At 47.5% G+C, this 51,839-nt stretch overlaps 2 protein-coding genes across 2 annotated transcripts; both read right to left on the reverse strand.

Annotated features, from left to right (window-relative positions):
• Positions 1-7,801: 7,801 nt before the first annotated feature.
• LOC130490883 (lysozyme C-like) lies at positions 7,802-15,581 on the reverse strand. The gene is made up of 4 exons (XM_056864690.1): positions 15,434-15,581; positions 14,416-14,574; positions 11,484-11,562; positions 7,802-7,862 (listed from the first exon to the last, which is right to left on the reverse strand). Exons 1-4 carry the CDS (start codon positions 15,579-15,581, stop codon positions 7,802-7,804), a joined length of 447 nt encoding a protein of 148 aa, XP_056720668.1.
• A 7,695-nt stretch (positions 15,582-23,276) lies between these two features.
• Positions 23,277-27,326, reverse strand: ABT1 (activator of basal transcription 1). The gene is made up of 3 exons (XM_056864479.1): positions 27,107-27,326; positions 24,621-24,796; positions 23,277-23,618 (listed from the first exon to the last, which is right to left on the reverse strand). Exons 1-3 carry the CDS (start codon positions 27,324-27,326, stop codon positions 23,280-23,282), a joined length of 735 nt encoding a protein of 244 aa, XP_056720457.1. The 3' UTR covers positions 23,277-23,279.
• Positions 27,327-51,839: the final 24,513 nt, after the last annotated feature.

Here is a 51,839-nt window from a genome sequence, read left to right on the forward strand (position 1 = left end):
CCTTCAGGTACTTCCTGGCTTTTGTGTATGTTTGGTCATTCCCAAGGTGGCCTTTCTGGGCAGGAGGTCCAGTTCAATTAAAGCGGGGGTTCGATGTGGCCTTGGGGGAGCGCTCATTTAGCAGCAGCACCTCTGCCCGTGCCACAGAAGAAAGCTAGCCCTTTCTGGGTAAGATCGCATTGGGTTTGGTCTTCAGCGTACGTAGGTATCGGTTTTAAAATTACACCATTAAGCTGGGGTGAAAGCGTGCACACCTGTATGCTAACCATGCCACTGGATGACCCCTGACACCAGGGGTCCCCAACTTTTTTGAGCCTGTGGGCACCTTTGGAATTCTGGCCCAGCGTGGTGGCTGCCGCAAGTAGCAGAGCCAGCCATAAAGTGGCTGCCACCGCTTACCTTCAGTCACACAGTGAAGATCCTTGTGTTGTGGGGCAAAGCAGCATTTTTAAACATCAGCACAGCCAATCAGAAACCTTCCTGGGGAAAAACCCCACCTGCCCCCCCCTTGCTAAAAACCCTGGGCAGGAAAGTTGTGGGTGGGGGCCATGGTGCCCACGGGCACTGTGTTGGGAACCCCTGGAGCCACCTGCTGGCAGTTGATAGTATTGCCCTTACCTAGCCCACCTTCCAGCAATAATTGCCCAGGAAATGCTTTGCCCCCGCCCAGAATCTCACGGGAAAGCCCCTTCAGCCATTGCTCCAGTTTCCACAAAATATCAGCCTGACTTGATGCTGGAGAAACGAGTTATTACTTTTTCACTTTGATAAACACCAGCCGGTGTGGCGTGTTGGGCTAGGATTTGGGAGACCCGAGTTCCGATTTCCCCCCCCCTCTGCTGTGAGAGCTTGGGACGGTCATGTAGTTTCAGCCTAGCCTACCTCATAGGGTGATTGTGAGGATAAAACAAAAGAGGTGAGAACAATGTAAGCTGCTTTGGATCGTCTTTGGGGGGAATGATGGTATAAATTAAGTAAGTAAAGCCAGGGATTTGGTTGCCAGTGGGCAAAAAAAATACGGAGGGAGGGGTTAAGAGAATTCACTGTGCTGCAACCAAAGTGAAGTTCTGCAGCTTCCCCCGGAATAGTTTTAGTGGCTCCTTTCCTAGTGTCCGCCCTCAAACCTCCCTTTTATTTATTTAGAGAATTTATATGCCACCTCTCCAGAAACCTGCTCAGTGTCAACGGCAAAATAAAAAAAAACAAAGTCTATAAACTGACAACATAATTTAACCAGGATCACAAAATAACGTTTAGCAACCTGAAGCGGTCCTTCAGGTACCCTGGTCCCAGGCTGTTTAGGGCCTTAAAGGTAAAAACTAGCACTTTAAATGATCCCTGGAAGCAGACAGGTCGCCAGTGCCGATCTCGCAACGTGCGTAATGCAGTTCCTGTATCCTGTGCTCAACAATAGTCTGCCTACTGCATTTTGGAACTGCTGAAGGTTCCAGTTTTCAAAGGCGGCTCCAGGTAGAGCGCATGATGGTGATCCAGCATGGATAGGATCAAGCATGGATTGCCGTGGCCGGACACTTTTTGAGGAACAGCCATAGCTGGCGTATTAGCCGAAGCTGACAAAAGGCATTGCGTACCATGTCCGAGACTTGCTCCCTCCCCCTGTAGTAAGAAAGAAAGAAACTACAAAGTTAAGACCTCTACAAAATGTAAACAAAATAACCACACATAAGTATAATGTGTACGTGGTAAAAGGTAAAGGTCCTCTGTGCAAACACCGGGTCATTACCGACTCATGGGGCAACATCACATCACAACATTTCTTAGGCAGACTGTATTTACGGGGTGGTTTGCCAGTGCCTTCCCCAGTCATCTTCCCTTTACCCCCAGCAAGCTGGGTACTCATTTTACTGACCTTGGAAGGATGGAAGGCTGAGTCGACCTTGAGCTACCTCAAACCGATTGCCGTCAGGATCGAACTCAGGTCTTGAGCAGAGCTTGGACTGCAGTACTGCAGCTTACCCCTCTGCGCCATGGGGCTCCATTGTGTGACGAACACAAAAATCCACAAGCGTGTATCAACCCGCCCTGAGACCAGCCTTGGTTGGGGATTGAGGGTAGAATAGAAATCAAAAAATAAATAACGTAAATAAAAATATAACATAAGCCCCGTCGGCATTTCAAAAATGTAAAATCAATGGCTAAATAACAACCCTGCCGTATGTAGTATGTGACAGTATAAAAAATACCACTTGAATACACGTTTTATGGTTACATAAATCTGAAGGTTACATAAGTTGCATAAGAGTTTCGTGCAATTTTTTGTCTCTAGTTGCAAGGTTTAAAACCAACTGAAGAAGACCACTTTTCGAGAGAGTAGTACCCGGTAGCTCGTCTTATGCAACCTATGTAACCTTAAGAGCCAGCGTGGAGTAGTGGTTAAGAGCAGCCTGCTCCTCCACACGAGCGGCGGACTCTAATCTGGAGAACCGGGTTCGATTCCCCACTCCTCCACATGAAGCCTTCTGGGTGACCTTGGGCCAGTCACAGTCCTCTCCAAACTCTCTCAGCCCCAACTACCTCACGAGGTGTCTATTGTGGGGCAGGGAAGGTGATTGTACGCCGGTTTGAGACTCCTTACGGTAGAGAAAAGCAGGGTATAAAAACCAACTCTTCATCTTAAAAGATGTGTTCAAGTGGTATTTTTGATACTGTCACATACTACATATGGCATGTTTATTATTTGATTTTTGTGTTTGCCACGTGAATACACGTACATATTATATTTATGGGTGGTTATTTTGTTTACATTTTATGAAGGTGTTAACTCTGTAGTTTCTTTCTTCCCTCCAACCGCCAAGAGGTCTTAACTCTGTAGTTTCTTTCTTTCTTCCCTCCAACCCAAGGCCAGGATGCAGTAGCACCCCCAAGCTACGAACCTGCTCCTTCCAGGGGGAGTGCAAACCCCCCTCCAGGACAGGCTGACTCTTCAGTCCTTCAGCAGCATCTCTGTCTTGTGTGGACTGAGCAATAAACAAAAAAAGTGGGGGAGGGAAGACCCAACCGGAAAAACCAAAAGCTGGGTACCCAGAGGTTGGGTGGAGAAAGGTAAAATAATGTTACGTATAAATATATTAAATTATAAGGGGCTTATATCAGGTTGATACTTGCATGCACACTCTGCATGGGAGACTAATATGAGCCCTGTGGCGCAGAGGGGTAAGCTGCAGTTCAAGCTCTGTTCATGACCTGAGTTTGATCCCGACAGAAGTTGGTTTCAGGTAGCCGGCTCAAGGTCGACTCAGCCTTCCATCCTTCCGAGGTCGGTAAAATGAGTACCCAGCTTGCTGGGGGTAAAGGGATGATGACTGGGGAAGGCACTGGCAAACCATCCCGTAAAACAAAGTCTGCCTAGTAAACGTCGGGATGTGACGTCACCCCATGGGTCAGGAATGACCCAATGCTTGCACAGGGGATCTTTACTTTTTTTGTATCAGGTTGATACTTGCATGCACACTCTGTATGGGAGAAAATATAGCCCAGAGTAGAACAACTTGCAGGTATTCCACCTTAGTGGGCTTTCAGATTTGAGAATTGATATACACCCCTACACATATACCTGGGCTTTTCCAGGCATTATCTCGCCTGAAAATGTTAGATATAGAGCAGCTTCGGCAGCCTATTTACATTTTCTGGAATCTAATAAGGGCAGAAGGGTGTTTACGTTAGCGAGAAGTAACACCTTACCCTCTGCAGTATTGGAGGGAAAATACAAGAAAATACCCTACAAACAGATTATGGGCATGGCCACTTAAAGAGACAATTGATTGAGCACGTGTGTGTTTTTTAATTGTACTCTATATAATAACATCCGTAGCAAAACTATTGGGCCGTTGCTGGCAAGGTTCCCTGGGAGATCTAATAAAATTAAGCCTGAATATTTTCTCTCAGACAAGAATCATCAGGCTGGTTGCTCGATTTTGTACCCAAGTTTGTAATTTTAGAAGAAGTAAAAAGGGCCTTTTGACATAAAGAGTGATCAAGTTTTAAAGTTTCTGGGTAGGATTTAAATTTTTAGTATTTGTCCAAAAGAATTTCAAATGGTACATTTGTTTATAGGTGATGTTTATCCTGCAGTTTGTGTTTGGTATATACGATGTTTGTGGGCAGTTTATTTTATTTATTTTATTTGTTCAATTTATAACCCGCCCTCCCCGGCCAAGACCAGGCTCACGACGGGGAACATCATCAAACATAAAATATTAACAATAAAAGTAAATATTCTAAAATTAAACAATGAAACCCAATTTAAAAGCTTTAAAAAACTCCAGGTGGCTACATGAGTTTGGTTGTATACTGATCTTATTCCTTTTGTTTATTCCCTGAACCTGTTTTTGTGCTGGCCGTGGACCATAATAAAGTTTTAATGTAATGCCTGAGCTTTTATAATTCTGTTTATATATTGTGATGCATTTGTATCTTGTTTGTGTGTGCGTTATATGGGATTTTATCTGACCACTGACGAAGGCCAGTAGGCCGGAATGCATATGGTGTGTGGCTTAAGTTTATCAACCTTATTAGCTGCCATAGTGCTGTATCGTTTTTCATGTTTTTAAGCACCTTATAATAAATATATTTCTACATAACATTATTTTACCTTTCTCCACCCAATCTTCGGGGGCCCAGCTTGTGTGGACGGAGCTTCAGTTCATTGGCCCTCATCCATCCCATTACCTTTTTCCAGGCACCTGTCCAGGACTTCCCCACCCAGCTCATCTGTGAAGGAGAAGTGGAGTTGGGTGCCTTCTTCACATTGGCAGCAAGTCACTTCAGATCCTCTGGGGCAGTAGCAGCATCCCTCTTCGTCGAACAATGGCTCTCAGGAATCTGCACTGGCTGTTACCCCTGAAGGGGGTATTAATGCAACCTTTGAACTTGGATGGGTCTCCAAGCTTATGGCACACAGGCTGGGTCAGACCTAAGATACAAGGACAGTCCTAAGCAGTGAAGTCAATAGGCTTGGAAAGGTGTGGCTTTTTAGGACTGCACTGTGAATGAGGTCCCGAGAATGGATGTCCTGTATATGTATTGCAGGCTTCCTAGCCACAAATCCTCATGGCAATTTAGCAAGAGCCAGCATGGGGAAGTGGTTAAGAGCGGTGGACTCTAATCTGGAGAACCGGGTTTGATTCCCCACTCCTCCACATGAGCGTCGGGCTCTAATCTGGTGAACCGACTTGGTCTCTCCACTCCTACACCTGAAGCCAGCTGGGAGACCTTGGGCTAGTCACAGTTCTCTTCGAGCTCTCTCGGCCTCACCTACCTCACAAGGTGTCTGTTGTGGGGAAGAGAAAGGGAAGGCGATTGTAAGCCGCTTTGATTTTCCTTTAAAAGGTAGAGAAAGTCTGCATGTAAAAACCAAATCTTCTTCTTCAAGCAGAGTTTGTGCACTTCATGGGACGGGAAATGCCTCTGATTCTTTTGTAGAGGCGAGCGTCCTTTGACGGGGGAGCAACCCCCCCCCCTTGGCCTCTGCATGGAGCCTCACAATCCCATTCCATCAATAAACTTGTGGCAGAACCTCTTCTTAAATAAACTTTTCAGAAAACATTTAAGCATTTGTTTTTCTTAACAACATCAAACTACGAGAGCACTAACGGTACACCGCACAATCCCAGCAAAGAGATCGCTGGAAAAGAAGGCTATATGTGGTTTTTACTTGCCTGAAGGCAGTGACCCGGATGGCCAAGGCTTGCCTGATCTTGAAAGCAAAGCAGGGTTGGCCCTGGTCACTATTTGGACCGAAGGCCGGTGAAGAAGTGCAGGGTTGCTACGCAGAGGCAGGCAACGACAAAGCATCTCTTGCCTGGAAAACCAACATGAGGGGTCGCCGTAAGTCGGCTGCAACCTGATGGCACTTTCTGCCGCCATGGGGCAATTCCTGCAAAAGGAACGGGACAATTGCGGTCAGGAACGGCAGGTCATTTTCCTCTGCAGTGTTCTGTGGGCTGCTTTTGAGAGCCTCGTGGTTTTTGGTACACACACCCCCACCCAGGGAGTAAGGGAGAGGGCCTCAGCACCAAGCGAAGACATGGGAGGGATGTAGGATTTCCCATCCCCCTGGGAATGCCCAAAGGAGTGAGCCTTCACACCTTCCAAGCAGATATTGGAGACTTGGAGGTTTTTAAATGCTAGCTAGCGTGGTGTAGTGGTTAAGAGCGGTGGACTCTGATCTGGAGAACTGGGTTTGATTCCCCACATGATCGATGGATGCTAATCTGGTGAACTGGGTTTGTTTCCCCACTCCTACACATGAAGCCAGCTGAGAGACCTTGGGCAAGTTACAGTTCTATTAAGAGCTCTCTCAGCCCGACCTACCTCCCAGGGTGTCTGTTGTGGGGAGGGGAAGGGAAGGAGATTGTAAGCCTGTTCGAGTCTCCCTTATGTGGTAGAGAAAGTCGGCATATAAAAACCAACTCTTCTTCTAGAAGGGGCTCCAGGAAAAACTTTGACCCGGGTTGACCTGGTCAGTGGGTGGAGAAAGGGAAGGTTTAAAAGCAGAGCCGAAGAGAGGGCTCCTTTTGGCTAGGCCACTCAGGGAAGACAGAGCTCATCTGAGGCCTGGAGGAGGCAGCCATTTTGACCATTTGGCCCCAGGTGCTGAAGACTTCCAGGTAATGGAAACTAGGTAGAGGCTTACAATACCCTAAGCTTAAGAGCCTGTCCTATATTCCAACACCTGATAGGGCATGTCTAGAGAAAGGGGCAGAGGAATTGCATTTCCGTTCTTTCGAATCCCTTGCTTAATCTGTTGCTGTGCTAAAAGTATGTTTGGAAACTTTTTACTTTTAATAAAAACTCTTAACTTTGAAAAATAAAATAAAAGATTTATACATTTAAAAGAAGACATTAGGCTATGTCGGGTGAACCACCGGACTCAAAGGGATGGCTGAATGTGATTTCCAGTACTTCAGAGGGGTCTTCAATGCCCTTCGTTGTTCCTTCCTGTTATTAGCAGAACCAGAATGAGCAAGTAAAAGCAGAAGTCGTCATGCAAAATAAGAGGAGGGAAAGCAGCTGCTTAAATTGCCTTTGCCCAAGTTGTGAAATCCAGTACAGAATTTTGTTTCTGATACACAGCCTTCTTCCTGTCACAGCCTTTAAGGTAAAGGTCCCCTGTGCAAGCACCAGGTCATTCCTGACCCATGGGGTGACATCACATCCCAACGTTTTCTAGGCAGACTTTGTTTATGGGGTGGTTTGCCAGTGCCTTCCCCAGTCATCTTCCCTTTACCCCCCCCCCAAAACTGCCAGTTCCGGTAATGGATTGGTTACAATTCTTTTGCATTGATCTGCACCCTGCAACCTTTCCTCGGGTTGCCAACCTGCAGGTAGTGGCTGGAGATCTCCCACTATTACAACGCATCTCCAGCCGATAGAGATCAGTTCCCCTGGAGAAAATGGCCGCTTTGGCCATTGGACTCTATGGCATTGAAGTCCCTCCCCGCCCGCCTCGGGCTCCGCCCCCAAAATCTCCAGGTAATTCCCAGCCTGGGGCTGGCAACCCTAACCTTTCAGAAATCAACCACGAAATCGATAATCCCCACACACACACACAAAGAACAGCTTTGTTTCTTCACATTTGCTTTATTAATCCCAAATAACCCACTACAAAATCATTTGGGGAGATTTTCTTCAACCACACTAACTCTGCTGCTTGGGCACAGGCATTATCAGTAGGTTCCCACTGGAGACGCAGGACGAATTGAATCCCTAATCTATCACCAACGCAATCATCCTCTGGCGCCGTTTCCCCCACTGTTGGTCTTCAGCCTCAGACACCTCTCTACCAGCAGCCCCTCACGTAGGGGTCGACATCTCCCTGGCAAAACCTGTTCCAGGCCACCCTGCCAATGAAAGAAGAAGAAAAAGTGCAGGTTAAACTTTTCACAGAGTTTACATGAAGTGTCGTTCGCTGTAGACCGGCGGTTGCCAATTCATGGGTTGTGAACCTCGGGGTGCGACCAGCCTTGCAGACAGATGTACATTGGGGAAACTCACCTTGAGAACATAAGTAAGGCCCTGCTGGATCAGACCCAGGCCCATAAAGTCCAGCAGTCTGTTCACATAGTGCCCAACAAGGTGCCTCTAGGAAGCCCACAAACAAGACAACTGCAGCAGCACCATCCTGCCTATGTCCCACAGCACCTAACTGAATAGGTATGCTCCTCTAATACTGGAGAGAACAGGTATGCATCATGGCTAGTATTTGGACTAGTAGCCACGGATAGCCCCATCCTCCATAAGGAAAGCCCTGCTGGATCAGACCCAGGCCCCTCAAGTCCAGCAGTCTGTCCACACAGGGGCCAACCAGGGGCATCCAGGAAGCCCACAAGCAAGATGACTGCAGCAGCATTATCCTGCCTGCACCTAATTCAATAGGCATGCTCCTCTGATACTGGAGAGAATAGGTGTGCATCATGGCTAGTATCCATTTTGGCTAGTAGCCATGGATAGCCCTATCCTCCATAAGAATATAAGCAAAGCCTTGCTGGATCAGGCCAAGGCCCATCACGACCAGCAGTCTGTTCACACAGTGGCCAACCAGGTGCCTCCAGGAAGCCCACAAGCAAGACGACTGCAGCAGCGTTATCCTGCCTGCGTTCCACAGCACCTAATACAACGGGAATGCTAATCTGATACTGGAGAGAATAGGTAAGCATCATGACTAGGGTTGCCAACCTCCAGGTACTAGTTGGAGATCTGCTATTACAATTGATCTGCAGCCGATAGAGATCAGATCACCTGGAGAAAACGGTCGCTTTGGCAATCGGACTCTATGGCATTGAAGTCTCTCCCCGCCCCAACCCCTGCCCTCCTCAGGCTCCACCCCAAAAATCTCCAAGTATTTCCCACACCACCCCAGCCGATCCTCCCATGCTCCATGCACAATTGGAGCCATCCCCCACTGGTTCTTCCCCCAAGGGTGTTCCTTTTCCTGACATGTGGCTGTGATGTCATATGACTGCCTGTCACATGACATCTTTGCCCCTAAGTGGGTCCCACACTGCTGCCGGAGGGATTTATTAATTAATTAAAGCTGGGTGCCGGCTCAGGAAAGGTTGAAGGCCACAGCTGTCTCCTCTCCGGATAGGGTTGCCAACCTCCAAGTAATAGATTAAACAAATAAGAGCATCACTATGCCTGAACCTAATAGGTTTGGAAATCAGCACAGTCAAAGTACAAAATTACAAAATTATTATTAGTGATTAGGACAAATTACAACAAGTGTTATACAACAACAAATGCTATCCTACTATGATACATATATACAAAATTCAATGTCAACCACACAGGTGTACACATATTCTCAATGCTATAGATGCAAATTAGTCTTCAATTTGACTTGAAGTACTATTGGATTGAAGACTAATGACAAATTACCAGACCTTGGACTTTGCAATGGTATTTAATTGAACATGGGGCTGAAGAAAGCATCCTGAAACGGCCGTCCCCCAGCTCATTCTTTTTTGGATTATACCATTCATTGGATATCCTACTTGAACTGGACTTTTCAACCTCACCATTAAGAAAAATTGCATATTTGAGAGAGAGAGAGAGAGAGAGAGAGAGAGAGAGAGAGAGAGAGAGAGAGAGAGAGAGAGAGAGAGAGAGAGAGAGAGAGAGAAAGAAAGAAAGAAAGAAAGAGAGAGAGAGAGAGAGAGAGAGAGAGAGAGAGAGAGAGAGAGAAAGAAAGAAAGAAAGAAAGAAAGAAAGAAAGAAAGAAAGAAAGAAAAAGAAAGAGAAAGAAAGAAAGAAAGAAAGAAAGAAAGAAAGAAAGAAAGAAAGAAAGAAAGAAAGAAAGAAAGAAAGAAAGAAAAAGAAAGAAGACTCTGCTATAGGGAATGAAAGACATCACATCTGCATTTGTTACCGCCTTAAGGTGGCAGTAAAGAAAACAATCTTTTCGTGGACAAATGAGCATTTGGACATTAAAAAAGGTAAAGGTCCCCTGTGTAAGCACCGGGTAATTCCTGACCCTTGGGGTGACGTCACATCCTGAAGTTGACTAGGCAGACTTTGTTTACGGGGTGGTTTGCCAGTGCCTTCCCCAGTCATCTTCCCTTTACCCCCAGCAAGCTGGGTACTCACTTTACCGACCTCGGAAGGATGGAAGGCTGAGTCAACCTTGAGCCGGCTACCTGAAACCAACTTCCGTCCGGATCGAACTCAGGTCGTGAGCAGAGCTTGAACTGCAGTACTGAAGCTCATCACTCTGAGCCACGTGGCTCCTAATTTGGACATTAACTCTTCAAAGAAAAAACAAACCCCAAAGAAGACACACACCTGTTTGCTTAATTCTTACACCTATTTATTATACCTAATGTGAATTTTAAAAAACAACAATAGCGATTTGTTAATATTCAGAAAACCTCATTGCTCTTCTGTAATGCCCAGCACTTCACCCTCTGGTTATTTCATGAGGGCAGTGGGACAAGGAGAGAGTAAAGCAGCCGATACTGCAAGTGACAGGGATGTGTTCCAACCAACAGAGTAACAGAATTTGCCACCGAGACATTTGTGTAGCTAGGTTTCTGTGCACACCATTAAAGCCAGTCATCACAGTGGGTGGGGAAGGGCTTTCTAACCCTATGCTAGGGGGAAGCATTTTTCACTGGGAAATGGCAGAATGGATGGGATCCCACCCCCCACTCCCCCACCCCGCCCCATTCTTAGTAACAAAACATCATTGCGAAATTCTCTGCAAGACTCCTGCCACGTCCTTTTTGGGAATTACGTTTAACTTTCCTGCACACACCCCATTACCTTCCCATAGCAACATAAGGACATAAGAAAAGCCCTGCTGGATCAGACCAAGGTCTATCAAGTCCAGCAGTCTGTTCACACGGTGGCCAACCAGGTGCCTTTAGGAAGCCCACCAGCAAGATGACTGCAGCAGCATTACCCTACCTGTGTTCCTTGGCACCTAATAGAATAGGCACGCTCCTCTGATCCTGGAGAGAAGAGGTATGCATCATGGCTAGTATTCATTTTGACTAGTAGGCATGGATAGCCCTCTCCTCCATAACAACATAAGGAAAGCCCTGCTGGATCAGACCCAGGCCCATCAAGTCCAGCTGTCTGTTCACACAGTGGCCAACCAGGTGCCTCCAGGAAGCCCACAAGTAAGACGACTGCAGCAACATTATCCTGCCTGTGTTCCACAGAACCTAATATGATAGGCATACTCCCCTGAGACTGGAGATTATAGGCATGCATCATGAGTAGTATCCGTTTTGACTAGTAGCCATGGATAGCCCCATCCTCCATAAGAACATAGGGAAAGCCCCGCTGGATCAGACCAAGGTCCATCAAGTCCAGCAGTCTGTTCCCACAGTGGTCAACCAGGTGCCTCCAGGAAGCCCACAAGCAAGACGACTGCAGCAGCATTGTCCTGCCTGTGCTACATCACCCAATATATTCGGCATGCTCCTGGCTTTCCCCAGAGTGTTAGGTTATCCTCTTACCAGGGAGTCAGGCCTCGGGCCTCCTGGGCTATCATCTTGGCACAGCGGATGTCATCTGCGATGTTGTCATCCAGAAGTCCTGGAGGGTGAAGGAAAGGAGGTGAGGAAGAAATGCAGTGACTGCTTGGCTATTCCACCCATCTAGTTCTCCAGGCGCGTGATTCCCTAATCCCTACTTCTTCCTCACGACAACCCTGTACAGTAGGTTGGGCTGAGAAATAGTGAACAACCGCAGGTCACCCCAGTACAGGTTTGAAGCTGAGCAAACACACGTTTCTCGGGTAGGGCTGCCAACCTCTAGGCTAGGCCTGGAGTTCCCCTGGAATTACAACTGATCTCCAGATGACAGAGATCTGTCCCCCAAGAGACAATGGCTGCTTGGAAGGGTAGATTCTATGGCATTATGCCCCCTTCCCAAACCCTGCCCTCCCCAGGCTCAACCCCCCCAAATCTCCAGGAATTTCCCAACACAGGGAACCTCCAGGTACTACCTGGAGATCTCCTGCTATTACAACTGATCTCCAGCCAATAGAGATCAGTTCGCCTGGAGAAAATGGCCGCTTTGACCATCGGACTCTATGGCATTGAAGTTCCCACCCTCCCCAAACCCCGCCCTCCTCAGGGTCCATCCCAAAAATCTCCAGGTATTTCCCAACCTGGAGCTGGAAACCCTAAACCTTATGGGTCTCATTTTCCTATGGTACCTTGGCTTGCAAAACATACAGAAACTAGGTGGATGGATGGGTGCCTATTAAAATGAAGAGGGTGGAACAAAAGGATAGAAGAAGAAGAAGAAGAAGAAGAAGAAGAAGAAGAAGAAGAAGAAGAAGAAGAAGAAGAAGAAGAAGAAGAAGAAGAAGAAGAGGAGTTGTTGTTGGTTTTTATATGCCGGCTTTCTCTTTTTTGTTTTTAGTATAAAATTTTATTATTTTCTAGTTACATCATTTTCATTTCAATCATTCAAATATCATAGATTTATAACATGAACTTTATCTTTTCAATCAAAGTAAATAATTCTAACTATATAAACTTCTCCTCTCCGCTCCTCTATCTGTTTATTATATCTATTCTCCCCTTTGTATTTAATTTCGAATTCATTATAATACTTTAATTGTAAATTTAAATAATCATTCAGCTATCTTAAAACATAAATTTTACTGTTACTACTTTAAACAACTGAATTTAAGCAATGCATATCCTTTGATGTCTCCCATGTTTAATTCATTTACACAGTATGTCGTCCATGCCTCCCATTCTCCCACAAATTCCGTATTCTCCTTTTGATTTACTAATGCAGTAAGTTTAGCCATTTCTGCCCGTTCCAACATTTTATGTATCTAATCAGTCTTATCAGGTATCTCAAACATTTTCCATTTTGCTGCATAAACCAATCTTGCAGCTGTAGTGGCATATATCAAAAAAGATCTCTGAGTCAATATAGATTCCGGTATAATACTTAACAACATCATTCCCGGTGTTTTGGGGATATTTTGTTGTAATATCAGTCTTAGTTCATTATAAATCATATCCCAAAAGTTCTTTGCTTTTTCACATAGCCACCAAACATGGTGAAAGGTGCCAATCTCATCTTTACATTTCCAACAGTTTGGTGACATTGTTTTATACATTGTAGCTTGCTTTTTTGGTGCCAGATACCATCTATAGATCATCTTATATATGTTCTCTCTTAACGATTGAGAAAGTATATATTTCATGTCTCTTGACCAGAGTCTTTCCCATCTGTTCAAAGGAAAATAGTGACCCAATGTCTGTGCCCAGGTAATCATCGTAGATTTAATTTGATCTTGTTCTGTATATATTGTTAACATCTTTGAAATTAAATGATCATTATTATCCAATAACGTCTGTTGTAAAATTGATTTGTCTTTGATAAAACCTATCTTCATATCCTGTATATATACAGATTTTATTTGATAATATTGAAACCAAGTCAGATATTCTTTTAAGTCTTCATGGTTATCATTTGTTATCATCCCATATTAAAAGGTCCTGGTAAGTTACAAATTGGGATGGTCTCAGTAGTCGTAATGTTAACATTTCTTGTGGGGAGATCCATAAAGGCGTTCTGGTTTCTAAAAGATGTTTATATCTTTGCCAAATTTTTATTAAAGAAGATTTAACAATATGATGTTGAAATGTTGTATGGTTTTTACGTTTGTCATACCACATGTAACTATGCCACCCAAATCTGTGGCCAAAACCTTCTAAATCCAGTAAACTTCAGTTGAATCCAGTCTTTTAGCCATACAAAAGCCGATGCTTCCGCATATAATTTAAAATTTGGAAGAGCAAACCCTCCTCTTTCTTTAGAGTCAACCAAGTATTTATAGGCAATTCTAGGTTTTTTCCTTTGCCAAACAAAATTCAACAAATCCTTCACATATCAAAATATTTTGTTTGTGTAATTATTGGTAGATTCTGAAACAAAAACAACAGTCTTGGTAAAATGTTCATTTGAATTACTGAAATACGGCCTAAAAAGGAAATATTTTTATTGGACCGTGATATCATTTTTTTTTTTTTACTGCTTCCCACAATTTAACATAGCTGTTAGCTATTAAGTCTTTACTTTTGTTTGTAAATATGCCGGCTTTCTCTACCACTTAAGGGAGACTAAAACTGGCTTACAATCACCTTCCCTTCCTCTCCCCACAAGACACCCTGTGAGGTAGAGGGGCTGAGAGAGCTGTGACTTGCCCAAGGTCACCCAGCTGGCTTCGTGTGTAGGAGTGGGGGACACAAATCCAGTTCACCAGATTAGCCTCCGCCGCTCATGTGGAGGGGAATCGAACCCGGTTCTCCAGATCAGACTCCACCGCTCCAAACCACCGCTCTTACCCACTATACCACACTAGCTCTAGTTGTGGTTGGTTTGTGGTTCCTGCTCACACACACATACACACACACTTACTGCTACAGGAAATTCGGCAGGCGTTCTTGGAACCGGGAGTCCTGCCGTCGTCGCACCAGTACAAGCTGTTGATCTGGAAGATCCCGTAGTCACGGCTGCTGCCGTTGTCATGCACGGCGTCCGTTCGGTAGCCGCTCTCGTGTTGCACCAGGCAGACCCCTGCCGAAAGAGATCGTGGGCAGGTTATCTGGGACAACGGGAGGAAACCCCCCAAGCCCGCAGTGGCAAGAAAGCCCCAGGGGCATAATCAGGCGAAGGAGATTGAGTTGATCTTGCAGTGGGCAAAGGGATGAGGGGTCTCATAGAACATAGAGTTGGAAGGAGCCATAGAGGCCATCTGGTCCAACCCCCTGCTCAATGCAGGATCAGCCTACCCTAGAGCATCCCTGACAAGTGCTTGTCCAGACGCTGCTTAAAGACTGCCAGTGAGGGGGGCTCACCACCTCCCTAGGTAGCCTATTCCACTGTCGAACAGCTCTTACTGTAAAAAACTTTTCCCCAAATATCCAGCCGGTACCTTTCCACCCGCAATTTAAACCCATTATTGGGAGTCCTGTCCTCTGCTGCCAACAGGAACAGCTCCCTGCCCTCCTCTAAGCAACAGCCCTTCAAATACTTCAAGAGAGCAATCCTGTCCCCTCTCAACCTCCTCTTCTCCAGAGTGAACATTCCCAACTCCCTCAGCCTTTCCTTGTAGTAGGGCTTGGTCTCCAGGCCCCCGATCATCCTCGTCGCTCTCCTCTGCACCTGCTCGATCCTGTCCACACCCGGTTTGAAATGAAGCCTCCAGAACTGCACACAATACTCCAAGTGCGGCCGGACCAATGCTGTATACAGCGGGACTACGACATCTTGCGATTGGGATGTTATGCCTCTGTTGATGCACCCCCGAGATCGCATTAGCTTTTTTTGCCGCTGTATCACACTGGGTGCTCATATTCGACTTACGGCCCACCTATACCCCGAAATCTTGTTCGCACACACTGCTGCCCAGAAGTGTATCCCCACATCTACTCACAGTCAGCCACTTTGCGTCCTACAAAGCCGCTGAAGCCCTGCCGCTTTAGGAGCCTCGCCAGCTCGCATCTCTCAAACACTTTGCCCTCGGCCCCGGGAAGGGCTAGAGCCGTGAGGAGGATGAGCGCCAGGAAAAAAAGGGTCTTCATCTTGGCAGAGCTGAGCAGATGAGCACAGCTCTTGCCCACTTTCGGCTTTTATGTGAGATCCTCAGGAGTTGACTCATGAGGACAGCAGGCGCTCAAGACACCCCATGTCTTGCACAATTCTTGCACAATCCTCTCACTTCTGCCTGCCGTTTTTCACTTTCAAAATAAAGAAGAACAGCTGACCACATAAGTTTGTAAAAAATAACAGCAATTCAGGCTATTACCTAACAAGGCCAAGAAATATATTCACATCAATCCATCAGGTTTTATTTCAATACAATATCAGCTCTGAATAAAAATCAAAGCTTGGTTTAAAATGATAAAAATTAAAACAATAAAAGTTGATGATTCCGGGAAGGATGATTTGAAGAGGAGGAGGAAAGATCTGCTATGGGGAATGGTTTTTCAATTAGCCATTTACGAATCCCACTAGACCAGAGGCAGAATTGGGCTACATGAGTGGTTATCTCCCGAGAGGAGTCTGCTAAGAGAAGGGAAACTTTAGCTTCTTCCAATCTCCCAGGAAAGGATGACAATACGGGGAGAATGTACTGTGATCTTATGTCTTTGTAGAAGGGATACTGCAGCAGAACATGTTCTATTATTTCCACTTTCTCTGTTTTGCATGGGCATAGTCGTTGATGAAAGGGAGTACGGAGATACCTGCCTTCCCGGAGAGCTGAAGGTAAGGCGTTGAAACCCGCAAGAGTAAAGGCCCTTCAATATTTGGATACTTCCAGGCATCCGAGGTAGTCTGCAGGGTGGAAAGGTTTGATGTATTGCAAGATGGTTGAATATTTATGAATCTGAGCGCTACCTGATTGAAGGGCATGGTCCAAGAGTCTCTGTAATATTCACATGAAAGAATCCCATAACGATATGTAAAATAATGCAAAAAATTACATTCGCAGACAATGTGATGAACAAGCTGAAAACAATTCCGGAAAGCCAAGTCCTTGAAATTGGCTGAGTCCTTATCCGACTCCGATTGTCGGTTGACAGCTTGTATCAAATCTGTAGCTAATATTTCAATTTAGTATAAATTGCCAAGTTCATCTTATCTCTCTCTCTTTTTTTTTACAGGGCTCCGGTATCCGCCTGTTTCGACAAAACGTCTTCCTCAGAAATCGTTGGTGGACTGTATATAACTATTGTGCACAAATACAACATCCGTAGCTTCTACCAATATCAAAAATAAATAAATACATACATATTATGAATTGTATAAGTTGAAGATATTTATGTAGTTTTTAACTTGGCAGTCCTCATGAAAAAAAACACCAGGGCCTTTCCAAACACAGCGCATGAGACAAGGATTTCCCAAAATTGCACCACACTGTGAGGGACTCTTTTCTTGTGCAAGTGAAGCAATGGGCCACACTTTCCCAGTGGTATGCTTACTCACCTCCAGGTGGGGCCTGGCAATCTCCCAGAATAACAACTGATCTCAAGAGAACAGAGATCAGTCCCCCTGGAATTCGGGGAATTTAAATCAGGGGAACTGATCTCTGTTCTCTTGAGATCGGTTGTTATTCTGGGAGATCGCCAGGCCCCACCTGATTTAAATATTTGGCTTGATAAGGTGAAAGAAACCTATGCTTTAATTAAGTTGGCATATTATAATAAAGACAAAAATACAGAACTGGACGCTAGCTGGAATGTAACAAGGTTGGAAAAAACACTCCAATGTGTAAATCGCAGAGGGAGTGATGCAATAATCATCGGATTTTAGATAAAAAAGAGTATTGTTTGGTTCACTGGTATGGATATTTTAGTTATATTAGCAGCACGGTTTTAGTTTATTTTCAAGAATTTGTAGCGTGTGTATTTTAGTAAGGTTATATTTCCATTTTCTTTTATTGTTATATTCTCATTTTCTCTTAATAATTTTTTTTTAAAAAAGAGATTAGTTCCCCTGGGGGGAAAATACTTCTTTGGAGGGTGGACTCTATGGCATTGTACTCTGCTAAGTCCCACCCTTCCCCAAACCCCACCCCCCAGGTTCCACCCCAAAACTCCAGGCATTTCCCAACCTGAAGTTGGCAACCCTACCCAGTAGCCCTTCCATAGCAGTTTACATCTTTGTCTGCCAGAACTGGGTTCCAGCTACTCAGAAAGTAGGGTTGCCAGGCCCCTCTTCACCACCGGCGGGAGATTTTTGGGACGGAGCCTAAGGAGGGCAGGGTTTGGGGAGAGGAGGGACTTCAATGCCATAGAGTCCAATTGCCAAAGCGGCCATTTTCTCCAGGGGAACTGATCTCTATCGGCTGGAGATTAGTTGTAACAGCAGGAGACCTCCAGCTAGTACCTGGAGGATCGCAACCCTGTGCTGAACCAACATGATCCTACCTTGCCTGGGAAGAAAGGTTCATGCAAATCTGCAGCTAAAAACTCACTGTGAATGGAAAGGGGACTTGTGCTTTTGTTATAATATGGTATGATCACTGAACAGTACCCACAAGGAAATTTTTTTTAATGTTGGTAATGGTGTTGGCTCATTAGATTATTAATCAGATTTATACAGAGGGAGACCGACAGAGACTGGGAAGTCTTGTGTCTTCTGAGAAAAAACAGAGACTGGGAAGTCTTGTGTCTTCTGAGAAAAGCAGAACAGTGGGTTGGATAAAGCAGCAGTTCTTACTTCCCCCCCAAAAAAAATTCCAGGCAGAAATGTGACCCCCAAGAGACAGCCACAATAAATCATGAATCATCGGTTACTTAACACTTTGTGTTCTTCCCGCCCTGTAACCAGCCTGATTTAGGATCTCCATCTTGAAGACAATGATTAGCGGTGAATGGGTTTTTCCTCCTGAGTTTCTTGAACTGGTGTTTTGAAGATGGGCTGTTTAAGTCTGTGGTCCGGAACACAGGAGCATGCTTGCATTTCCAGATGCACATGAACACAAGAAGCTGCCTTATACTGAATCAGACTCTTGGAGCATCAACATCAGTATTGTCTTCTCAGTCTGGCAGCAGCTCTACAGTCCCAGGCAGAGGTCTTTCACATCTCTCACTGCCTGGACCTTTTAACTGGAGATGCCGGGGCTTGAACTGGGGATCTTCTGCATGCCAAGCAGATGCTCTACCACTGAGCCACAGCCTCTCCCTAAAGGTAAAAGGACATTGCCTGACAAACACCTTCTAAAGTCAGGAAAGCAATTGCAGTCAGTTTTCCTTGGACTTGAGGCATGCTCACAGGTTAGCTCTCGGCTAAAATTTTGTGCGAAGAGGTTTTTCTGCACAGTAGTGGCAATGAATCCCTGGACTTGTAAATGGGTTTTACCTGAGGCAATACCTTGTTTGGAACAGTTAAAAGCCCACCTCTTGGTCCTGGGCCTTCCTATTAGCAAAAGTCTTTACTCACTGGGGTGATAAGAACCTTAATGGAGATTAACACTCCTCACTCTGCCAAGGAGGATATTATACGTAGCCTCAGAAAACAAGGCAGATGATACCAAATTATTTAGGGTGGTTAAAACAAAATCAGACAGCGAAGAGCTCCAAAAGGATCTCTTCAAACTGGAGGAATGGGTATTAAAATGGCAAATGAGACTCAATGTGAGCAAGTGTAAAGTGACACATATTGGGGCAAAAATCCCAACCACATGTACACTGATGGGATCTGTGCTGGCAGCGACAGACCAAGAAAGGTAAAAACAGATAAAAGGAAGCATTTCTTCACACAACGCATAAATTGTGGAACTCCCTGCCCCAGGATGTGGTGATGGCTGCCAACTTGGAAGGTTTGAAGAGGGGAGTGGACATGTTCATGGAGGAGAAGGCTATTTGTGACTACTAGTAAAACTGGATACTAGTCATGATGCATGCCTGTTCTCTCCAGGATCAGAGGAACATACCTATTATCATAGGGGCCGTGGAACACAGGCAGGATGGTGCTGCTGCAGTCGTCTTGTTTGTGGGCTTCCGAGAGGCACCTGGTTGGCCGCTGTGCGAACAGACTGCTGGACTTGATGGGCCTTGGTCTGATCCAGCAGGGCCTTTCTTATGTGCTTATTAATCATATCTGGCCCTCGTAACAATTGAGTTCGACACCCCTGATTTAACGTGTTAGTTTGCTAAACAGTGCCCTCTCACACTGCAGTTCTGTCCCTTCGGGGGTCTTTCAGAAGACACTTTCATTCCTCTGCCCATTCTCCCTTTCCACCACTCCAGTCAGTGACCCTGGAGCTGGGGAGGGGCTGTGGTTCAGTGGTAGAGCATCTGCTTGGCATGCCGAAGGTCCCAGGTTCAATCCCTGGCATCTACAGCTAAAGGGACCAGGCAAGTAGGTTATGTGAAAGACCTCAGACTGAGACCCTGGAGAGCCGCTGCGGGTCTGAGTAGACAATACTGACTTTGACAGACCAAGGGTCTGATTCAGTATAAGGCAGCTTCATGTGTTCATGTGTAGTGTGGGGGAAACCAACCCAGTTTTTCAGATTAGAGTCCACCGCTCCTAATCACGATACCATGTTGACTCTTTGTCTAGTCTCCTTTTAAAGGCAGGAAAGCTAGTGGTCATGGCTGCATTTTGTGGAAGCGCATTCTGTAAGCTAGTTAATGCCTCGTGTCAATCACTTCCCACATCTGTCCAGAATCTACCGCCCACCAATTCCATTGAGCAATTTGAGTGTCATGAGACAGAAAGGCTTCCATGCCGCTAACAATTTTGGAAGTCTCTGTCATGCCCCCTCTTTGTTGTCTTGTTTTGACACCAAAAAGTCTCACATGATCAAGGCTTGAGAGCCAGCGTGGTGTAGTGGTTAAGAGCGGTGGACTCTAATCTGGCGAACCGGATTGGTTTCCCCACTCCTCCACGTGAGCGGCGGACTCTAAGCTGGTGAACCGGACTGGTCACCCCACTCCTACACAGGATGCCAGCTAGGTGACCTTGGGCTAGTCACAGTTCTCTCTGAACTCACTCAGCCTCACCTACCTCACAAGGTGTCTGTTGTGAGGAGAGGAAGGGAAGGAGATTGTAAGTCAGTTTGATGCTCTTTAAAAGGTAGAGAAAATCGGCATATAATAACCAACTCTTCTTCTTAGTTCTACGTAGGGAAGATGTTCCAACCTTTTGCTTACATTAGCTACCAATATTCAACCACCATCTGGTCCACAAGAGAAATGCTGAACATAGAATTATAGAGCTGGAAGGGACCACCAGGGTCACATGAACACATGAAGCTGCCTCATACTGAATCAGACCCTCGGTCCATCAAAGCCAGTACTGTCTACTCAGACCGGCAGCGGCTCTCCAGGGTCTCAGGCAGAGGGTCTTTCACATCACCTACATGCCTAGCCCTTTTAACTGGAGATGCCAGGTATTGAACCTGGGACCTTCTGAGTGCCAAGCAGATGCTCTACCACTGAGCCACAGCCCCTCTCCAACCCCCAGCACAATGCAGGAAATTTACAACTACCTCCCCCCCCCTCATACCCCAGTGACCCTTACTCCATGCCTAGAAGTTGGGAAAAAACCTTTCAGGATCCCTGGCCAATTTGGCCTGGAGAAAAACTGCTTCCTGACCCCAAAGTGGCGATCAGCACTACCCTGGGTGTGCAAGAAAGGGCCACGAGAGCCAAACACTGACGCAACATAAGAACATAAAGAACATAAGAAAGGCCCTGCTGGATCAGACTAAGCCCCATCAAGTCCAGCAGTCTGTTCCCACAGTGGCCAACCAGGTGCCTCTAGGAAGCCACAAGCAAGACGACTGCAGCAGCATTATCCTGCCTGTGTTCCACAGCACCTAATATAATAGGTATGCTCCTCTGATCCTGGAGAGAATAGGCATGAACACAAGGAAAGCCCTGCTGGATCAGACCCAGGCCCATCAAGTCCAGCAGTCTCTTCACACAGTGGCCAACCAGGTGTCTCTAGGAAGCCACAAACAACTGCAGCAGCACCATCCTGCCTGTGTTCCACAACACCTAATATAATAGGCATGCTCCTCTGATCCTGGAGAGAATAGGTATGCAGCATGACTAGTATCCATTCTAACTAATAGCCATGAATACCCTTTTCCTCCATGAATATGTCCACTCCCCTCTTAAAGCCCTCCAAGTGGTCAGCCATCACCCCATTCTGGGGCAGGGAGTTCCACAGTTTAACTATGTGTTGTGTGAAGTCATACTTCCTTTTATCCGTTTTGAATCTCTCGCCCTCCAGCTTCAGCAGATGACAAAGCCAACCACCTCCTTCACCTAAACAGTGAAACTAGAAGCCACTTTAAAGTTTTCCCTAATTTGCTTAACTTCCAGTCTTTCTGGATAATGAACATCACATACAACCAATGCTACAAATCATTTTTTATTTAAGATTTGGTGCTTAGTACAAGATCTGGACAACGCCTTAAGATGTTATGCAACCCCAAACACAACAGTTTTAGAACAGGTTATCTTTTAGTTATTATCCACCCTCCAAAGAATCCAAGATTCTCTCTTAATACTTCCTACCATGGATCAGTACAGCAAGCAAGCATAGGGGACCAAAACAGCTCGGCATTTCGCAGGCTATACCACATTCTAGAATTGAGAGCTAGGCCTGTTCCTCTAAATCGCCACACTTTTCAAAAGAGAAGAGTTTCTATTTGATTTTGGCAACTGGATTCTAGAGAATGTCAGCTCATTCCCCCCCCCCCACAAAGCCAACACTAATCCCAGTGACCAAAGGGAGAACCCAAAAAATTAACACTCCTCCCAAATCCCCACAGGGGAAAGATTTTATACTGCTCGTGCGAAATCAGACCGCTCCCTAAAGAGGGACTCTGCACAGCAGAAAAATAAATCAGTCAGGCCTTTTATACACAGCTGTTTCCCTCGCCTTAACCCCTCTGACGACTTCGGGTCTTTGTGTTGATTATGCACACCGTTTCTGACCGTCAGAGGTCGCCTCGCTCTCCCCTCCGCGTTTCCATTTCTTCTGGTGGTCCCTGGCCCAAGGAGAATCTGGCTGGCATTGACCAGGGCCAGGGCCTTCTCTGCCCTGGCCCCTGCCTGGTGGAATAACCTCTCTAGTGAAACCAGGGCCCTGCGGGACCTTAAAGAGTTCCACATGGGCTGCAAGACAGAGCTATTCCACCAGGCTTACAGTTGAGGCCAGCTACGTTTTTTCCACTCCATAAATGCTAACCTCACCTAACCCTCCAACGCCAATCCCCCCTTTTTACTACCTTATGGGGGCTTATCCATCCATTCGCCCCGCTGTAACTCCATGTTACAATTTAAGGGGCGCCACCAGACTTTTTTGCATTATTTAGGGATTTTTTTAATAGGGCAGTTTTAATGGTGGTTTAAAATGTTTTTGTTCCATTTTAATATGTTGTTTTGCGAGCTGCTCTGAGCCTGGCCGCTGGCTGGGGGAGGGCGCGGGTATAAATAAAATAAACAAGTAAAAATCACGAATTTGAAAACCCGGGCAATCGCAGGGGGAGAGCGAAGCGACCTCTGATGGTCGGAAACGGCACGCATGATCAGGACAAAGACCCGAAGCCCTCGGAGGGCTGACAGCGAGGGAAACAGCCATGCATAAAAGGCCTCAGTTTCATATCCCTAAAATGTCTGTCAACACACAACATACAAGAGTTGTTTCTTTGCTGGCCCTGGCAATCTCCCACATCAATTCGGCTTGCAAGAGCAAGGCTGCCGACAGCTGGACCAGCATCACGAGCAAGTTCTGCATCCCTGGGGGGCTAGCGATTACTGCTGGGCGTTGAAGATCTTCGCTAGCAGAGAACGGTTCGACTGGGATTTCTCCTGGATCTCGGCGGCCCGGGCCAGCTGCCGCTTGAGGAGCTTGCCCCCTTTGCTGGTCTGAATCTCCTCCTCGGTGCGGCGCTGCACGAAGCCCCAGCTCTTGGCCTCCTGCTCCCCTCGGCTGTCCCTCTTGGAGAAGCGCTTGCTCTTCTCCACGTTCTGCAGGTAGAAGTTCGTCTCACGCTTGGCCTGCGAGACCTCGGCACGCATGCGCTGCTGCCGCACCTGGCGCTCGTACGCCAGCCGCTCGCTCAGGTGAGTCCACTTGAAGCGATGCAGGTACTGGGAGCCGAAAGGCAAGGAAGCGCGTTAACGTTTCAACAAACATCAGCATAACAATCCTTGTTTCCTCTTTCCCTGTACCGTAGAAATAGCTCTTTAGAAGACCCAACAATCACATAACTCGGGGATGGCCAACTTCCGTGTTCTCTGGGACCTTGCTATTCTCCAGGCACAAGTCCAGGGGGGTCATCAGAGTCTGACACTCTCAAAATCAGGCAGGCTGTATCCTAAAGTTGGCATGACCTAACAATAAAATCTTCACAGGTCTAGCACACACATGATGGGTCACTGACTGGAGTGGTGGAAAGGGAGAATGGGCAGAGGAATGAAAGTGTCTTCTGAAAGACCCCCGAAGGGACAGAACTGCAGTGTGAGAGGGCACGGTTTAGCAAACTAACACGTTAAATCAGGGGTGTCGAACTCAATTGTTACGAGGGCCAGATATGATTAATAAGCACATAAGAAAGGCCATGCTGGATCAGACCAAGGCCCATCAAGTCCAGCAGTCTGTTCGCACAGCGGCCAACCAGGTGCCTCTCGGAAGCCCACAAACAAGACGACTGCAGCAGCACCATCCTGCCTGTGTTCCACGGCCCCTATGATAATAGGGATGTTCCTCTGATCCTGGAGAGAACAGGCATGCATCATGACTAGTATCCAGTTTTACTAGTAGTCACAAATAGCCTTCTCCTCCATGAACATGTCCACTCCCCTCTTCAAACCTTCCAAGTTGGCAGCCATCACCACATCCTGGGGCAGAGAGTTCCACAGTTTAACTATGTGTTGTGCGAAGTCATACTTCCTTTTATCAGTTTTGAATCTCTCGCCCTCCAGCTTCAGCAGATGACCCCGCATTTTAGTATTATGGGAGACAGAGAAAAGCTTCTCCCTGCCCACTCTTTCCATACCACACATAATTTTACAGACCTCTATCATGTCTCAACTGCCTTCCTTCCAAGCTCAACAGCCCTAAAAGTAAATAAGATCCCGAATTACTCCCACCTTCATGTTCCACAGATCGTGATGGAATCGGCTCCTCTTGCGGACGCCCATCGGCGTGTTGTGCAAACTGGCAGCTACCAGCTTCGCCACACGCTTGTCCCGGAATTCCACCCAGCCTTCTGTGAAGTTCTTGGCGTTGCTTCCGGCTTTCTTCTTTTTCTTCCGGATAAAGGGCTCTGGAGGATACAGAAAGACATGGCTGCACTGCACAGAATCTTTAAACGAAAACAACACCAGGCTAAAGAATGGAACAATATATAATGAAATAGACAAACATACACGAAATACTGCAATGTATAGCAATCTATATAGTGTCTAAGCACACATGTAAACAAAAATTACAGTCTAATCTCACGTGGGGGTAAATAAGACTTGATTACGCCAAGTGAGATGCTTTGAATCTAATATGGCAAGAGGCTTAAATGTCCTATGAAAGAATTGAATACTATGCATGGACTCTTCTGGGATTGAATGACTGATGAAGCCCTTGGCAGAAACAGACTCCTAATTTGTATCCGGAACGACCGTCTCCTTCTTTGATCTCTTTTGGATCCATTTTGGATCATTGTTCAGCATCCACACTTACCTGACCACCGGTATTTTTCACGTCTTGTCGGATTTCTCTGTCTTATTTACCCCCATGTGAGGTTGGACTGTAATGTTTGTTTACATGTGTGCTTAGACACTATATAAATTGCTATACATTGTAGAATTTTGTGTATGTTTCTTGTCTATTTCATTACATACTGTTCCATTCTTTAGCCTGGTGTTGCTGCTGTTTTTGTTTAAACGTTGCTTTTTACAACACTATCATTTTTTTACTCGTCTGCACAGAATCTTGGCAACTCGGGCGCGAAAACAGAGCTGTGCCGAGAACGGGGCAACCAGGCAAGCGGCTCATTTGAAGAGAAAGAGACGTTATACTAGAACCTGGATGCAAGGACTTTTAAAGAGCCGTAACAGAATTGCCCACAAGCTTACAACGGACCACTGTATCAATGGATAGAGTATCAGCGAAGGGCTCAGGCGCAGATGGCTTTAAAACAGAACTAAACAGATTTATGAAGGACAGCTAGATTCCAGTCCCATAGCACCTTAGAAACTAACAAGATTTTTGGAGTATAAGCTTTCGGGAGTCAAAGCTCCTTTTGTTGGTATCTTCACGGAGGAGAGTTCTATCAGTGGCTACTAGCCATGGTGACTAAAGCAAACCTCCACATTCAGGGGCGGTCAAACTCTGAATACAAGTGACAGAAGACAACGTCAGGGGAAGACCACAGCCTCTATGCCCTGTTGCTGGACCTCCAGAGGAACTGGTTGGCCACAGTGCGAGACAGGATGTTGGACTGGATGGACCACTGGCCTAATCCAGCATGGCTCTTCTTATGGCATTCCTAAATTGCAATCCCTCAAGCCAAATACGGCTATTGCTCTCAGGTGGCTCTGCCAGGGTTTTGACACCCCACCCCCCTGCACTCCCAACAATATGTTTCACTGTAAACATTTTCCTGTATGGATCTCTCAGTCCTTCATCTGTCTCCCCTTACACATGCCAGCACTAGTCTTAGAGACAGTCTACGCAAGGGGTCCCCAACCAATTTGAGCTTGCAGACACCTTTGGAATTTCGACACAGCATAGTGGGCACAGCCACAAAATGGCTGCCGCAGGAGGTGGAGCCAGCCACAAAAGGATTGACACCGCTTCTCTTCAGCAGCTGGGTACCCAAGGTTGGGTGGGATAAATAAAATATATAGATAATGAAAATATAATTTATTTAAAGCACTATGTCAAGATAAAAATTATTTTAAAAAACGTTAAAACAGCACAATGGAATTTCCTAAGGTTGATATCTATAACCACACGCCAGGCGCATTTCGGCCTGTTTGGCCTTCCTCAGCGGTCAATTGAAACCCATGTAAAACATACACACATTTACAGATATATATATACATATACAGACAATATATATCAGACCACGCATGTATATAGGTTGTATAATATATTACCAATTATACAAACATCTGGTAAGATTGTTTGAAGTTGTTATACTGGGCTGTATATGTCTCCCATATAACATGTGTGCAATTATCAACCTGGTAAAACAATCTAGGTTGGGTTTCAGTCCCCACTTTTTCTTCTATTACCACTTTACTTCAGCCAGTCAAGATTTTTGTGCCGCGGTGGCTGCAGCCGCCAAAGCAACATTTTGAAAAATCTGCACAGCCAATCAAATCTCTGCTAGCTGTTCAGAAACCTTGCAGGGCAAAAGCCCCACCTGGCCCCACCCACTTCCTAAAACACTTGGCGGGCACCAGAATAGGTGTCGGCGGGTGCCTCGGCACCCACGTACACCACACTGGGGACCCCCCAGTCTACACCAACATGGTGTTATGCTTTACAGATCTGCACCACAGTATTAATCCCACCTGGCTCTGGCTGGCCCAAGATTCACCACTCCACCCCCCTCTTAAGATCACACACTCACCTTCAGGCTGCAGGAAAATTCGTCCCACCTCCCCATAGCCACTAAGGAGGTTGCGGACATGCCGGGGCCTGAAGCGGGGAGGGATATGCCCAAGGTAAATTATGCCAGGCAAAACCTTTTTGGCGCCATCTTGGCCAGAAAGACCCAACTCAGCATCTTCTTCTTCCTCTTCCTTGTTCTCTACCGCTTCTCCTTCTTTACTCTCCATTACTTCACACATCTTGGGTCAATTGCTACTTCTATTTGCCCTCGTCTTCCAGAGCGTTGCTCTTATCATTAAGGCTGTGTGATGTATAGGAGGGGAAACACAATGACAGGACATGAGGTGGACAACCAAAACACCGTTCTTTCAATCCGAAAAAAAGCTCTCTACTGTATAAAGACTCAGTGAGACAGTTGTGGAAAGAAAAAGCCCTCCTGAGGTCACAAAAGACAAGGCTTCCCTTCATACCCATTGCCTTTTCAACCTACACTATACACGATCTAGCATAGGCCACAGGTGCCACAAGTTACAGGAGTTTGTGACACACTGGGAAAGGAACAACAACAAAAGGGGGGGCACAACAAATTAAACTCAACCAAAACGTTGAATCCAAACTGAAAAGGTTAAGCTAGAAAGTACTAAAATTCAATATATACATTTTAATATGGTGCACAGTAAAGCTAAAGACATAAGGCCTCTATCATAGGCGAGTCATTCACAGTCAATAAATACATGAAGCTCATACTCGTTTGATGTGAAATCGTACAATGACCAAAGCAGGACCAAACGCATTTTGGCCTCAAAAAGGCCTTCCTCAGTGGTCAGACACAGAATTGTAGTCTAGTACACATCCTAACAATATAATATCATAATGCACGGTAGAAAATACATAAAAGCCCTTCTAGTATTATGAGGCTTCTTGTAAAATTATGTATTCCTTGTACACTAGAACATGGCTCCCATGTCCCACCTTGTATTTCATGCCGGGCTTCTAAGGATGTGTATACGTCAAACAGTGTGTTAGGTCAAAACGATGGAAGCCACGGTTTTTAAGAAGAGGTTTTTAAGCAGAGGCTGGATGGCCATCTGTCAGCAATGCTGATTCTATGACCTTAGGCAGATCATGAGAGGGAGGGCATCTTAGCCAGTTTCTGGGTATGGAGTAGGGGTCACTGGGGGTGTGAAAGCTGGACAATGAAGAAAGTTGACAGGAAGAAAGTAGACTCCTTTGAAATGTGGTGTTGGAGGAGAGCATTACAGATACCCTGGACTGCCCAAAAAGACAAATCAGTGGGTTCTAGATCAAATCAGGCCTGAACTGACCCTAGAAGCTAAAATGACTAAACTGAGGCAATCGTATTTTGGTCACATTATGAGAAGCCAAGAGTCACTGGAAAAGACAGTCATGCTAGGAATAGTTGAAGGCAGCAAGAAAAGAGGAAGACCCAACAAGAGATGGATTGGCTCTATAAAGGAAGCTACAGCCCTCAGTTTGCAAGATCTGAGCAAGGCTGTCAAAGATAGGACATTTTGGAGGATTCATAGGGTCGCCATGATTCATAGGGTCGCCATGAGTCAGAAGTGACTTGACAGCACTTAACACACACCAGTCAACTTAGAATTGCAGTTGGGGGGTGGGGAGAAAAATAATTACTTTTCCTGACATTATTGGGATGACTGAAATAGAATTGACATTCACTGAGAAGCAACTGGAAAATGAAGATATGCCCTTTCTCTTTGGTTTCCCCCTAGATCTCCAGTATTTGCTTGCTGTTGTGGGAGAAAACACCCATGGGGCATAATCCAGCTACAGATTAACACACTTGAATGATTTCAATGGAATGGCATCGAGCATAGGGTGCGTGTATGTGGGGGGAAACGTCCCACTGAAATCAGCGGGGGAGTTTAAAAGTGCTTAATTTCGTCTGAAGAACACCCACCTTAAAACTACGTTGCAATTCAGATTTTTTAAATATTTGTGTGTGTGTGTGTGTTTTACATAGGAGCATCAAAGGCGAAATTTGAGAATTTTCACATGCAAGCTAAACCTCTGGGAAGCCCTTCCCTTTCAAATTTTCAAATGTGTTTAAATTTGGATTAAAGCGAAGGTGAAATCTAATTTGGGATATAGAAATGGCCCCTGGGTAGTCCCGAAGGAGACCCCATTGAAATCAACTTAGCACACACAAAACGTTATGATGCTCCCCCAGCCTATTTCATTTGCAACAGGCCCTGTGCTTCTTCCCCCCCTCCCCGTATCCATAACACCATTCATAACTTATTCCGCAGCACAAACCCGTCTTCCTTCCTTCCAAGCCTTAAAACCGACATTATCCCTCCCTCCAAGCCCCAGCCCCACTTCCCGTACTCAAAGCAGCTCCTTCCCCTCCGAGGACCCCTTCCTACCATCAGCCTCTCCACCCTCCACGCTTTCTCCGAAGACTTCCGCCTCCGAAAGGGAAAAAGAGAGCATGCCCGGAGGAAAGCCTAGAGCGGCGCGCGACTTCCGGTTTTGAAACCCAGCACCATAGCGCTAGGAACCATAGCGCCTTTCCGTTTGTCGTTTGAGTGGCAGGCGAGGGCAACTTCCGTTCTGGACCGGAAGTGTCGGGTGGCGAAGGGCTCTTTCGCGCTCGCCGGCGCTGAAAGAGGGGGCGTGGCTTAGAGGAGGCTCTGGTACAAGTGGGCGGGGCTGTTCCCCATGCACCTTAATAAAGGTGGGGCTTCCTGCATGCAGGAGGTCTCAGGTGTAGCCCCAGTGTATTTCCAGCTACAAAATAAATAAATAATAATAATTCATTTATACTCCACCTTTCTCCCCAGGGGGGACTCAAAGCAATTTATATCCTTCTCCTCCCCGTTGTTTTTATCATCACAACAACCCTGCCGGGTAGATCACGACGGGTCGCGGTGTTAGTCTGAAACTGGCAGTAGAAAAGAGTCAAATCAAATAACCTTTAATGGCATAAGATCGCAATTAATATAAAGCAGGAAAAGAGGAAGACCCAACAAGAGATGGACGGACTCGATAAAGGAAGCCACAGCCTTCAATTTGCAGGATCTGAGCAGGGCTGTCAAAGATAGGACATTTTTGGAGGACTTTCGTTCATAGGGTCGCCATGAGTCGGAAGCGACTTGACAGCACTTAACACACACAATATATAAATTTCACTCAGATATCAAACATAGAAGCATAGTGAAATACATCAGATTACCCCCAGGTCTCTTTTTGACGAATCTTTAGGACGTTATTAAGAAATCTGGCCACCTCCACGGCGATGTCGGGAAACACATCTTTCAGTACATGTCGTTCTTTAGCTTGATCAGTCAAGCCCATTAGGTTATTAAAAATAGGGTCGAGCAAGAGTCCAGTAGCACTGGGGTTGCCAACCTCCAGGTGGTGGAGGAGAAACAGGCACCTCTATACTAATACCAAAAGTTAGGAAAACAGTATAGGAGCGAAAAACATTTACAAACAAAGTGCAATTTTTATATAAGCTACTGAGATTCCTATAAACATACAATGTACAAATACAAGTAACTGCACTATAACCAACACATAGTATGTACAAAATATACAATAAAGGAGCAAAAAATCTTTCAAAGGTCTCAGCAGAGTACCAAGTATGTATAAGTTCAAGTTCAATTTTCAGATGAATAAGAAGCCACAATCTTCAATAGGATACGGCCGTTTCAAATTCACAATAGTGTAGAATCCTTCTTCAGTCCTTCAGAGAATTGCTTCTAAAGAGTGTATAGTCAGTATATGCTGTTCTTTAGCTTGATCAGTCAAGCCCATTAGGTTATTAAAAATGGGGTGGAGCAGGAGTCCAATAGCACTAGGGTTGCCAACCTCCAGGCAGTGTGGAATTCAAAATATAGCACAAGACAATTGTTTCTAAAATGAAGAAACCAAAATGCTCAGTCCTACTTTGCCGTCCAGATACATAGGAAAGAACAGTGCACGGAAAGATTGAAGGCTTGAAAAAGTCTACACGAAATGGAATTATACCGGATCTCCATTGCTCTACATCCTGCTTCCGTGGTTTACTGATGCACTTTATGAAATTATTATTATGAAATTATTAATACGGACTGAATAAGGACTGAGCATTTTGGCTTATATTTTGTATTGTAAAGCTGTGAGAGATCCCCCTCTCTGAGTTTGCTTCTCCAAATCAGTTGCTCAGACGTTGATACAGAAACAATAGATTTATTGAAGCCTTCAGGAGATGAGACAGGCACAGGTAGAAAGTTGCAAGTGAGGGGCTATACGGGTTTACAGAATATATTGACTCCAGGGCACTGGGGCACTGGGGTTCACACTTATTGTTATGGGAAGTTACAAGCTTGGCATAATACAAAACATCAGACGGATCCCAGGAAGTCTGGTGCGGCTATCACACTTCCAAGGCCGCACCGGCCTGAGGGAGTACTGGCAGGAAGAACAGCGGGGGGGAAGATACATGGGCCATCAGGCCTGGCGCCTGAGACCAGAAGGTGTGAACTGCTTTTACGAGTTCACTGATAACACCGCAGGTGATGGAAAGCAGAGACACAAAGACAGAGACCCTCACATTCTGCCCCCCTTAAGGCCCCCCTCCGAGAGGACGAGGCTTATCGGGATAAGCGAGGTGGAATTCTCGGACCAAGCGAGGAGCTGCCATGTGGGGTGCGGCTACCCATTCGTCATGAGCGGAGCCAAGGTTTTTCCAGCGAACAAAGTAAAACAGTTTCCCTTTCTTCCATTTGGAATCTAAAACCTTGGATATTTCCAAATGGGTATCCCCTCCTACTACGGTAGGAATCTCATGAGCGGGAGGGGGGTGGAACTGGGGAGCTGCTACATAAGGTTTGAGGAGGCTTATATGGAAGACTGGATGAACTCCCTTGAGAGTCTTAGGGAGACTCAGTTCCACGGTAACCTCGTTGATTACTCTGGTAATGGGGAAAGGTCCTACATAACGGTCGCTCAGTTTTTTGCAGGGGCGGAGAGAGCGGAGGTTTTTGGTGGACAGATAAACTTGCTCCCCCACCTTGAGTTCCCATCCCGGAGACCGGTGTTTGTCTGCTTGTTCCTTGTACTTGCTTTTTGCCCTTTCCAGATTTTTGAGCAACCATGGCCAGGTGGATTTAACCACCTGAATCCACTCCTGAAGATCAGGGGTAGACTGGAGCTCTGGCGAGACGGGGGCAGAACCGAAAGGGCCAAAATCCGTCCCGTATATAACTTGGAAGGGACTAAAGCCGGTAGAGGAATGAGGCGCATTGTTGTACGCATATTCGGCAAATGGCAGCAGGTCGACCCAGTCGTCCTGGTGGAAATTTACATAGCAACGCAAATAACATTCTACTACCGCATTTACTCGTTCCGTTTGACCATCCGTTTGGGGGTGATAGGCGGAAGAAAGGCCCTGTTCCTCCACTCCCATTAACTTTAGGAAAGCCCGCCAGAATTTGGCAACAAACTGGACCCCCCGGTCGGAGAGGACCTTCCTCGGGATCGAGTGTAGCCTGAGGACGTGCGTGATGAACAGTTTAGCTAAGCCCTGGGCTGAAGGAAGACCTGCACATGGAACGAAATGAACCTGTTTGGAAAAGAGGTCTGTGATAACCCAGAGAACCGTTTTCCCCCGACTTGGAGGTAGGTCGGTGATAAAATCCATGGCGATGACTTCCCAGGGACGGGAGGGGTTCTCAAGCGGTTTGAGAAGCCCCGGGGGTTTTCCCATCCGTTTCTTGGCTGTGGCGCAGGTGGGGCAGCTGCGCACATACAACTCTACATCAGATCTCATACCGGGCCACCAGAATTGCCTTCGAACCAGGTGAAGCGTTTTTATGAAACTAAAATGACCCGCTAGCCTGGCCCCATGTACAAGTCCCAATACTTCTTTGCGAAGGGAAGATGGGACATATAGTTTCCCCCCTTGCACCCACCAAGTGTTGGTTCGTTCCAAGCCAGTGGGGAGGAGATGGTGCTCCTCCTCCTGTAAGAAGGCGTCCCGGAGTCGCTGTTGGAATGCTTCCGGGATACCTTTGAGCGTAGGGGGGGTCTCCGGTTGGCGGGCTTGGGATCGGGTGGTGACGGCCAAGCCAGGGACTTCCCCTCGCTGTTCGGGAGTGAACAGGGAGTCGACGGGGCGATCGAAATCGTTGCGATACTGGGGAAGTCGTGACAAAGCATCAGCTAGGGCATTTTCTTTGCCAGGGACATGATTGAGGGTGAACCGGAATTTTGCAAAAAATTGGGCCCACCGAATTTGTTTGGCATTGAGTTTTCTAGCTCCCTTGAGAGCCTCAAGATTCTTGTGATCTGTGCACACTTCGAACGGCAGCTCGGCCCCCTCTAAGAAGTGTCTCCATATGGTAAGGGCATGTTTGACCGCTGCTGCCTCCTTCTCCCAAATGGCCCAGTTGATTTCGGACTGGGAAAACTTCTTGGAGAAGTAGGCGCATGGCCTCAACCGTCCCCCCTCATCCCTCTGCAATAGGGCCCCGCCCATGGCTACATCCGAGGCATCCACCTGCACCACGAAGGGCTTGGTGCAATCCGGGTGAGCCAAAACGGGTTCGGATGAAAAAAGTAGCTTTAAACGTTCAAAAGCTTGCTGGCACTGGGGAGACCATTGCAGACGGGCTGAGGGGAGTGCGGCGCTAGCCCCCCTGTCCTTGGTACGCAACAGGGCAGTGAGGGGAAGGGCAACTTGGGCAAAGTTGGGAATGAAATTCCGGTAAAAGTTGGCAAACCCCAAAAACTGTTGAAGTTGGCGGCGGGTAGTGGGGGTTTCCCAGTCCCGCACCGCCTGGACCTTGGCGGGGTCCATTTCCAACCCTTGGTGGGAAATCACATACCCCAGAAATGTAATAGAAGGTTGGTGGAATTCACACTTGGACACCTTAGCATATAGTTTGTGCTCCCGCAGCCGCTGGAGCACTTCTCGCACTAGGCGCACATGTTCTTCCATGGTCTCAGAGTAAATAAGAATGTCATCGAGAAATACCACCACCCCCCGAAACAGTAAATCATGCAAAACTTCATTAATTAATTGCATAAAGACACTCGGAGCCCCCGAAAGTCCGAACGGCATGACCAGGTACTCAAACATCCCAAAACAACTGGAAAAGGCCGTTTTGGGTTCGTCTCCTTCTTTGATGCGAATGCGGTGGTAGGCTTCTACCAAGTCCAGTTTGGTGAAGATTCGGCCCTCCTTTAATTGTGCTAGAAGGTCAGGAATAAGAGGGAGGGGGTAAGCATTAGACTGGGTGACTGCGTTCAGTCTGCGAAAGTCAATACACAGTCTTAAATCTCCCGTCTTTTTCTTTACAAAGAAAGCTGGGGCTGAATAAGGAGCCTTGGAGGGGCGTATGAAACCCCTCGCCAGATTGACATCCAGATAGTCTCGCAATACAGTCTTTTCACTAGGGCTCATGGGGTAAACCTTTCCCTTAGACAGTTTGCCTTCCCCTACAATCTCGATGGCACAGTCCGTTTCTCTGTGGGGAGGCAGTTCGTCGCACTCTCTAACATCGAAAACATCAGTAAACTGCGAGTACTCAGAGGGTAATTGAGGAGAGACTGGGGCGGGGGACCCTACCAGTGCGGCGGCTGGAGTTCTGAGTACCCGTTCCTTGTCATGCAACCCACAGGGGTTTTCGGGGAAGGAAAGCACCCGTTTTACCCAATCAATGGAGGGATTGTGTCCCCTTAACCAGTTCATCCCTAACACCACAGGGGTTACAATAGGGGCGATGGTGAAATACAACCGTTCCCAATGTTCCCCCACGGACATAATCACAGCTGCAGTTCTGTGGGTCACAGGGCCCCGTTTAAAGTCACTCCCGTCCATTTGGGAAAAACGGAGGGGTCCCGGAAGCCGCTTGCGCCGGACACCCAACTTCTTGGCAGTTTCCTCATTTATCATGGTGCGGGCACACCCCGAGTCGACCAACGCGGGGACCTCTAACGGGGGACCCCCTTTGGGTAGGGACAGATGAACACGCACAAATACATTGTCCTCTTGGGCGCTTACCATCGGTGGAGCTCCTTGCACAACGATAGGGACGGTCTGCTGCGGAGCCCCCTCTACAGCAGACCGACGGCGTTTTTTGCCGGCTGTTCCCACTCTTCCTCCTCGCTGGAAGAGGGGGACGGGGTGGTGGCTTCCGGGGAGCCGTCCGAATCAAAGACGGTATTTGTAATCCGGGACCCCGATGGGACCGTAGAGTCGGATGCCCCATCCTGGGGGCGCGCGTGGAGAGCGGAGGGTGCGCCGGAGCGCCGGCTCAGTGGTCCACTTCTGCGGCGAGGCTGGCTGTCGGCGGCCGGTTTCGTCGGCTCGGCCTGGGTTTGGCGGGGGGGGGTCGGACGGTCTGAGCGAGAGGGGCATTGCGATGCAAAGTGACCCTTTCCCCCGCAGATCAGGCAGACGCCGGCCTCGAACCGCTTGCGGCGTTCCGCGGCCGAGAGACCCCCGCCACCCCCTTGCCGGAGTTCCCGGCCACGGTCACCTCGGGGCCTGGGGTCTCGCCCAAGCCGTTGCTTGGACAAGTTCAGGAGTTGTTTGCGATTCTCGATGTCAGCAGCATGGCGAACCCAACCTTCCACATCCGGGGGGTTCCCTTGCATGAAGGCCCAATGTTGGAGGTCTGGGTTGAGACCCTCCCTGAAACATTGTACCAAGGTAGCTTCACTCCAGTCCAGAATTCGGCTAGCCAGTGACTGGAACTCACTTGCATACTGCGCCACCGACTTAGTCCCTTGGCGCAGTTGCATCAGGGAGGCTTTAGCCCGCTCACCCAGAGTCGGGTCCTCAAAACGGTTTCGGAGTGCTACCATGAACTCGTCCAGGGTTCGCAGCACCGGCGAGCGGAGTTCATACTGCAACACCATCCAGGCAGCCGCCTCCCCTTGCAGTAAGGAAGCCACGTACTGCACCCGGGACTCCTCAGAAACGAAGGTTCGGCCTTGTTCCCGCATAAAAATGTCTACTTGGACCATAAAAAAGGTCAACTGGTCCCCCGACCCGTCATACGTGACTTTCAGGTCCCGACGGGCCGGGGGGGCAGGGGTTGCGGGCGGAACTACCGGCGCCCCGTCTGGGGGAGCACCGGCTGGAGGTTGCAACTTCAGCGCATCTAGGGTCGTGGCCATCTCACCCATTACGCGTTGCATGATCTCCATCTGCTCCTGCATAGCCCGGCGGTCTTCCTGCCACTGCTTTCGGTCTTCCTCCATGAGGGCCTCTTTGCGGGCCGGGTCCCCTTCGAGTCCCGTGCTGGGGAAGGCCAACCGGCGATCCTTCGCCGCAGTCCGCGAGAGCGACCAGCCCTTGGGAGAGTCCAGCCAATAAGTAAGCCCCCGGGGACGTCCGTCCCGATCTTGGTCGGGGGCGCGATCCTTCGGTTTCTTTGGCTTGGCTCCCTCCTCCTTCGGGTCCGGCTTCTCCGGCTCGTCCGGTTCCTTGGGGGCATCGGGGTTAGGGGTGGTGTCCTCGTCGGCTGACATTCTGTCCAAAGCGGTACAGCTGCAGTCCGAGAGGCAATGACTTGCAACTTAATGTGAGAGATCCCCCTCTCTGAGTTTGCTTCTCCAAATCAGTTGCTCAGACGTTGATACAGAAACAATAGATTTATTGAAGCCTTCAGGAGATGAGACAGGCACAGGTAGAAAGTTGCAAGTGAGGGGCTATACGGGTTTACAGAATATATTGACTCCAGGGCACTGGGGCACTGGGGTTCACACTTATTGTTATGGGAAGTTACAAGCTTGGCATAATACAAAACATCAGACGGATCCCAGGAAGTCTGGTGCGGCTATCACACTTCCAAGGCCGCACCGGCCTGAGGGAGTACTGGCAGGAAGAACAGCGGGGGGGAAGATACATGGGCCATCAGGCCTGGCGCCTGAGACCAGAAGGTGTGAACTGCTTTTACGAGTTCACTGATAACACCGCAGGTGATGGAAAGCAGAGACACAAAGACAGAGACCCTCACAAAAGCCTTATGCTGAGAGCTGGGGTCTTACTTAGACCAATTGTGATATACATTTCTTTGCTCCAGAATTGTGGTTATTGAATGTTTCCAATATATATCTGTAATAGCATGAGTTGCTATTGTTTGGTTTCTTCATTTTAGAAACAATTGTCTTGTGCTGTATTTTGAATTCCACACTCCTGACTAAGCACTTGCAAGCCGTTTTTTGATTACAACCTCCAGGTAGTAGCAGGAGATCTCCTGCTATTACAACTGATCTCCAGCTGATAGAGACCAGTTCCCCTGGAGAAAACGGCCTCTTTGGCCATTGGACTCTTGGGCATTGAAGTCCCTCCCCTCCAAACCCCGCCCTCCTCAGGCTCCACCCCCAAAATCTCCTGGTATTTCTAGGGTTGCCAACCTCCAGGTGGAGGCTAGACATCTCCAACTATTTCAACTGTTCTCCAGGCGATAGAAATCAGTTCCCCTGGAGAAAATGGCCACTTTGGCAATTGGACTCTATGGCATTGGACTATGGCATTGAAATCTCCAGGTATTTCCCAACCCGGAGCTGGCAACCCTAGCCAAATATGAGATAAATGTCACTTGGTTGGGCTGGGCCATGTGTACCATAACATTTAATGCCAGGCACCAGAGATACAAACTTTTTAGAAGACACAGGCAAAGCCGATTAATTATATTATTGTTATTTTTTTTTTACTTAAAATACAAAAATGCTTAAAACAATAACACTAAGAGTCCACCTGGAAAAAATGGCCGCTTTGGCAAATGGACTCTATGGCACTGAAGTCCCTCCCCTCCCCAAACCCCGCCCTCCCCAGGCTCCGCCCCAAAACCCTCCCGCCGGTGGTGAAGAGGGACCTGGCAACCCTATTTGATGCCCATGTATTGTGGTGTATGTATTTTTTTTTTTTTTGGTTTTTTTTGTAGCTTGTCTTTGCATTGGCTTCCTTTTTTTAATAATTTTTTTAAATTGTTTTTTCATACATTCGATACAATCAATTAACATTACCTTTATATCTTTTCTAATTCTCAATTAAGACTAACATATATATAACAATTATCTTCCCCTGCTTTGACTTCCCCTCTTCCTTCTTCTATCTCTAACTTATCTCCGTAATCCTCTTAGCAAATTTTTTCTAATTGTGTTTTAAGGGATGTTAGCCGCTCGGAGCCCGGCTTCAGCCGGAATAGAGAGCGGGATATACGTTTAATAAATAAATAAATAAATAAAATAGTACCCACCATGGAAATAAAAAGCAAAGGATACAACATCGGAATGGCTTGGTGCTGAACACTTGGAGATCTAGGGCAATTAAACAAACAAACTAACTAAAAATTCAAGTAAATGGAGTGTGGAACACAATCTTTGAAGCCAAATGATGAAACTGCAGAGGTCCTCATTAAATGCAGCCCTGGTGTGATGCTCTTAGAGCAGGCATGCCTATAAATAGCGCCACTCAAGGGGGCTGTGTGGAAAGAGTTTGGGGGGGTGGCAGAAATTACTCAGGGCCCTGAAACGTGAATTAGACAACAACTATTAAAAGATTTTACAGCAGCTTCCGTCAATTAATTAGCCCCAGGCTAACCTCAGCGGTGTTTCTCTGCGTCGGATGCAATTAAATTAGCATTTTAATGAAACCATCCCCATCGAAACGATGCTGCCGAAGAGATCTCCTCGGTTCCCGGAGAGAAGTGAAGTGTAACAAGTCGAGGAACTGTTGCAGGCGAATGAGTCACGGAGGAGAGTCACAACCCGTTCGCTGATCCCCCGGGCTCTATATTCCGGGCTCTGTATGTGGAAAGAAGGGTTGACAATGCATGGTCGCTTTATCCTCCTTTAATCCCTGTTTTAGCCAGGATCGAACGCACGTTAGGTGAAACACATGCATTCGACCTTGGCTGAATCCTGGTTGAAACAGGGATTAAAGGAGGATAAAGCGACCAGGCGTTTTCGCCCAAAGCGATACGGGCAAAAATAAGGGAGGAAACGGGCTAGGGAACAATTCCAAGGCAATGAACAGAGAACAGACATGACCAGAGGTTGATCACGTTTAGTGTGGAAAGGTGAGAGAAGGAAAAGGAAACCTGTACTTGCAGTTACAGAATATTATGAGAAACAGAGTGGGAGGCGGCGCGACTAACATCAGTTTATGAACACATGAAGCTGCCTTCTACTGAATCAGACCCTTGGTCCGTCAAAGTCAGTCTTGTCTGCTCAGATCGGCAGTGGCTCTCCAGGGTCTCAGGAAGAGAGGTCTTTCACATCACCTGCTTGCCTAGTCCCTTTTAAGTGGAAATGCAGGGGTTGAAACCTGGGACCTTCTGCATGCCGACAAGATGCTCTACCACTGAGCCACAGCCCCTCCCCACTCAGTCTGGTGGCAGCTCTCCTGGGTCTCAGGCAGAGGTCTTTCGCATCACCTACTTGCCCAGTCCCTTTAACTAGAGATGTCGGAGATTGGACCTGGGACCTTCTGCATGCCAAGCAGAGGCACTACCACTGAGCCACAGCCCCTCTCCATGGCTCTCCAGGGTCTCAGGTCTTTCACATCACTGACTTGCCTAGTCCCTTTAACTGGAGATGCCGGGGATTGAACCTGGGACCTTCTGCATGCCGAGCATAGGCTTTATCCCTGAGCCACAGCCCCTCCCTAGATAAAATGCAATAATCATGAGTGCTCACTTCAGGGGTGAATTCCCACTGCCCGAAACGACTGCTCACTTCGTTGCACTCAATAGGTGGAGCCAGACAACCAGCTTTCCAGCCCCACAGCCTGTGGTTCCTAACTGCAGCTCTGAAAGGGAACTCGAATACGGCGGAGCTGTCTCTTAACACCACCAGGGGACTTCCACACTCCAGCGGTGGCCTTCTTCTCTACGTGTTTTAAATAGCGTACTGCAGTAATGAGCTTCTTGCTCTTATTGTGTGTCTTCTGCCCTTTGGGAATTTGATTTGAACACATGAGCGCATGAAGCTGCCTTCTACTGGATCAGACCCTGGGTCCATCGAAGTCAGTATTGTCCACCCAGACTGGCAGCGGCTCTCCAGGGTCTCAGGCAGAGGTCTTTCACATCCCCTACTTGCCTGGTCCCTTTAACTGGAGATGCCGGGGACAGAACCTGGGACCTTCTGCACGCCCAGCAGATGCTCTACCACTGAGCCACGGCCCCTCCCCTAAGAAGAGTGTTGGAACAAGATACAAAAGCAAGAGCTTTGAAAGGGGGAAAGGAAGCAGTTGTAGCAGGGCTGCCAACCTCCAGGTCCTAGCTGGAGATCTCCTGCTATTACAACTGGTCTCCAGCTGATAGAGATCAGTTCACCTGGAGAAAAGGGCCGCTTTGGCAATTGGGCTCTATGGCATTGAAGTCCCTCTCTTCCCCAAACCCTGCCCTCCTCAGGCTCCGCCCCAGAAATCTCCAGCTATTTCCCAGCCCGGAGCTGGCAACCCTGATGTTAGGTTTTAAGAGAAAAATCTGTCCCTCTTCAAAATGGCAGAGTAACATCCAGCAAACACCCCATAACATTTTTCAGCCTGCAGACACCTTTGGAATTTTGCCATGAGTGGGGTTGCCAGCTCCAGGTTGGGAAATACCTGGAGGTTTTTGGGGGTGGAGCCTGAGGAGGGCGGGGTTTGGGGAGGGGAGGGACTTCAATGCCATAGAGTCCAATTGCCAAAGCGAACGTTTTCTCCAGGGAAACTGATCTCTATCGGCTGGAGATCAGTTGTAATAGCGGGAGATCTCCAGTTGGTACCTGGAGGTTGGCAACCCTAATGAGGACCCCTGCTCGAGCAGCTTCCCCAGTGCTTTCAAATCAGTTGCCACAAGTCAGATGTCTGGCTGAATAAACGTCCGAGGAACACCAGGCTGCTATAATAACGTGGACAATCTTGGAGTAAATAATATTCAGCATTTATATAGGCCTTCACACACATTATCTCGGTAATCCTTACAGCTGCTGTAAAATAGGTCAGTAATATTGTCCTTATGGGGTCTAAAGCCACTTAGCAAATTCATCCCTGAGGAGAAATTCAAACCGGGCTATTTCTGTCTCGCGTTCATAGCTGCCTCACTACACCAATTCTCAAGCCGTAATTAAGAAGTCCGTTTGGTGCCATTCAACAAACCTCAGTTGGTCAGATGGCCTGTATTCAGATGCCGCACATCTAGCTGAGGTTAAATCAAGCCGTGGTTTCTTTCTATAGCACAGTTTTTTGTGACTTCTGTAGCCTCAGTTAAATTCATTCCCAGCTATGCATAGAACCGGAGCGGGTCAAGTCATACATTTGTAGGGTTGCCAACTTCCAGGTATTAAGAAGACAAAAACAGCACAAATTTCCAATGCAATTAAATATATTAAGTGCAAAAAGGTGTACAGTGAAAACGCGTACAACAAACAATACACAAAATACAAAGGATCAAAAAGATAAGGTCAGTACTAAATGTTGTTGCTTATCAATGACTTGACAATTTCTTTTACAGAGTTCAAACTTCCAGGAAAGTGCAATTGTCCAAATGTTTTGAGGACATATGAACAACTGGAACAGCTGGAAAAGATGAAGATGGACGTGTTGTCTAGATCGTTATTCACGTTTCGCCAAGGCTTCATCAGCTGATCAATTTCTAGTTGTTCATATGTCCTCAAAACGTTTGGACAATTGCACTTACCTGGAAGTTTGAACTCTGTAAAAGAAATTGTCAAGTCATTGATAAGCAACAACATTTAGCACTGACCTTATCTTTTTGATCCTTTGTATTTTGTGTATTGTTTGTTGTATGCATTTTCACTGTACACCTTTTTCCACTTAATATATTTAATTGCACTGGAAATTTGTGCTGTTTTTGGCTTCTTCATACTATACAGCACAGAGCCTTCTTTTTCTGGAACTTCCAGGTATTAGCTGCAGATCTCCTGCTATTACAATTGATCTCCAGCCGATAGAGATCAGTTCACCTGGAGAAAATGGCAGCATTGGCAATTGGACTTTACGGCATTGAAGTTCCCCAAACCTCACCCTCCTCAGGCTCCGCCCCAAAAATCTCCAGGTATTTCCCAACTCAGAGCTGGCAACCCTATACATTTGACATTACTTTATAACAGGGATGGGGATTGTCAGGCCCGGGGGCCGTATAAGGCCAGCAAAATCATTTGGTCTGGCCCTCCATGGGTCCTGGCTTATCTCTAGCTTGGAAGGATGCTGCCCTGCCTGAATCTCTTGGGCCCAGCTGGGGACAGCAGAGCTCAAAAGGAAGTCGCTCTGCGTGGCAGACACTTCGAGCCATCTCCGGCCATGCCTCTTGGCTAAATGTTTGACCAAATATAGCCGGCTAATTTTTAAGTTGATAATTTTGTATGGCCCGCCAATGATGTCATAAATATCCAAATGGCCCTTGGCAGAGAAAAGGTTCCCCACCCCTGCTTTATACTGAGTCAGACCATAGGTCTACCAGAGGCCATGGGTATTATAGAGTATCTGTTTTACCTGGAGATAGGGTTACCAGGTCCCACTTTGCCATTGGCAGGAGGTTTTTGGGGCGGAGCCTGAGGCGGGCGGGGTTTGGGGAGGGGAGGGACTTCAATGCCATAGAGTCCAATTGCCAAAGTGGCCATTTTCTCCAGGGGAACTGATCAGTATCGGCTGGAGATCAGTTGTAATAGCAGGAGATCTCCAGCTAGTACCTTCTTCTATCTGGTTCGCGTAAACCGAGAAAGCACCCTCGAACACACTCCAGCATCCTCTGCAATGTTTGGGGTTTTTGTAGCAAATGCTTTGAGGTCCCAAATGTTGAAATCATTCCCAAAGGTAGACTTTGTAGGGACCATTGCTGTGGGGTCACGAGGACGTCAGGAGAGCCACTGTGGCGTAATGGTTCAGAGTGCAGGACTAGTATCCGGAAGACCCAGGTTGGAAGCTCCACTCGTACCGTGGAAGCTCGCTGGGTGACCATGGGCCGGTCACACTCTCTCAGCCTCTCCTACCTCACAGGGTTGTTGTGAGGATAAAACGAAGGAGAGGAGAATGATGTAAACTGCTTTGAGACCCCATTGGGGAGAAAGGCAGGGTATAAATGAATTAAATAAATAAATGGTCTAGTGCTGAAGGCAGGACGTTAGGAATCCTGGCTGTTTATAACTGAGGAAATGTTTGGTGCACATGGATATCGCATCTTTCTCCCAGCCTGCAATTTACATCCAGTAACTACGGAGATAAATCAATCCACCGGGCTCACGCCGCCTCAGTTTCCTTTGCTTTAACAGAGAAAAAAGGAATCATATTGGCCAGCCTCATTAATTTTGGTGTGGATCACCTTAATGAAGGGTTTCTAGGTCCCTCTTCACCACCGGCGGGAGATTTTTGGGGCGGGGCCTGAGGAGGGTGGGGTTTGGGGAGGGGAGGGACTTCAGTGCCATAGAGTCCAATGGCCAAAGTGGCCATTTTCTCCAGGGGAACTGATCTCTATTGGCTGGAGTTCAGTTGTAACAGCAGGAGATCTCCAGCTGGTGCCTGGAGGTTGGCAACCCTGCCTTAATGTCTTTCAGCGGAATTCTCCCTCCTCGTCCTCGGTGAAGTCATAATCCTCTTGACATCCCGGCGGGCTGTGGCGGGAAAAGGCAGCGATGGGACATGGGATTATGTCTGGCGAACCCGCAAAGACGCCGACACTGGGAGGAGATGGCATGTCGGGGAAAATCGTCTTAGCAAAAGGGGGGGAAATAACACCGAGAACGGGGTGGGGGGAATAGAAAGTGGTGACTGCAAATATGGAATCATGCGTTATATCCATGCATAGGTTTTTAAATGTTGTGTATATGGCTTTCAAGTCCCCAGATTGTATAAAGCACACTATAGGGGCACTTGAAGCTTTAGTTCCTCCACTCACTGGCCATTTAAGTGAAAGGTAAAGGTCCCCGGTGCAAGCACCGGGTCATTCCTGAACCATGGGGTGATGTCACATCCTGACGTTTACTAGGCAGGCTTTGTTTATGGGGTGGTTTGCCAGTGCCTTCCCCAGTCGTCTTCCCTTTACCCCCAGCAAGCTGGGTACTCATTTTACCGACCTCGGAAGGATGGAAGGCTGAGTCGACCTTGAGCCAAATACCTGAAACCAACTTCCGTCCGGATCGAACTCAGGTCGTGAGCAGAGCTTGGACTGCAGTACTGCAGCTTACCCCTCTGCGCCATGGGGCTCTTTCTGGCCATTTACGCTTGGTAATTAGCACTGCGTTCCAGGCTGAAGTGCCCGGCATATTTTTTTTTTAGTTCTTCATGCTGAACCGTCATTCCGGAAGTCCCTGCGAAGCCAGCCCATACCTACCATCAGCAGGAGATTTTTTGGGCAGAGCTTGAGGAGGGTGGGATTTGGGGAAGGGAGGGACCTCAATGCCATAGAGTCCAATTGCCAAAGTGGCCATTTTTCTCCAGCTGAGCTGATCTCTATCAGCCGGAGATCGGTTGTAATAGCAGGAGATCTCCAGCTAGTAGCTGGAGGTTGGGAAATAAATGAACCGGCACGAAAGCTCAAGTAGAAGATTAATCACTATAATATATATATGCATGAATACACAAATACAAATCTCAACTAACGATACTACTTATCCTAAATCCTAAATAATGTCCATGTGTAGATTAATCAATATCCAAACAATAGGTTGATAATGGGCAAAAACACGCAGTCACTTTAGCCTCCTGTTTCAGCCAGGATTCAGCCAGGATCGAACGCATGCGTTTTGGCCGAACTGCGTTCGATCCTGGCTGAAACATGGAATAAAGGAGGCTAAAGCGACCATGCATTTTCGCCCAATGTCCAAATAAATCAGTAGAATGGAGCAGGCGTCCTTTGACAATACTTGCTGTATAGGCAATCGAGCTCAGCCGTAGAAATCCCCACTGGAGGTTGGCAGCCCTACCCAAAAACCTCCCACCGGTGTCAAAGAGGGACCTGGGAACCCTATCTGCCAACCTCCAGGTGGGGCCTGGAGAGCTCCCAGAATTACAACTGAACTCCAGGCGACATAGACCATTTCCCCAGAAGAAAATGGCTGCTTTGGAGGGCGGAGTCTATGGTATTTTGCCCTGGTAAAGTCCCTTCTAGGAGCCCCGTGGCGCAGAGTGTTAAGCTGCAGTACTGCAGTCCAAACTCTGCTCACGACCTGAGTTCGATCCCGGCAGAAGTGGGTTTCAGGTATTTGGCTCAAGGTCGACTCAGCCTTCCATCCTTCCGAGGTCGGTAAAATGAGTACCCAGCTTGCTGGGGGTAAAGGGAAGATGACTGGGGAAGGCACTGGCAAACCACCCCGCAAACAAAGTCTGCCTAGAAAACTTCGGGATGTGACGTCACCCCATGGGTCAGGAATGATCTGGTGCTTGCACAGGGGACCTTTACCTTTTTAAAGTCCCTCCTCAAGACCACCCTCCTCAGGCTCCACTTCCAAACCCACAGGAATTTCTCAACTCCGTGTTGGCACCCCTAAAGCTCACCCACGTCTCACCTCGGCAGATTAATGGAGGGAACAGCCCGAGCGGCCACTGTTAAAACCCTCTTGATTTAATCAGAACCAAATGCCTGTCAAGGCTGGCTGGCGTCCGTCACTTGGCTTGCCTCACATCAGCCTGACAGCTCTATCTAAATATCTTGTTCTCCAGCTGATACATTTGCCCTGATTATTCTACATAGAATTCCTTTTAAATAAAAGGATGAGAAAGCTTCACAGGGAACAGCAGGTGAGAAGAAGAAGAAGAAGAAGAAGAAGAAGAAGAAGAAGAAGAAGAAGAAGATTTTATACCCCAATTTTCTCTACCTTTAAGGACTCTCAAACAGTTGACAATCGCCTTCTCTTCCTCTCCCCTCAACAGACACCTTGTGAGGTATGTGGGGCTGAGAGTTCAGAGAGAACTGTGAATAGCCCAAGGTCCCCCAGCAGGCTTCATGTGCAGGAGCGGGGAATCAAACCCGGTTCTCCAGATTAGAGTCCACCTCTCTTAACCCTACTACACCACGCTGGCCAAAGGTCTCCTTAAAGAAAGGAAGAACAGATGCTGCAGTTTGGCCCGTGATCAGGACATGTTTGGGGGGATCATTTCCTCTTCTCTTCTGCACAGCCCTGTCGAGCCTAATGCCGGGCGTTCCCTTTGTAATCTGCCCCCCGCCCCGAGTATCAGTAAGCGAGACAGCTGTCTCCTCCCCTGCTAATACAGCCAAATCCTTTCCCCAGCTCCCCGGCCGCTGGCAACACCAACTTTGCAATCCTGGGCACAGCAAATATTAATTATGTTGAGCGCGGTAAACCGTTGGCCTTTTATTGTAATTAAGCAGGATGATGTAATTGGAGGGGGCGGGAAGGTGACGGGAGAGGGGAATTCAGACAGGCATGGGGTGACCCAAGGTCTGCTAACAGCCCTGCTGTCCAAGTGGGGGCAACTGGTTTGAGCATCTGCCCCCTGGCTCCCCAATCTTGCCCCTTGCTCTCACCTTGAACGGGCTCCTGGCTTTGCCCAACCCTGTTCTATCCCTGCCTGCGGCTTCTGTACTTTCCCAGCAAGGCACTTTTCCTCCCGCCTTTTTGATTTGAGAGCCAGCATGGCATAGTGGTTAATAGCGGGAAACTCGAATCTGGAGAACCGGGTTTGATTCCCCACTCCTCCACTTGAGTGGCAGACTCTAATCTGGAGAATCTGGCCAAGGCTCAAACCCCCAAAGAAGTGAAACAAGGCTGCTAATGAGAGCTACACCAAAACCAAACCACAGCAACCCAAGCTTACATAAGCTTATGCATATCCCATCTGTAAGGAATTGGAACCCATGGTAACACCATGAAGGAGTACAACTCTGATATATGTATTGACAGTGTATGTCCATGATCTTCTGGTAACACCATGATCTTCTGGTAACACCATGAAGGAGAACAATTCTGATATATGTATTGACAGTGTATGTCCATGATCTTCTGGTAACACCATGATCTTCTGGTAACACCATGAAGGAGAACAATTCTGATATATGTATTGACAGTGTATGTCCATGATCTTCTGGTAACACCATGATCTTCTGGTAACATCATGAAGGAGAACAATTCTGATATATGTATTGACAGTGTATGTCCATGATCTTCTGGTAACACCGTGATCTTCTGGTAACACCATGAAGGAGTACAATTCTGATATATGTATTGACAGTGTATGTCCATGATCTTCTGAGGAAGATGAATTTCGAAACAGGACACTTTAATACCGGATTCCTGTAAAGAAGAAAAGGAAAAGGATATTAAGAAGAAATATTTCATGGACTTACCTTGTTCCTGTGGTTATATATCTTGGAACTTGAATGTTTAGCTATATTGCATTCGGATTTGTATGACTACTCATTACACTAGATTACCCTTGAACTGTATTATATAGTGTCTTTGAGCTCTTTCTGCTTTGCATAGCAGCTGTTTCATATGTATGAGTATTGCTTGCATGTGTATAGTGCAAGTATAAGAGTAAGACATATATTTGTAAGCTTGGGTTGCTGTGGTTTGTTCAAGGTTCAAACCCCAGCATCTCCAGTTAAAAGGACCAGGCACTAGGTGGTGTGATAGACCTCAGCCTAAAATAGGGTTGCCAGCTCCATGTTGGGAAATACCTGGAGATTTGGGGGCGGAGCCTGAGGAGGGCGGGGAGATCTCCAGCTAGTACCTGGAGGCTGACAACCCTAGCCTAAGACCCGGGAGAGCTGCTGCCAGATAATACTGACCTTGATGGACCAAGGGTCTAATTCAGTATAATTCAGATTAATGTATTCAAGCAAGTGAAATCTAGTAACTGGTCAGAATATCGTCTTGCAGAGATTGTTTCCTTTGTTTTAACTGCTCCTGCGCATTTAACACTCACTTTGCCTACAGATGTTAGCGGGTTTATAACAAAGCTGCGAAAAGAGGGTTTGATTTGTGCAAATGCACACAAGGGCTCACCCCCAGCATCTATTTTCAGCGCCAGAGATCAGCCATAGAACAAAGATCGCCAGACTCCAGGTTAGGCTGGGAGGTCTCCCAAAATTGCAACTGATCTCCGGACTACAGAGATGGATTCCACTGAAGAAAATGGAGTAGGAGGAGGAGTAGGAAGAAGAAGAAGGAGGAGGAGGAGGAGGAGGAGGAGGAGGAGGAGGAGGAGAAGAGTTGGTTTTTATATGCTGACTTTCTCTACCACTTAAGGGAGACTCAAACTGGCTTACAATCACCTTCCCTTCCCCTCCCCACTACAGACACCCTGTGAGGTAGGTGGGGCTGAGAGAGCTCTAAGAGAGCTGTGACTAGCCCAAGGTCACCCAGCTGGCTTCGTGTGTAGGAATGGGGAAACAAATCCAGTTCACCAGATTAGCCTCATGTGGAGGAGTGGGGAATCAAACCCGGTTCTCCAGATCAGAGTCCACCGCTCTTAACCACTACACCATGCTGGAGAGTGGACTCTATGGTATTACACCCCACGGAGGTCCCTCCCATCACCAAACCCCACCTTCTTTAAGCTCCACCCCCCAAATCTCCAGGAATTTCCCACGCTGGAGTTGCCAATCCTATGTAGAACATATGAAAGACGATTAAACAAAAGCCCCTTAAAGCATGCGAAGAGAGCAGTTCTCTCACTGGCGGGTAGCGGATGAGAAGGGATTTTAGATAGGGTTGCCATCTCGGGGTTTGGAATTACCTGGAGATTTTGGGGGTGGAGCCTGAGGAGGGCGGGGTTTGGAGAGGGGAGGGACTTCAATGCCATTACCAAAGTCCCATTCCCAAAGCACCATTTTCTCCCGGGGAACTGATCTGTATCGGCTGGAGATCAAAAAAAAAAAAAAAAGGGTGGCGTGTCAAAAAAAACACTTGTTGCCTGGTAATTGGAGGTGGGGGGAACCGAACTGCTGTTCAAGATGCAAGAGCATCTGCAGTCCGGATGAGACCCCAAGACCAGTTACACCAGTGCTTTGTCTCCCTCCTGCTCCAGCCTTCTAACAAACATGCCCTTTGGTAACCTCTTCTGCTTCTCCCTTGCTCGGTCTCCAACAGTCAACCTTCGTCATCTCCCAGCGGAGAGCGAAACTCAAAGGCCGCGGGCCGCAGAGAGGCGAAGAATGGGCTCCCGGACCATCAGCTGCGCCTCTCCCGCATCGGCTCTCCCTTGCTCGGGGCACCCTGAGAAAAAGCACTCAGGAGAAGAGAGAGAACGGCAAGAGGAGGAGCCGTGGACCCAAATCCGAGGGGTGGAGGGACGGCGGTGGAAGGGCACGGTGATGCAGTTACTCAACCAAAATCCCAGAGCTAGGGCTGCCAGCTTCCAGGTGTGGGGTTGCCAACCTCCACGTACGTATGTACGTTCCTCCAGTAAGGAAGTAGAAAGCCTTGGGCAAACGAAGAGTAAAACTCGAGCTTAGAATACGAATAAAATTTGTATTGATGTAGAAATATCCACGTACATCTTCGGAGGAAGAAATCTTTGAAACAGAAGCAACCAACCGGTATCCTGTAAAGAGAAGAAAACAGCATTACACCTGGAAATATACAGATAAAACATCAGTGTTTATGGACACTTACCTTAAGAAGAAATAGCGATATGCCGCATGGACTTCACTTGTTACACGTGGAGACTGTACCCTCCAACTTTGAGATGTCTTTATGAAATGTATTTATTGTGTTGTAGAATTTATGTTGTATAGCACATAGGTGGGATATTTTGTATATAGAGATAGTATTATGATAGAGTTAGCATAATGTGTATAGTGTAGTAGGTGCATGACACATGACATAGAAGCTTTTGCAAAGAATATAGTAGGTTGTTTTTGTTTGGGTATAACCTCCAGGTACTAGCTGGAGATCTCCTGCTATTACAACTGATCTCCAGCCGACAGAGATCAGTTCACCTGGAGAAATTGGCCGCTTTGGCAATTGGACTCTATGGCATTGAAGTCCCTCCCCTCCCCAAACCCTGCCCTCCTCAGGCTCCGCCCAAAAAACATCCCGACGGTGGCAAAGAGGAACCTGGCAACCCTATCCAGGTGGGGCCTGGGTATCTCCTGGAATTACAGCTCATCTCCAGACTACAGAGACCAGTTCCCCTGGAGGAAATGGCTGGTTTGGAGGGAGGATTGGGGTTGCCAGGTCCCTCTTTGCCACCAGCAGGAGTTTTGGGGGTGGAGCCTGAGGAGGGCGGGGTCTGAGGAGGGGAGGGACTTCAGTGCCACGGAGTCCAATGGCCAAAGGGGACATTTTCTCCAGGGGAACTGATCCCTGTCACCTGGCGATCAGTTGTGATATAGCAGGAGATCTCCAGTTGGTACCTGGAGGTTGGCAACCCTAATAGGGATGCCAGCCTACAAAAAACAAAAGGGGGAAGGAAAGCACCAACCTAAAACCAAAGCTGGGTACCTAGGGTTGCCAGGTGCCCACTGGTGGCGGGCAAACCCCCGGCAATTTACCCCTCTGCCCGCCGACCACCTGAGGGTCGGTGGGCAAATGTGCATCTAGTTTACAACTGGAAGTGCTGCCTCGCAAGGGCCTTATATCGCTCAAACTCTTCGTTTGAGTGGTAAAGGGCCGCTTTACCACCCAAGCTAAGAGGTATAAGGCCCTTTGCGAGGCGCACACACACATTCACAATATCAGCAGAATAGCCTCCCACCGGAGGAGAGGGGGGACCTGGCAACCCTACGGGTACCCAAAGGTTGGGTGGGAAAAGACTCCATGACGTATAGAAATATATTTATTTTAAGGCGCTGATATCCATATTCGAAACATTAAAAATTATATTGAAAGAAAGCACAGTGGCACCTGATACAGGCCGATGAACTAAAAGCACATCCCAAACACATTTCGGACCGCTGCCCTTCATCAGTGGTCTAATAACATCACTGATAATGCACACCAATACATATTGCAACATGTATCACAGTATTATAGCAAAATAACAACAACCCGGGTATGTATGTAGTGATGTATTTCAATTTGTCTCTGTGCCCAACATATTCTATAAAATTTATAAAATTAAAGAGCCCACTTAGGGTTGCCAATCTCCAGGTACTAGCTGGAGATCTCCTACTATTACAACCGATCCCCAGCCGATAGAGACCAGTTCCCCTGGAGAAATTGGCCGCTTTGGCAATTGGACTCTATGGCATTGAAGTCCCTCCCCTCCCCAAACCCCGCCCTCCTCAGGCTCTGCCCCAAAAGCCTCCCGCTGGTGGCGAAGAGGGACCTGGCAACACTAAGGGTGGACTCTGTGGCCTTGTACCCTACTGTGGTCCCTGTCCTCCCCCGGTTCCATCCCGAAATCTCCATGCGTTTCTCAGCCTGGATCTGCCAACCCTGCCCCACCCCGTCCTCCATCAGTGGCCGGGGTGGGGGGACCTGGCAACCCTAGTCACTAAGCAATGAGCTGAACCCACCTCTTCCAAAGTGGTGTTCAGCATCTTGTAAGGGCCCCGGGCCTTTGGGAAGGCCTGGCTGGGCTAGAGCGTTGGACAACACAGCCAAACAATTGTGTGTCCTCCCACATCGTGGTGTAATGGTTAAGAGCGGTGGTTTGGAGTGGCGGACTCCAATCTGGAGAACCGGGTTTGATTCCCCACCCCTCCAAATGAGCGGCGGAAGATAATCTGGCGAACTAGATTTATTTCCCCACTCCTCCGCATGAAGCCAGCTGGGTGAACTTGGGCAAGTCACAGTTCTCTCAGCCCCACCTGCCTCACAGGGTGTCTGTTGTGGGGAGGGGAAGAGAAGGCGATTGTAAG

This window comes from Euleptes europaea, chromosome 1 (assembly GCF_029931775.1).
Source record: "Euleptes europaea isolate rEulEur1 chromosome 1, rEulEur1.hap1, whole genome shotgun sequence".
NCBI classification, from domain to species: Eukaryota; Metazoa; Chordata; class Lepidosauria; order Squamata; family Sphaerodactylidae; genus Euleptes; species Euleptes europaea.

Excerpts from the sequence above, each read along its gene's own strand:
- ABT1 (XM_056864479.1), bottom strand. The coding sequence starts at position 27,326 with ATGTGTGAAGTAATGGAGAGTAAAGAAGGAGAAGCGGTAGAGAACAAG. Across the intron at positions 24,797-27,106 it reads AATTTTCCTGCAGCCTGAAG|AGCCCTTTATCCGGAAGAAA; the intron begins GTGAGTGTGTGA and ends TGTATCCTCCAG. Across the intron at positions 23,619-24,620 it reads ACGATCTGTGGAACATGAAG|TACCTGCATCGCTTCAAGTG; the intron begins GTGGGAGTAATT and ends TTCGGCTCCCAG.
- LOC130490883 (XM_056864690.1), bottom strand. The coding sequence starts at position 15,581 with ATGAAGACCCTTTTTTTCCTGGCGCTCATCCTCCTCACGGCTCTAGCC. Across the intron at positions 14,575-15,433 it reads AGGACGCAAAGTGGCTGACT|GGGTCTGCCTGGTGCAACAC; the intron begins GTGAGTAGATGT and ends CTCTTTCGGCAG. Across the intron at positions 11,563-14,415 it reads CTGCCGAATTTCCTGTAGCA|GACTTCTGGATGACAACATC; the intron begins GTAAGTGTGTGT and ends TTCACCCTCCAG.